Raw genomic sequence first — 63,188 nt, 5'->3', positions numbered from 1 at the left:
CATAAAAAAAATAATATTCAAAAAACCCAAATTGCTCTCTAGTCGCCGAACGTAGCCCGACCAAACTTCTGTTCCTATTTTCACCACCTGTTCATGCCGCATTAGAGAGCACGGGTTCGAGAGACTCAGAGATTTCGAGCATCAAGTGAGGTCAATTGCTAAGTTGCGACATCAAAACTTGATTAGGGTTCGTGGGTTTTATTGGAGAGAATATGAGAAGTTGGGAGAGCAAATGTGTTTTATTGATACATTTTATGTTTGTTTTAATTTTTAATGCCAAGTAAGCTCATTTTTTATTTTTTTTATGCCATGTAGGTAATTTAGCTGCCCAAAACAGCTAAAAACTGTCTATATGACTTGTTTGGAACAATTTAGAAATTTGAATACTCAAATTGAAATATTTAAAAAATAGATGACTGAGTTGAACCTGATCAAATATTTCAATAATCAAAAGTTATTTTTCTCCAAACTTACGAATATGAATTGCGTCGTTGTTGTGAACATTAGTTGGATTAAAATCCTTGTCGTGATAGGAAAACCCAGAGACGAGGATGTATGCTAACGCAAATCAATATTTAATTAATGAATTTACATTCTTTTGTCGCTGCCGAAAATTAATTTTCTGTTCGGAGTCGTTGCCAGAAGAAGTTCATTTGTGAATGGATAATGAGTTTAGACCCGTCAGGTGGGACCCACCCACTGTCAACCTATCATGGATCAGCAATCACGATAACCCGACCACATGCACGCGACACTCACATGCCGCTCATTAAGGAGAACCCAAAAAACAAAAAAAGCGCAATGAAATAATAAATAAATAGAAAGAGTCCTGAATCTCCTTTGCTTTTCGATTGGTTGACAACTTTCAGCTTTTTTTATTGCCTTTTTTCGATTTTTGGCTTTAATTAATTTTTTTATATAGGAGATAAATCTTTGCTTGCGGAGAGATTGGCGGGGCTTCCAGATCACGACCGTTCATTATCTTAATCAGACGCCACGTGGATGTACGATCATGTGACTTGTGCAACAACCGTAACCGAAGAATCTTCTGCCAAGTGCCAAGGCGAATCATTATATCATATGTAGATCTTATCCACAACCACAAGTCACCAAATAGAGAAGAAAAAAAAAGGTTCATAACTAATTTTCTGATAGTTAGGTAATCATGTGGAATAACGTACCTATTGTTCAAACAAAGTTTAATTTCTGTTTATTCATTTACAAGACATTTGGATTAGCATCGGATCCAAGATTCAAACTCACTGGGTTACAATCAAGTAGCGGAAATTCAAGGGTAACGGGCTTGAAATTTTTTTTTTAAGGTTATTTATATGATACAAATATAATAACTAATAATAAGTTTAAGCAATAAAACTATGTGTCTTTATTTATTACAATTGTTCTCCATGAGTTTTCCTATTTTGAAAAATTCTATTATAATGTCGTTAATAATATATGATATTATAATAGAATTTAACACTTATAAAATCAATGTTAACTTCAAAAGTCGATACATCAAAGAAAAACAAAGATGTTTTTTTGATTGCACTAGCAATCTAGACACCCAATCCCCATACCTGTCGATGCGGGGAATCCCTGCCCGTTTACCCATCCCCATCAACTATAATTTTAAAAACTCTAGTAGTTGTAAAAATCACACTAATTGTAGTTGTTTAATTCTAGTAAGTGTACAAATGAATAAATTAAAAACAAAACATAAATATATGAGTGAAACTAGTATATATATTTATACATCAAAATAATATATCTAAGTTAAGCTAATACGTAAACTATTAGTATTATAAATAAAAATATATCTATATATATATTTATAAATCAAGTGGTGTATAAGTAACAATATATACAGGTACGGGACAGGTTAAATTTCGACAAACCCATCCCCGTTATTTTCAAGTTGAATCTACTTCTTTTATGAAAAAAATATATATTTGTAATATTGTAGTATAGTGATATATAGGATTTGTTAACTAGGTGATAGCGTAATTGTTAGGAATTAATCAGTTGGATGATAGCTTAGTAGGTTAATATTTTTATAGTCAATTCGTATGGACTCGAAGGGTCTTAAAGCAATACACTTGTAGTCACGCACTGGGTTTTTGCTAAACTTATATCCCGTCATCAGGTGGATAATATTTATGTGCACTGGCTTGACGGTCTGAGTTTAGGTAAGTATCGTATATTCTTGGTTATAAAAATAATTGTTAATAATTGAATCACGGTTTCATCCTCTGGTACAATAAAAATAAAACACATTTATTCCTGGCTCTCACACAATCACACAAGTGATTTTTTTTACTTCAAACCCAGTAAATTTGGGTTGTAAACAACTGGTTTAAACCCAATACTACTTCTGATAGGTATGATAATACCTATTGTTTTTGGTAGAAATATCCCCCTCTTAAGCTTTCTTTTGATAAATAATGAGTGTATTTATGTGTTGATTTGTATTTTGATAGGTTGATTGCGGTTTGGATGAAAAGCGACGGAAAAAGGGCTGAATTGAAGAAAATGTCCACCGACCTTCGTGTGTTCAAATAGTCATAACTTTCTGTCACGTTATTGGAATCGAGCTCAACAAAAGGCATTGGAAACGAGACATCTCAAGCTTTCCGTAGAATCTAAAATCATGCAAATCGGAGGTCATATGGAGAAGTTATGGTCATTTTAATCATGTGCCTAGGGGTAACGCGCCTAGGCGCACAATTTGTGCACGCCCAGTCCAGAGAGTTGGACTTAAATTTGAAGTTGTGCACGCCTAGGATTGCGCCTAGGCGTGAAAACAGCGCGCCTAGGCGCAAAAAGCAATTTTCTGGGGTGTTTTAAGTCGCGATTTGTCCGAGCTGCGAGAGTTTTTAGACCGAGAATAGATTTTCTGGGGAGCGAAAGCAGAGGGGGAGGCTACTCTTGGAGCTAGGAGGAGAGATTCTTCAGCTCAACTTGGATCTACTTAACTAATTGGGTTTATTCATGATTTTCTCATCTCTCCTTTTGTGTTTTTCTCTCATTATGTGTAACTAAATCACTTGTGCCAAGGCTAGGATGAAGCCTTGGGTTTGATGACTTTGTTTATGACTTGATTTACATATATATGAGTTGATTTGGGTATAAATCTTGTGTTTCTATGTTTGATTGCAATTTCTTCATGCTTGTGGTGTTTGGCCAACACTTTAGGTTTTTGGATGAAATTGTTTGGAGAATTTGCTTAGACAATAATATGTCAAGTAGATTATGCTTCTTGAAACACTTGATTATGAATGTGTCTCCCTTTAATTAGGTGACAATTTGTATGAATCCTAATCTCCATAGAACTCCATGAATTCCTATGCATGTTTAGACCAATAAGATGGCTAGAATGTATTTAGGAATATCCGACCTATACCAATAAGATGGCTAGTAATCGATTGTAGGGAGATTTGGCTTAAGTGCGCTAAAACCGACTTAGGTTCGGATTCGTTATGCCCGAATTAGCAAATATGTGTGTGAATTTGTGTCATTGCAAATCATTTCCCAAGGGGGATTCCATATCCTTGTCATTCATATCATTTGCATTAGTTGCATCCTTATTCTAAGAACATACCAAAAACATTTTGCTATTTGCTTGTCTTAGTTTAATTACCAACCCAAACAATCTTGAGTTGATCTTTACTTTGTTTGCATTGTATATACATACATACAAGTATAACTTTGGACTAGACATAACACCGTCCCTGTGGATTCGACCCTTGCTTATCATTGTGCTGTAGTCGCCGACTAGTACACTTGCTAGTAAGGTTAATTTAGACCCAACAACTTCTCCTGAATTTCAAGGCAAATAACCAAAACGGAGACAGGTCTTACCCAGACCTGTCAGGTGGGACCCACCCATCAACGGTCAACAATCACGACTCACGAGAGTCCCAACACATGCACGTACGTAACACTCACACATGGCTCATGGAGTGTGTTTGGATTGATGGATTTGGGGAAGAGAAGAGAATGAAAGATAGAATACATTTTACCTCTCATGTTGAATAGATAAAAAAAAGAAAGAAAGAAATTGGTTTAATTTACTAATTTATCCTAACTTTTTATGTTTAAATATTATATATAAGGGTAAAATAAGTTTTTAACTTATAAATAACTTATTAGACATCTCTTTTAAAAGGGAATTGTGTTTCTTGTATTGCATTAACAAACATGTACAAATATATATATTGAACTCAGTTGCATGGCATTAATTTTATATTCATTGTCATGTTTTTGCTAATATTTGATACCCAAATTTGCATCTCTTAGACCCATTACATTGTTTATTTGTTTTTCATTTTAAGGCTTTGTTGACCTGTGGACACCCATTTGATGCCCCCCTTATTCCTCCCATTGCATTGTTTATTTACTTGGGTTTCTTAACAGATTGGTCAAACAGTTATTGTTCCATTGCATTGTTTTTTTTTAGCTTGGTTTCATGACTTGTTCCATCCCCAGTTAAGCTAATCCCCTAATTCTCTTCAATTACATTGTTTATAAACTTAGGAATCTGCACATAATATATGTCTATGTTAGAAGCAGTTGCCTATTTTATATCCCATTCATGCATGGACGAAGCCACGTTGGGCTCAAAGGGGCAAGTGTCCCCCTGGATTTTTGGGAAAAAATTACTAGATATACATATTATCATACAAACGTCCATTGACATTGTTATTTTCCTACAATTTGATGAACTATTCCACAATCAGTTTTTCAATGCATCCATTACACAATGATCTGATGAACCAGTCTAAATTACAAAAACCAATACATAAATAAACTTATACAACGTAATCGATATATAAATAGTCTTTGGTAAAACAAAGTCATTGCTACTTCAACAACATAATACATAAATAAATTGCAACTTTTCCTCAAAACATGAAGCTTGACCCATTCACTTGACTTGCATCCTACACATCAAAGAGGCCAAATAAATAAAAGGTTAATCAGTTAAACATTACATTGAAATAAATAAAAAATTGTCACTAAGAATGTCAAATAAGGTTACCATGCTTCCACTTGTTCTTGTTGATGGTGGAAGCACTTCATTGTTACTTTTGTTGTTCCTAGCAGACCTCTTGAAAATCCTTTTCTTCCTCACAGATGGAGGGTGTCCTTTGCCTCTTGTAATAATCGGATCATTCGAGCTATTAGCCACATTCAATGCACTAACAGGGGTGGCAACACTCATAGCACTAACAATGCACAATCAAGTAGCGGAAGTTCAAGGGTAACGGCTTTGGAATTTTTTTTAAGGTTTTTTATATGACACAAATATAATCACTAGTAATAAGTTTAAACAATAAAATTATATGTCTTTATTTATCACGGTTGTTTTTTACTATCACAATTGTTTTTTTAGGACTTTTCATATTCTGAAAAAAATTCTATCATAAATTTATAATATCATTAATAATAGTTCAAAGCAACTCATTTTTTACAAAACATACATGATAATCATTTAAAAATTGGTTGCTCATCTGATTGCGCAAATCTGTTTTGATAATGTTTATTCCTGAAAAGCTGCTTTAAACACTTGCCGTTGCAATAGGATAAATCAATGTTAACTTCAAAAGTCGATACATCAAAGAAAAACAAAGATGCTTTCTTGATTGCACTAGCAATCTAGAAACCTCTTCCCCGTACTTGTGGATGCGGGGAATCCCCGCCCCTTTTCCCATTCCCGTCAACTATAATTTTAAAAACTCCAATAGTTATAAAAATTGCACTAACTGTAATTGTGTAAATCCTAGTAAGTGTACAAATAAATAAATTAAAAACAAAACATAAATATATGAGTGAAACTAATATATATATTTATACATCAAAATAATATATCTAAGCTAAGCCAATAAGTAAACTATTAGTATTATAGATAAAAATATATCTATATATAAATAATAATATATGTGGGTATGGGGTGGGTTGGATTTCTACAAACCCGTCCCCGTAGCCATCATTTTCACCATAAAAATACTCATACCTATCTCTGACCCGTTAGGAAGTTGATTGTTCTTCCCAAGAATGGCGCCAATTAGATGACGTACAAATCACGCTTACCTGTAAATGTTCTAGGCTTATTCAAGGCAGGATGTTCTGATTGTCGAAAATGAAAACTTGTAGACTGAAAGATTGAACAAATGCAAGCTATCGAGTCTCCCCAAGGTGTTTTCATCGGAAAAGATACTCCAATACTTAAGTTAGAAAGCTAGAAGAGAAAATTAAGAACTCTGACGATCAGAACTCTTAATGAAAAAAGTATGAAAGTTGTGAATGAATCTTTTTACTTGACCAGAGTGCCCTTTTATAGTTGCGAACTAATTCTAATTCATACTGGAATTGGAGTCTTGTTTTTTTATGTAAATTAGGAGATGTTTACATTTGTTCTTCGAGTTGGTTAGAAGTCTTCTTCTAAGGATTCCTATTGTATTTCGAAGACTGCTCTGTCACTGACTTAAGCCAAGATATGTTTCTCGCCACCGAGGTTGGCATCTTGGATCCGAGATGTATGTAAGGTTATGGAAATCTTTCCATGATGTTTTAGGCTGGACAGAAATAAATCTTACCGAGATGTATCATCTGATATTTACTATGACGGTGTCAAGTGTCAGTTTTTGATTGAGAGGTGAATTTCGTACCATCACATATCATCATTCTTTCATTTCCGACGAGCTTCGACTAAAATTATTGATACCATCAAACCGAAAAAGTGAAAACTTGGGATGACAAAAAAAAAGACCCAAGAACTACTTGCAGGGTATCTAATCCGTTTAAAATCCAAAAACTGATCGTATATGGTTTGGAAACAGTTTTGGTTTTGATTTTTAAACTCGTCACAATTTAAGGTCGGGTTTGGTTTTTACTGCCGGGTTTAGGGTACCTGAGCCATTTAAAAAAAGGTCAATTATAGTAATAATATTATAAATCATCTATATAAAGGTATACTAGGATGCTAAAGTATAACATAATAAATTATATTAAATAAAATAACATAATAGAATGACAGATGATACATTCATAGTACAATAATATGATAAATTGTATTATATTAAAAATTAAATTAAATTATACATTTATAGTATCATACTAACACTATAAATTATACTAATTTGAATTGTACTAATAATATAACATTGCAAGATAAATCATACAAGTATTAATAGAATCATACTTAGATAATTTATTATTTTATTTTATTTTATTTTGAATGGATGATTCGGGTTCGTGTTTGGGCTGGTTCTAAAATGATTATCCGATCATTTATGAAAATAAAAAATATTAAAAGTTAAACGGTAAACGGATAACTAATGGTAAACGGTTCTGATTTTAGAAATTTAAATGGTTCTTGGAAAGGTTTTGGTATATGATACCTTAAATGAAAATAATATTGGTATTCCCTAATTGAAAGGGTGTCCGATCTATTGTCATCCCTAGTAAAAACCCCTTTGTGCGAAACTTGATGCATTAATTATATTGAGAAAAATATGGGTACAAAAAGTAATGTGTTTTAAGGTAATTTCATATAAGGATAATTTAATAAATTAATTTTTTTTCTAAAAAATATGTGCATTGATTACAAATATGTGTGCAAATAGAAATACTCCTCACCATAATATTTTGCTGGGTATTTTATTGGGCCAAAATGGGTACCTTAACCCATTTGACAAAGTTGGCTCAAGTATTAAAAGTTTGAGTAGGGAAATTGTTTTGTTGATCCAATTAAAAGATTTTGGCCCAAATAGCATTTTAAGCCCATAACCCATTTCATAAATGTAACATCCCGGAAGAATGATCGATAAGTTACGGACACTTTAGACAAATGTAAGAATATTAGCATTGTCGACGTGTAAATTTTCCTTGGGAAAAAAGTAGTTAAATAAATAAAGAATCGTTTTTAAGAAAGAAAATTTTGTAGAATTTATGTGCCCGTACGTGTACGTATGTAAATAGGTATGACTTTGATTCAAAATTCTAGTATGTGCCGTGCACATGAATGAGTGTAGTTGGTTGATAAAAGACAATAGAATAATAAAACAAATAAGGTATTTAATAAAATCATATATTAGGATATGTTTTGGTTCAAATGACAAGGTGTATATAGGTAGTGATGATATGAAATTTAACAAGTGTTTAATAGAGCTAATTAATGTTAGATATTTTTATTGAATAGAAATTGGAGGAAGTCATGGGTTGACTAATTCTCCCATTTTACCCGGTCAAAAGTTCAATTACAAATATATTGGAACTGAAAACTATTTTTTAGCTAAGCATCCCTAATATTTCCGCTACTAATTTTGATTCTTTGTGGTCCTTTTAAAAGGGAGTGATTCCAACCACAAGCGTGACTTGGTTGGCAATAGATTGGGTTAGACATATGTGTGTCCAATGTTCGATTCCAACCACAAACATAATTATCTGTGGTATTAAAAAAAAAGAAAAAAAAGGGAGTGGTTTGGCTACCAAAAGGAGACTAAGAGCTTTCTACTCTCTTTTGATTAATCGCCTAAAAACTTCCTTGCAACCTTTTTGTTTATTGGAGAGAGAGTTTCATTCAACTTCTTGGTTCGTTGTATACTTGCGATTGTGCTACCGTAAGTGTGAAATCGGGTACGCCTGGGAGGCAATATTGCATGAGCTGTGAGCACAACATACAATGATAATAAATTGCTTTAAGGTTATATATATAAGAATGTGTGAACTTTGCTAATTGTTTTGGTGTTGAAATCTACAGAAACCAGGTTATCTAGTCATGGAACAACAATTAATACATCAACTATAAAAGGGATGACTTGAAATATACTTTGGCATGACATGGGAGACGGTGCGTGTACATATGAAAAAAGGTAAGAGAGACTAGTGCCTATAGGGATGGATACGTGGCAAGCTAGAGATTATGGTACCGTGTACACAAGAAAGATAGAGTAAAAATAAAATATGGCGTGAAAGTGTGGCTAATGATTGCCACTTGGTTACGTTAAATATCACTATCACGACGTTTCGTCAAAGCCTCGCATTATCATTAACGGTACGAATATTAATGATCTTTGTTCGACATTTAGAGAAGCGTCGATAAATACATTTAACAATGTTTTTTGGTTTATTCTTGATGCGTTAAAAACTTTGTGAAAGACATCACTGTTGTAGTGAATACTCTCCAGTGAATTTGGAAAGTGATAACTAAAATGTGAGGGCTTATGGAAAAGTCGTTAAGTTGCATGTGAAGTGTGTTTGGATTAAGAAAGTAACATGCAAACATGTAGATTTAATGTAGTAAACAAAATCTAAAGACATACATGCATGAGTTAACGAATAAATGTTTTGTTAAAGAGAGTAGTCTAGCAAAGAAATGAAGATAAAAGAGTCAGTTATGTATTGTTTTTGGAATATGAATTAAATTGATTTACAAGAAAATCAATTATCTATTCCTTTGAAGTATTATTAAAGGAGTTTTGTGATAATACTATGCAATTAGTTTTAGATCTAAGCATGCATGTGGATTTTAGTAACGTGATTGAACTGTGGCCATGCATGATATGTAATCATGCCTTGTGCAAATATCAGTACATTGTGACTGGATATGACACTAAAAGAAATTATCAGGAGGAAAGTTTTATGATATATGTAGAAAATAGATGTTTACATGTGTACTGGAAAATCTGAGAATTTATACTTCTAAAACCAAAGAGCTTAGTCATTTAAAATAAAAGTTTAATGCTTGATGAAGTCAGGTCATGAAGAAATAGGTATTTCATAAACTTATAAACCTCCATGGCTGCTTGAAGAACTCTCCACTAAAAGTGTTGTGTCTTCAAAATCAAGAGTGTGTAATCTTTGTGTTTCTCTCCCTTATATAAATTTTAGGATTTCTAAAGTCTTCTAACTCTCGAGGATTCTTTTTGTTCAAAAAAAAATATAACAATTAAACCAAATAAGAAATCCTAACTTTATACAGCACTTGAAATCAAAGAATTAGTTGGTATTTACCTCTGACAGAGTCCACAGGAGCGCCCTGGGGCGCGAGAGGGGGATTCCATTGGATTTCTGGCACAATGCCCTATATCGCTGGAGCGGTTTTGTTAGGTTTGTGTTGAAAAGATCTTTCATGTGTCGCGTTTTAATTTTTAGATTTTTTTTGACAATTGAAACATCAATATAGAAATCAATTCAATTCTATCAAAAAGGGATGAAATCTTAATAGATATCATGCGCAAAAGTGTGGTACAATATGCATGCATCAATTGTTTAGCATATGATTTGATTTTTCAAACTTCAACATATTTTTGTTTGTTATACTTAATTGTGAGTTGTTTTTAGAATTTTTCTAACATCGTCATAGCTCGTTTCATCCTCAATTCTCTTTTGTGGAGAATAGTTTATACCTATTAAAATGATAATAATAAGCTATTTTCCACAAGAGAAACAACTTTATTCCAAAAAAGACAGGTTTGTTTTATTAAAATTAACAATAACTTATTTTGTTAAAAGAAGTCAGTCTTGATTTGACACGGCTTCTATAATTTAATTTGAAGAGGGTTCCATATATCCATACATGTGTCGCATATGCATTTTACTCCTCTTCAAATCATCTCTATAAATGGGACACACCTTACTCACTCTAAATTTTAAAAAAAAAATGCTACAATGGTACTCTATGACCTTCTCCAAAAATGAGTCACATTATAATTTAATATGCGAAAACAGAGAAAAAGAATTGTGTATGGTGTTGAGAAAATTGTATGTTATTTACGTCTCTGTTGATGATACATATAGGAGAAGGAACCCTTCTGTACACTAACTTCTAGCACATTGTCTAATTTATACATGCATTTAAGGTAATGGAATCAATAATGATGAAGACTATATGCACTCCTCATTTTTCCATTGACACCCCGTTTCCCCCAACTACCAAACATGTCCTTACCCCATTTCTCCCCTCACTACCATCTTCTTCTTCACCATCGATCACAAAACGGAACAACACTAGCGGAGATTACACTCCCAGGTACGCGATCGACTATCACCACCATCATTGCTTTTCAGTTCGTGTTTGCCATGAGAGGTCATGAAGCGAAGCTTTTGTGAGAGAGTAGAGTATGATTGTGATTATGCCGAAGCTGTCTTTCGTCTTTCTGCTGCTGCGCTTCTATTTGAGTTTTGAGTTTTTTGTTTGGGGTTTCCTTCAGTTGCTGGTGGAGGATTTGATCTGTATGCCTTGCCTTTCGGCCTTCCCCTCTCAAATTGTAATGCCCTTACCTCACTTACAATGAAAGAAGGCTACACAGTAGGCTAAGCAAAGCGAAGCAACTAGTTTACTTGCTTGAAAAGGTGTAGCTAGTCAGGAGTCAAACAGAAGCATGAGTTGAGTGGTGAGCTAAAGCAGGGTAGCGAAATTAGGAACGGAGTTGGCTTGTTAGAACGGTGGTGGTGCAAGGGCGTGTTTGGTGGTTGGGGGAATTGGGGTGTCAATGGAAAAATGAGGAGTGTAAATAGTCCTCATCATCAATAATATACTTTGCTAGTCAACGATCGTATCATTCTCCTTGATATCCTCCTTAACACTCCCCCTCAAGTTGGAATGCATGTTGACTATGCCCAACTTGCTAAGTAAGATGGAAAATTGTGGGACACCTACAGCCTTCGTGAAAATGTCTGCCGGTTGCTTCGAAGTCGAGACGTGAAATGTCTTGAGTAAACCGGCCTGAATTTTTTCTCTTACAAGATGATAGTCAATCTCTATGTGTTTCGTTCGTTCGTGAAATACCGGATTTGACGCTATATGTAATGTTGCTTGATTGTCACAGTACAACCTGGCTGGTTGTGGATGCTTAATTCCGAGATCACGGAGGATGTACTTTAACCAAGTTATTTCACAACATGCCGAAGCCATGGAATGATACTCTGCTTAAGCGCTTGAGCGGGACACTGTGTTTTGTTTCTTAGTTTTCCAAGAGATCAGTGATTGTCCGAGGAACATGCAATATCCTGTGGTGGAGCGACGTGTGTCTCAACATCTAGCCCAATCCGTATCTCAAAAAGCATTGAGTTGTATCGGACTAGTGGCAGAGGATAAAATACCTTCTCCTGGGGCTTGCTTGATCTACCGCAATACTCGGTAAGCTGCTTCCAGATGTGGAGTACGGGGCTTATCCATGTATTGGCTAAGAATATGGCAGCGTGCACTAAGTCTGGGCGAGTAAGTGTCAAGTACATCAACCTTCCAACAAGTCTTCGATAAGAAAAAGGGTCACTGATACACTCTCCATCAGTCTTGTTGATGGATAAATTTTGTTCCATAGGAGTGTTGACCGACCTAGCAGCAAGGTAGCCTGCATCCTCCAGTATTTCAAGGGCATATTTACGTTGTGAAATAGCGACCCCCTTGCTAGAACGTGCAATCTCTATACCCAAGAAATATTTCAACTCACCGAGATCCTTCAACTTAAATTGTCTCATGAGAACATTTGTAACCTCCTCAATGTCTTGCAGACTATTTCCTGTGAGGATGACATCATCAACATAAATAAGAAGTGCAGTGAAGATGCTACCTCGGGTTCGGATGAAGAGTGAATAGTCTGACTTGGATTGATGAAAACCAGCAAGTTTGAGTGCTGTGGATAATTTTATGAACCATTGGCGAGAGGCTTGTTTGAGCCCGTACAGAGATTTGTGCAACTTGCATACACGAGTCTCTCCCTTTCGTCCAAAACCTGGAGGTAGGGACATATATACTTCTTTCTCAAGGTTGTCATGGAGAAACGCGTTATTGACGTCAAGCTGACGAAGATGCCAATGTTGAGTGGCAGCCACGACAAGAAGGAGACGGACAGTAACAAGCTTGGCAACCGGCGCAAAAGTCTCCCTGTAATCAAAACCTTCAATCTGATTGTAACCTTTGGCAACCAACCGTGCCTTGTAACGTTCAACCGTGCCATCAGGATTGAATTTGATTTTGTAAACCCATTTGCAACCAACGGGTTTCTTGTGCGGTGGCAGTGGTTGGAGAGACCATGTACCATTTTCTTGGAGAGCCTGAAGCTCTTGGTCCATAGCATGGCGCCATTAGGGGTCCTTGACAGCTTGGGAAAAGGTGGTGGGTGTTTTGATGGCTGAGATGGATGTGGCAAAAGGCCCTGTGGGAAGGAGACAATTTATCATAGGATATAACATGAGATAAAGGGTGAGAAGTACCTGCATGTCTAGCCAATGATGGAGGCGATGACGGTGGATCCCGAGTGGGCAATGAAACTTCCACATGGTAGTGTTGAAGATAACTGGGAGCATGGGTTGTTCGACGCAGCCAAGGTGCGGGTGTGGAGGTGGGATTAGAGTGTGGCGGAGATATAATGGGTTCAAGTGTGGTAGTGGTGTCATTATGGAATGGTGTGTTTGGTGGAATGTTAGGTGTGTCGGAAGGAATGGGCATGGCACTAGGTGTAGTTGTCGATAATGGGTCAATAGAGGCCATTGGAGTGGGAAACAATGTGGAATTGGGAGGAGGGGAAAGAATGGCGGCGGAGGTAGTGTAGGGAAATAATTGTTCATGAAAAACAACATCCCAAGAGATGAAGATTTGACCAGTTTCGAGATTGTAAACTCGGTAGCCCTTGGTACCATATGGGTATCCAAGGAAAAGGCAACGGATAGAACGGGCATGGAATTTAGTAGGGCGAGTATGGTGAGTAGAGGCAAAACACAAACAACCAAACACACGTAAATGTGTATAAGAAAGTGGTTTGTGAAAGAGAATTTTGTATGGAGTTTTGCCTTTAAGAACGGGAGTGTGAGTATGATTGATGAGATAAGCAGCGGTAAGGATGGAATCTCCCCAAAAAGATTTGGGAAGGTTGGCTTGAAAAAGTAAGGAGCGGGCAACATTTAGAAGGTGGCGATGCGTGTATTCGGCTACCCCATTCTGTTGTGGGGTGGAAACACAAGTGGTTTGAAGCATAATCCCTTTGTCAGAGTAGAAATTATGCATGGAGAATTTAGGACCATTATCACTGCGAATGACTTTGATGCGAGTAGAAAATTGTGTTTCAACATAGTTTATGAAGGAAATGAGAGATCCATGTGCATCGGATTTGCTATGTAATAGATAAATCCAAGTACAACGAGAAAAATCATCAACAATTGTAAGAAAGTATTTTGCCCCATTGAGTGATTGGATATGATATCCCCCCAAATATCAACATGAATTAATTGAAATGAAACTTTCGTAGTAATAGAACTCAATGGAAAAGAGTTACGAGTTTGCTTGGCAAGAGGACAAATGACACAATCATCAACTGAACAAAAATGAATATTTTTGGTAGACAAAGATATGGCCCATAGGCTCTTATTAGATAAATGACCTAAACGCTGGTGCCATACATGGGATGAGTTTGAAGGTGTAATTGTTGAGGCGGAATGACACCTAGATATCCTCGCAACTTCCAAGTAATAAAGTCCATTGCACTCAGTTCCCATCCCAATCATCTTTCCCGATCGTTGGTCTTGAACAATGCAAGATACATCAGTAAAAATTGCAGAACATAGGGATTTTTTTTTCTAATTTGGCTATTGAAATTAAGTTTAATCGGAATGATGGAACACATAAAACATTATAGAGCACAAGATTATCAGAAAACCGTATGGTGCCTATATGTGTTATGGGAGCCATGGCATGATTGGGCAGCTATACATGACGATTGCGAATTGGTGTCTTGGTGGTCATAAGAGTCGATGAGCAGATCATGTGATCTATAGCACCTATATCAAAAATCCACTCCTTATATGGGGTAAGAGAGTTTGCACAAACTGTGTTACCTGAAACGTTGCTCATTGTAGTTGCCGCATTCACTTGACTAGCCATGCTTCCTACTTTGTTTTGATCAATAAGGGCAAGGAGATCATGGTATTGATCTGCCGTGAGGTTGTAGGAGAATGGTGTGCTGTCAGTCTTGTCTGGTTGAAAACCTACATGATAAGCCTTTGAACGAGAATGAGAGTTTGCGTTCAAATGATTACTCTTATCACTGTGAGAGTTGGCCCTCTTAAGCTTGCGGCAAATGTCAATTGTCTGACCTCTGTGTCTGTAGTAGTCACATTTTAAGTGTGCCCGACAGTTTTCAGTGGAGTGACCAGTAAGGTGGCAACGATGGCAACGGACAGTGGAGAGTTGGGACAAAGGAGCTTTCCCTGTATGATTGAACCCTTCTCTAGCAGCAAAAGCCGCTGCCTCCGGTGTTTTACCCAGACCTTGTGAGGAGATGACTCGTTGTTTTTCGTCTTGATTGACAAGAGAGAACACTTTGTTAGCAGAAGGCAGTGGATCCATGAGAAGAATTTGACCACGTGCTGCTGCATAAACCTCATTGAGTCCCATAAGGAACTTGATGGTGCGTTGTGTCTGTTGGTATTGATGTAGAGTCTTGGCAATAGCCCTACTATAAGGTGGTAGAGGACAAAGTGCATCTCGTTTGTCCCAGAGACTTTTGAGCTTGGTGTAGTATTCACCAATGGTCATGTTGCCTTGCAAGCAATTATGGATCTCCTGCTCAATGTGAAAAAGGTACACACTGTTGGTGGTAGAGATTAGTTCCTTTAGGTCGTTCCAAACGGCAAGAGCACTATCGTTGTACATGACGCTTTGTCCTATTACAGGTGTTACTGTGTTGAGGATCCATCCTTTGACAAGAAGATCACAACGAGTCCATTGCTTTACCTCTGCGATGGATCCTACGGCAGGTTTGGTCACGGTTCCATCGATGAAACCGTATTTGTTCTTGGCAATAAGGGCATGAGCATGGCATGGCTCCAAAGAGGATAGTTCTCTTGATTCAGTGATTGGGTCACCAGGATAAGACCAGGTTGGTCCGAGTGCTGGAGATAGAAATGACCACTTGGATCATCGTGCCTATTGGTTTGTATCTTGGTTATCTCAGATTTTTCTGGGTCATTGCTGTTGATCTTTGCCATGAGTGTGGAGGCAAGGTGAAATAATGATTTGCAGTTGATGGTGTTTTACAAGAAGGGTTGAAGCCTAAGCTCCGATACCATGTGAAAATAGAGAAAAAGAACTATGTATGGTGTTGAGAAAATTGTATGTTATTTACGTCTCTGTTGATGATACATATAGGAGAAGGAACCCTTCTATACACTAACTTCTAGCACTAAGTCATGCCTAAACAATAGCATATAGATGTAAACATTGCCTAATTTATACATGCATTTAAGGTAATGGAATCAATAATATACTCTGCTAGTCAACGATCGTATCATTCTCCTTGATATCCTCCTTAACATAATATAATTAAACACATATTTTTCAATTTATATTTCTTTAACATTATATCCGCTACAAGGAGTTCTCTCGATCAAAAGAACACATGCTAACCATTTACTGATATGTGATTGGATTATTGAGCAACGATATATTCATAAATCCAACGTCATTTCTACGACAACACAACGCAATATATTGTTGAATTCTATTAAAGTTTTATCCCATAATTTTGTTCTCTATTTATCCCTGTAGATTATTGAATCTTTAGAGACACGTAACCATGCTTTGCATAATGCTTCGTCTTCGGGTACACTCCAAATTAAGATTTTTTTCCCTCTAAGTGCGTCCTCGAGTGTTCCTCCTCATGTGGACATTAGTATTTTGAGGTTGGTCTTGAGTAGGAAAGTGAGATAGACCCCAAAAAAATTAAGGATTAAATGTATATGGCGAGAATTGTGAATTAAATGGGAATTGTTGTGAAAATGGTGATTCGTAATCATTTTTTGATGGTGGATGAGAATTGTATAATGGATTGAAAAAAGGAGGACGTGAATCTGTAGTAGTAGAAGATTGGAGTAAAAAGAAAATGAGACTGAGAATAAGAAAAAGTGAGATTGAAAGTGAGAGATATTTGTATACAATTAATACAGACGTTACAACTCATATTACTATTGCCCAAAAGAGGGTAAAAAAAATTTGGGCAAAAAAAAAAAAACACTTGCTATCAAACTTAAGACCCACAAATTGTGATCCGTATTCTCTATCAAACTCTCTACATTTAGAGAGCCCAATAAATAAAGCATAAAGACCAATAAATGGAGCCCAATATTTGGAGAGGAGTGTTTCTACCACTAAAGCATTCTGTTAAGGGCAGTAAGGTTACTTCCTTTTGTTTTATGTACTTAAAGTTGTTTATGTTTTCTTGGTCAAGTTCACTATAGAATGTTGACTAAGCTTAGTTTATTGTGTTTTATTTTGTGTGGCTGTAATGCAAGTTCTAGGATCTTCTAAAAGGTGCAATAGTCTTAGTCTTGCTGTAATTGTGTATGAGAAGTTATGGTATGAAGGTTTTATGGTGAACTATTTTTTCTTCTCTGTGATACCTCTTTTTCAGATCCAGTAATACACTTTGCCTTCAAGGAGCTTCTGTTGCCTATCACGAAAGCAAGTAGAAGCTATAATTGACAGTGGTATCGGAGTGCTTGGTGATCTTATAGGACATGGGAAGAAGAGGAAGATGTCTGAGAGTTCTGGTTTACCCACTCCTCCAGTATTTATGGGTGAAGGTTATGACTTTTGGGCAGTTAAGATGGAAGCTATTCTTAATGCTTATGACCTATAGAGTTCAGTAGAGAAGGGGTTTGATCCAGATGCTCTCTCAGATGACTCAACTGTGGCACAGATCAAGGCACAGAAGGAGTCCCAAACAAAGAATTTCAAGGCCCTTTCTTTTATTCATGGTGCACGTAGAGGGCAGAATCTACAATCAAAGATTTATATTGTTGAGCCACCAGCAACCTGTATTCTGGATAGAAGAAACAGAATAAGAACGTTGCACCTGTGTGGTACCTGCCAAAGACACTCTGACGCTCAAATTAGAATGATGATCAAAGGCCCTTTGTGAATAATAATCAAATATTAACGCTATGAATATATAAAGAGGCTAGAATGTCGTTCCGGGATGGGGATCAAGATTGTATCTGAAGTAGAATGTCAACTAGAAAAAGGTCGCTCTCAAGAAAACAAGGCAGAAACTTGGTCAGAATTCCGATCCCTCTCCTCTTGCCCCGCTCCTCTTATTTATCCACCTGTTCTTGCCAGGTTACCGTTTCATACAAGCCCAATTTTCCCTCTCACTTCTCTCTAACCCTTCTGACGCTACTCTATGATGGGACACGGGGTGACTCTAGGTGTCAAAAGCTAGACCTATTGTGTCAGTGGGTAGGTTGAGGATATCCTCTTGTATCAAAGTCAAATTGTTCAGATTGCTTCCTGCAACACTCCAAGTACATATACGTGTGTTTATGCAACACGAAGTGAGAGAGTTAAAGAGTGAGACTACAATAATCTCGGGTCGAAGAGAAAGAAGCTTCCTTCTAGGTTTTGAAGTTCTTTCAGGTCTTCGACTGTCGAAGACACGTGTCCTCAACAAAGTCGTTATGGTCGAATCGAACTAGGCTTCTACCGTTGCTTCTAGGTTTTTGCCATTATAGTGCAGTCTCAGAAGTTATCTTCTCTAGGATTGTTGGCTTGAAAACTGCCAAACAAGCCTGGAAGAAGTTACAAGAGGAATTTCAAGGGAGTGCTAGGGTTAGGTCAGTTAAACTCTTGACACTGAAAATGGAGTTTGAACTGCAGAGAATGAAGGAAGGAGATTCTGTGAAGGATTACTCAGATAAGCTTATTGGCTTGGTAAATCAGATGAGGTTATATGGGGAGGATCTCTCTGATCAAAAAGTAGTGGAGAAGATGTTAATTAGTTTGCTAGAGAAATTTGAAGCAAAGGTCTCAGCTATTGAGAAGTCTTGTGATCTTACACAGCTCACAGTCTCTGAGTTATGTAGTAAACTATAGGCCCAAGAGCAAAGGGCTTTAATGAGGCATCCTCCTCAAAGGATGGTAAGAAAACTGGTCAGAACAAGGGAGGGAAGGGTAAGTCTATTGAAGGTTCTGATCAAACACAGAAGAAAGGAAAGTTTCCTCCATGTGGAACTTGTAAAAGGACAAACCACTTGGAGAAAGATTGCAGATATAAGGGAAAGCCTCAAGTGCAATGTTGGTACTGTAAAAAGATGGGACATATTGAGAAGAATTGTAATCAGAAGCAGGCCTCTGACAAGCAGCCTACTCAGCAAGCAAATTGCACAGATGAAGAACACCAAAGTCATAAAGATCATTTGTTCATGGCACAACATTGTGTAAATGGTGTTGCTTCTAATGTATGGCTTATTGACAGTGGATGTACCAGTCACATGGCCAAAGAGATTGGGATGTTTAAATATCTGGACAGGTCTGTGAAGACTAAAGTGACTTTGGGGAATAGTAGTGTAGTTGAGGCTCAGGGAAGAAGTACAGTGGTGGTGAACACTAAAAAAGGTATGAAGCTTATAACTGATGTTCTGTACATTCCTAGTTTGCACAATAATTTATTGAGTGTTTCACAAATGATGAAGAGAGGTTACTCTTTGGTATTCAAAGATAGTTACTGCACAGTTTTGAATTCTAATAATGTTGAAGTAGTCAAAGTGCAAATGTCTGGGAATAGTTTTCCATTGCATTGTGAATTGATGATGCATACTTCTTACACTGCTAAGGTTGATGAAACATGGCTGTGGCATAAGAGGTATGTCATTTCAATCTCAAAGGATTGAAGTTGGTAAAGGAAAATGAGTTTGTTAGGGACATGACTGATATTGATGATAGTACAGTAGTATGTGAAGTATGCCAGTTGGGCAAGATGCACAGAAAGTCTATGTGAAGCATGCCAGTTGGGCAAGATGCACAGAAAGTCTTTCCCTGCAAATTCAAATTGGAGAGCAAAGAAGAAATTGGAGTTGATCCATACTGATGTTTGTGGTCCTATGAGTGTGAAGTCTTTTAACAGCAACAAATATTTCATACTCTCTATTGATGACTACACAAGAATGACTTGGGTGTATTTTTTGAGCAACAAGTCACAAGTTTTTAATGTATTCAAGAAGTTTAAGGCTATGATAGAAGCTCAGAGTGGGAAGCAAATCAAGACCATAAGGTCTGACAATGGGAAGAAGTATACCTCCACAACTTTCAATCAATATTGTGAAGAAGTTGGTGTGGTACATCAACTTACAGTCAGTTATTCCCCAGAGCAAGATGGAGTTTCAGAAAGGAAAAATAGGACATTTATGGAAATAGCTAGGTGCATGATTATGGAGAAGCATCTACCAAAAAGTTTTGGGCTGAAGCTGTTTACGCAGCAGTCTATCTTCTGAATAGATTACCTACTGTGTCTATTGAAGGTATGACACCAACTGAGGCCTGATTTGGCTCTAAACCATCTGCCAAACATCTAAGGGTGTTTGGCTCATTATGTTACACTCATATTCCAGCTGTTAAGAGAACCAAGCTTGATGAGAAGGCTAAAAAGGGTATATTCTTGGGTTATTCTGCATAGGCCAAAGGGTATAGAGTGTACAACTTGCAAACAGACAAGATCATTGTAAGTATAGACATGGTAGTGGATGAAGAAGCCTATTGGGACTGGGACAAAAAGACAGTGATGAGGTCTGCAGGTTCTCAGTTGGCATCTAATTCTAATTCAAGCTCTGTTAGTATGATTAATCAAGGTGCTAAAGTTACTACTGATGAAGTTTCTGTATAGAAGACCAAGTCACTTGTAGAAGTGTATGAAAGCTGCAATATGGCAGTGGCAGAGCCTACCACATATGAAGAAGCATGTACGTTTGTGGAGTGGCAGCAGGCTATGAAAGATGAGATTGATGTGATTAATAAAAATTCTACCTGGCAGCTCACTTCCAAACCTAAAACTCAGAATGTAATTTGTGTAAAATGGGTCTTTAGGACCAAACTTAATCCTGATGGGTCTGTAAACAGGTACAAAGCAAGGTTAGTTATGAAGGGGTATGCTCAGCTACCGGGATCAGACTATGGTGACACCTTTTCTCCAATTGCTAGACATGATATTGTGAGAATGTTGATTGCCCTAGCAGCTAAGGAAGCGTGGAAAATTTTTCATTTGGATGTTAAGTCAGCATTCTTGAATGGCTTCCTTGAAGAGGTAATCTATGTTAAACAGCCTCAAGGGTTCATCATCCCTGGTAAGGAGGAGATGGTGTATAGGCTGACCAAGGCACTGTATGGTTTGAAGCAGGCTCCTAGAGCCTAGTATAGTAGAGTTGATAACTACCTCTTGATGCATGGTTTTAGGAGGAGCAGTAATGAACCCACTATGTACACCAGAAATGATAATCACAGGCTTATAGTTTCACTATATGTAGATGATTTTTCCATTACTGGCAGCTGTCCAGCTGAAGTGCAAAGATTTAAAATGGAGATGATAACTGAGTTTGAAATGTCTGATCTTGGAGAAATGTCTTATTTTCTAGGAATGGAGATAAGTCAATGCAGTAGTGGGATCTTTCTTTCTCAAAGAAAGTATGCCCTGGATGTCTTGAAGAAATTCAAAATGGAGCGTTGTAAGGGTACAACAACATCATTGGCAGTAAATGTAAAGTTGTCAGTGAATGATGGAGAAGAACCAACAGATGCTTCAATTTATAGAAGTCTTATTGGGAGTTTGCTGTATTTGACAGCATCTAGGCCTGATTTGATGCACCCTGCAAGTCTTTTATCCAGATTTATGAAGGCTCCAAGCAAGTGTCACTTTGGGGCAATAAAAAGGGTACTTAGGTACCTGAAATCAAGTATGGATTATTGGATTTGGTATGACAGTTGTGAAGGGGGTGCACTTGAAGGATATGCAGACAGTGATTGGGCAGGGAATGTGGATGACTTCAAGAGTACCTCTAGTTATTTATTCTCTTTTGGTTATGGAGTTTTCTCTTGGAACTCCAAGAAACAAAGTGTGGTTGCACAGTGCCACAATCAACTGCTGAAGCAGAATTTGTCTCAGCAGCTGCAGCCTCTAATCAGGCTTTATGGTTAAGGAAGTTGCTGGTTGATGTTGGGCAGGAGTAGGGTGAGGCTGCTGTCATTCACTGTGACAATAAATCAGCAATTGCCATCACTGAAAAATCCTATGCAACATGGAAGGACTAAGCACATGGATGTGAAGTACTATGCTATAAGAGAAGCAGTGAAGAATGGTGAGATTGTAATGGTGTACTGCAAGTCTGAGGAGCAACTTGCTGATGGTTTAACCAAAGCTCTTCCTAGAGCTAGGTTTGAAATTCTGAGAGCCAGAATGGGGGTTACAAAGAAGCACCCTAAGGAGGAGTGTTAAGGGTAGTAAGGTTACTTCCTTTTGTTTTATGTACTTAAAGTTGTTTATGTTTTCTTGGTCAAGTCCGTTGTAGAATGTTGACTAAGCTTAGTTTATTGTGTTTCATTTTGTGTGGATGTAATGCAAGTTCTAGGGTCTTCTAAAAGGTGTAATAGCCTTAGTCTTGCTGTAATTGTGTAAGAGAAGTTATGGTATGAAGGTTTTATGGTGAACTATTTTTTCTTCTCTGTAATACCTCTCTTTAAGATCCAATAATACACTTTGCCTTCAAGTAGTTTCTGTTGCTTATCACGGAAGCAAGTAGAAGCTATAATTGACACATTCTAACTCTTCAAACAAATATAACATCTGATAAAGAGCAATTAATAAAAAGCACTCCCACTGTCGATGCGGATGCTCTTAAGAGGCTGTAGATCTGATTTGAGAGACTGCAACAGCTTCTTGTTGAGTTAATTTGAAGATTGTGAAGAATTGACTCAAATAAAAGAAATTTGTTAAAAATAATTTCTTTTCTTCTGACACTCCTCATTGGTGGCTCATTCTTCCCAAGCATTGAACTTTTAATAACATCGCCACATCAAACAAACAGTCTGTGCAGTGTGAACAAAATGAATATGTTAAGATTTACATCTTTGGTTTAATATTCTTCTCTAATCTTAGATTTCTCTGTATCTGTGATTGCCTCTCGAAGGCTCTTCTACTCTCTTGTCAAGTGGAAACCTAGGCCTTTAGTTGTGGGCCTTCTGTTTCGGATCATATTCTATTCTATTGGGTCAGCTTTTCTTGTATCATGCCTTTAGGTCTATCATTCTTACTGATGGACCCAGTCATTATTTCATTTGAATTTTATTTATTGTTTATTCGGTCACGTCATCAAGTGGCCGTTTGAAGTAGTAAATTTATCTTGTAGCCGTTAAAGACATGCATTGAGTTTAATCAATGAAATTTTAGCTCTTCTTCTCTCTCCATCTTTTTTCTTCTTACATTCTACATATCTTTCAATTATACAAAACAAACAGACTACGACATTCAATTTATTTTGCTTTATTTTAATATTTGAATAATGTTTGTCCTCAATCTCCATGTGACAATGATGACAAGAAAAATATATTCCACAAAATATATATATTCTTAAAATGAGATCTCAAGCCGCCCTCACCCACATTTGTTAAAAAAATTCACCTCAAATTGCATTTAAGAAAAATCTTTTTCCAGAGTATAGTTGAGGGCATAACTAAACCATTTAGGACCCGTTTAGTCCAATGTAATACGATAGTAATTGTAATCCATTTATAAGTAATCTAATTGTGGTAATATGATTATAAGATAATCCTATTAAGGTGTTTGGTTTACAAAATGGAAATATAATACATTTTTCAGTGTTTTTCAAAATTATCCAACATATTTTAATCATGGACTAGTCTCTTTGCCACTTCATATTTATGATGAGATTGTGTCTATCCACACAATATAATATATAGATATACATATACATACAATCAGGTTATATACATTCGGTGGATATATATATATACACATACACACCTATGTAATAAGCTACAGGTCTATATACACACCTGTAGCTTATTACACACACATGTATATATTATGTGCGTACAGGTGTGTACATACATGTGCACGGGTGTTTGTGTATATATGCATAGGTGCACAGCAGCACAGGTGTGTGTATATATATATGCACATGTATATATTACATACGAACATGTGTATATTACCCACATACTAAATAACATAAAAAAGTGTGGAGGGTGACTTATTATTGGGTGTCACTATAATTTGGAGGGTATTATAGTCAAAACAATGTTAAAATCCTTCTGTAATCCAAATACATGCTTTTAATCAGTATTTGGATTCCTAGTTTTTTGTAGATATCTTGAGCACCAATATTTGGATTTGTAATGTTTCTTTAGTTCATATCAAACATTGTAAAGTAATGAGATTCAAATTACCATTCCATTACTTGACGAACCAAACGGGCTCTTAGTTAAATGGTTTTTCACAAACAAACCATTTAATTTTGTAATTCAAATATGTCGTTGTCATCCATAAGTTTGTGTTTCGGTCAAGAATCATTTCTAATGCAACAAAAGCTTTGAAAATTACATTTAATTATATTCGCTTTCATTATGTCTTATTCGGACCAGGTTGGACACCGATTCTCGGTTCAACTTGTTGATTTAGCCGGTCCAGTACAATTATTAAAACACTTGTTAGAATTCAAATTATAGTTGGCTACAACTAAATAATCAAACTCTACGGGTGATTCTCTCTGGTACAATTCGTAACAATCAACACACTAATTTGCATATTGTGTTGAACCAACCACTACACTTGGAAGCGGGGTGCCATATACAAAAACAATGCTTTGTGAAGAACAATTATTTTGTGATTGATAAGTCGTCCACGAATCAGTGAATATAAACTTGGGTGTTTTCTCCATAAAAGGTACCAAAGTTTATAGAAGCCAAGCAGAGCTTATTCGTGTGGTTTGGTTTCTTTCAAAAAATAAAGGGTCAAATTTTAACTTTACTTGAAAAAGTTTATCATCATTTAATGTAGGTAGAACACTTTCTCTTATAAGCCCTCGTATGCCTTTGAGTATAACAACATTTAATGACTTTTAACCACATTTGTTGGTTGAATGAAACACATCAAGTGAAAAGTATATCATCATTTAATGTAGGCAAAATACTTTCTCTCTCATATGCTTTTCAGCATATATAACAACATTTAATGACTTTTAGAATGCGTTTGGATTGAGGGAATTGAGAAAGAGAGGAGAAGAGAAATAAAATTTCCTTCCAACATTTAATGTTTAGGGGTTTTACAATAAAAATATTTATAGTGGGTTTAAGGTGAAGAGACAATAACCAAAGTATCTTTACTAAAGTTAGGGCCATTTATAAAATTCTCCACATGGAACAAACCTTCCCTAATAAAAAGCTTCATCATCAACAATCTCAAATCAAAAAATGCTTAAACACTTTCTCAAAAGGTCTCAAGTAATATTCTAAGCACCTACATTATTTGCAAATAAAAAGTCAAAATTTTTAACCTTGACAAAAAACACTTGTTTTTAAATTCAATTACACAGTACATCAACGCAAGAAAGTTGCATATGTATGTAGAGATGTAAAGTGGGCTATGTCAGGCTGGGACCTAGAACGGGGTAGGCCGACCTACTAAATATTAAAAAGGAAAATTTCAGGCCAATACCTCTAAGTATACTTTTGGACATTTAGGTCCACTCAAAAAACACATGGACATATAAGTATTCCTGAAAATATCAATTACATCACTATCCTCGCTATATACCAATTCATGTTACTGTTGAAGTAGTAACATGAAAGAAAAAGTCTCAAATCCAAACGGTTTAGATGACGGTTCGCTACACCACTACCGCCGTTGGTCTCTCCTCATTGAGATGCAGAATGCTTAATCAGATTCCGTCCAAAACGAACACCGAAAAGGAAGATTCGAAGTTGAGCCGTTTTGTTCGCGTAATGTTACTATTTCAGACTGTAACATAGATGTTAAAAAGACACTACTCTCGCTATATACCATTTCATGTTACTGTTTTTAAACAGTAACATAAAAGAAAAGGTCTTAAATCCATACGATTGCGACGACGGTAGCTACACTACCACCGTCGTTAGACTTTCCTTAATGAGATGCACAATACCCTGCAGATTTCGTCTAAAACGGCCACCGAAAAGGAAGACCCAAAGTTAGCCCGTTTTGTTCTCATAATGTTACTGTTTCAAAATGTAACATAGACATTAAAAAGTTCATCTATGTCATATAATGCTAATATTTTGATTGTATATTTTTACAGTTTCAAAACATAGATGATTAAGAAAGTAAGTCAAATTATTTGATTGTATAATGTTATATTTTCAAAATAGTAACATTGAAACTGTAACATTATAATTGTAAGATCTCATGTCTGTACAATTTCAGATTTGAACTCAATACAAACTCATACAATATCTCAGATCTAAGAAGATGAAGAAGAAGAATAAAAATAAGAAGATGAAGGATAAGAAAATGAAGAAGATGATGGTGGAGGTACGACTAAAAGTGGCAGTGGTGAAAATGGATGGAAGATTTCTTAGATTTTGGAATTCTTATGCCTATACCTATTGAAGAAGAAGAGAAAATATGAGAATATGAAATTATTAATTTTTTAAAAGAGGCACCTATGTGAAAAAAATGTACTTATTTGGGAAAAAAAGATTTTCACATGTAAGTATCCATAAGTTGTCAAAGTGGTACTTATATGGAATTTGCTCATATTAAAACCGTGCTATACATTGGGTTGGCCTACATATCGAAAAAAAATACTTAAATACAAACGTCCAAAATGGCCACTATTAAAGTTTTTGAGGTATTTACTTCCTTTTCGATGATAAATTCAAAACACTAATAGAAAATACCAACTCCAAATAATAACTATAAATGTGTTAATTTTTGGGACAATTTGGTCCATGCATTATTATCCTCATTCACTCTATAAATAGGAGTTTCTACTAAATCATTTTTTCACAATCTCTCTATCGATGCAATTTTTACACCAAGGGACAAAAGTGATGTAGAGAAAGAAAGAACGTATAAAATAATATAAGAACACAAAGATATACATGGTTTGACAATTTGCCTAGTCCACGGAGGTCTGATCTTTTATTAAAGAAGTGAGTGTCTCAAATGTTGAAATGATACGTGTATTTATAGTGTTAGAAGACTTGATGCGGTTATAGAGGTTGGGTGCGGTTGTGTCGTCTTTCTTGAAATATGATAACCTTCTGCAACCCTAGAGTAACTGCTATCTAAACTGCCTCTTTCTTGGCATTTGAATCAAAGCAGTTGGATTTGTAGAACTCCTTATCCTTTTACTCATACGGAAGAAATAAGCTTATGTACTTATCTTCATTGTGTACGTATCTTTAAGTATTTCCTTCACAAATACCCCCAGCCTTTTAATTTTACCCTAAGAATGTTAGGATAAATCTAAAGGTTTTTTGTTCTTATTCAAAAACAATCTCCTAGTAGCATTAGGAGTCTTTGTATCTACTATAAATACTAGTCATTCTTCATTCTGTGAAAATTTTTCACAACCTCTATTGAAAAATATCGTTTCTGCACTTCAAGAGGTAATTCTAAGGCTTTGTTTTGGTAGGGGACTGCATCTTTTGTTCTTATTCAAAAACAATCTCCTAGTAGCATTAGGGAGATGCACTCCTAATGCTACTAGGAGATTGTTTTTGAATAAGAACAAAAACCTTTAATTTATCCTGACATTCATAGGGTAAATTAAAAGGCTGGGGGTATTTGTGGAGGAAATACTTAAAGATACGTACACAATGAAGATACGTACATGAGCTTATTTCTTCCGTATGAGTAAAAGAATAAGGAGTTCTATAGATCCAACTGTTTTGGTTCAAATGCCAAAAAGGAGGCGGTTTAGACAACAGTTACTATAGGGCTACAGGAGGTTATCATATTTCAAGAAAGACGCACAACCGCACCCAACCTCCATAACCGCATCAGACCTTTTAACACTATAAATACATGTATCATTCCAACATTTGAGACACTTACTCACTACTTGAATGAAAGATCAGATCTCCGTGGACTAGGCAAGTTGTCAAAACACGTATGCTCTTGTGTCTTTCTTATTTTATACGTTCTTTCTACATTGCTTTTCCTTTGGTGTAAAAATTACATCGACAATTTGAGACACTCACTTCTTTAATAAAAGATCAGACCTCTGTGAACTAGGCAAGTTGCCAAACCACGTATATCATTGTGTTCTTGTATTATTTTATACGTTCTTTCTTTCTACATCACTTTTTTCCCTCAGTGTAAAAATTGTATCGACAATCTCATAATCTTATTATTCTCATTTTTCTCTAATACTCTCAAATATTTTAAATCGTCATGCAGCCCCCGACCCTCCACAGTGCCCCCTCTCATCTCAAATCTTGGTTGCGTCCCGATCATTCGTATTTAAAGAAACCCAATGCATTTGAGCATCTCTGGCTCCTCACCCGCCTCTAAGAAATTTGGTTGCACCATAAAATAGACACAGAAACGGATCAACGTTGTTGATGGCATAACGATGATGTGTGTTATAGAATTTAAGAGTATTAAAATGACGGAGAGAAATTAGAGTCATGAGATATTGTAGAGTTTGTTATAAAAAGTATAGTTGAGTGCATTATTTATATGAATTTGAGGGCTCTACAATTCTTTCACTTGATCCGACAACTACCCTTTCATAGAGCACTTGCAATAGGTAGGATTTAATAGTCCATGGATCCTAAAAATTAGAAATTTGTTGGGCTATGGACTCACCTTGCAACACAACAATGGTTTTTAATTGTCTCAAATTGAATGGGCCAAGCATGGGGGAAAAGGTGTTTGGATTGTCCCCATGTTGGCTCATCTTGTATAAAATGAGATCCACTTCAACATATACACACATTTTTACATAAAAATCAATGTTAAGCCCCACCTTTATTACATAAAAATTAAGTCAACAAATTTATATACATTTTATTGACCCAACCCCATCAACAAAACACATTCTTCAATATATTTTGTTGACACCAACAAAATTACACCATTACAATTGCTCTTACCACCTGTTTTGTTGTTTAACATCACATGTCGACATAATTAGTAATGATTTGTACAACTGGCCGAATAGAATCATACCACCTGAACTCTCCTTCTCCATTTTAGTTCCCCTGCAACTCTGCAAGCACGCATTCTTTAAAGTCTGAACTTCACGTTGTCCTTTCTCACTCTATCAACAACCAAGTCGATCGAGTAGGGAGAGAGAGAGTGAAAAAGAAAATGCAGTACAATAACTTGGGACGATCGGGGCTGAAGGTGAGCCAGCTCTCGTATGGAGCCTGGGTGAGCTTCGGGAACCAACTCGATGTGAAAGAGGCAAAGTCGCTCTTGCAGTGCTGCCGTGACAACGGTGTCAATTTCTTTGACAACGCCGAGGTCTACGCCAATGGCCGCGCTGAGGAGATCATGGGGCAAGCCATCCGTGAGCTCGGGTGGAAGCGATCAGATGTCGTCATCTCCACCAAGATCTTCTGGGGCGGCTCAGGACCCAACGACAAAGGTCTTTCTAGAAAGCACATCGTTGAGGGCACAAAGGCTTCCCTCAAGAGACTAGACATGGACTACGTCGATGTCATCTACTGTCACAGGTAAATCCACTCGATATAGCTACTGCTGTTGTTGATTGTGGTTTGTGATTTGATTTGGTCGTTTTGTTTCTACCATCAGTTTTCTAGTTAAGAGTGTAATTTGATCTCAACCACTAACTTTAAGGGGGAAAAAAAACAATTCATGGTAACTTTAGTGGCTAGTGGAAAATTTTTCCCCCCTTGATCATCGTTTATGTTGAAGAGTTATTTTTTTTTTTCGTTCCTGATGGCCACGGTTGATTAATTTTGCAGCTGCAGTAAAATTTCTTGTATAAAATATAAACTGAACTTGATGCAGTCTATGGGATAAGAACAACTTTATTGGGTTACTGCAAATAGAATTTGATTCTGCTGTTATTTCACTTGGGGGGGTGTGTGTGGTGTATTGTTATTCATTTGTGTGTTTATAGAATGTGTGCTTTTCATCGCTGTACTATCCTCTGATTCTGCTGTTGAAATGAGAAAATGGCTGTATTCTTTTTTTTGAAGGAAAAACAGAAACTTGTTTCTAGTTGAGGGATTCTTTGGATTATATAGTGTTTTTATTTTAGGCGTATCTGGTCAATTTTTGATCTCTTAATTGGTCTTTGAAGAAACATCTGGTTCTGGTTACCGTATGATACAACTGATTGTGTCACGTGATTAACTGTCTCAGGCCAGACTCATCAACACCGATTGAGGAGACTGTTAGGGCAATGAATCATGTGATTGATAAGGGGTGGGCCTTCTACTGGGGGACTAGTGAATGGTCAGCACAGCAGATCACTGAAGCATGGGGGATTGCGGAGAGGTTGGATTTGATTGGGCCAGTTGTGGAGCAGCCAGAATATAATTTATTGTCTCGGCACAAGGTGAACACTTTTTTTCCACGCATAGTTTTAGTTTTCACTTGTGGGGTCTCCTTTGTAAGTCCAGACTTAGTTCTGTTAAATATATATCTCTGCATAAATTGGGTTTTATTGAGTTTTGGCCTTTGTTGCAGCTGTTTCTGCATCATGTGCGTCAAATTGATGTAACTATCTTTATGTTTTGAGTCCGGCTTTGTGGACCTTTGGGAATTTTGAACTGTAATGGTGTTTGTTGCATGATGGAGATTGATCCCTTAGAGGTTTACGTGAATTCTTGGGGTTGATGTTAGCAAATTGGCTGTCATTCAGTAATTGTGAGTGACCCAAGTGTCTTATGAGTTGATTTCAGATCAACCCTTGATTTTAAGAAAAGCTTAAGAGATTGATGACTTAGTATATTCGATGAGATTTCATGAATTGAGCAGCTTATGTTCTTCGAGAAAAATAATTTTATTTGAATTTTACTCAGTAGTTTGGCTTGTGTTTTAAACCTTTGTATCTTGTGCTTCAATGTAATTTTTTTGGCACGTTCTTGAACTCCTCCTTTGTGTCGAATATTCAGGCTCAAGATGAACATGTTTTGAATGACATAATAAAACTTTATAGTTTCTGCTTGTGTGGTCCCCAGAAATTTGACCTTTCCTTTTAGTCTGTAACAGCCTCCAATTTTCTGTCTTGGCATTAAATCAGAGTGGTGCTGATTGCTTATCTATGATTGATCTTTTGAACCTCTATTACCATAGTGAGGACATTTTCTAATTGTTAGTGCTGCTATTTTGCTTGTGGTTAAAAGTAGATATCCTCTTTCTTTATTTCTTATGATAATTCTAGTACGTATTTGGCACCATATTACATTTATGGAAGTATGGAATACTGTTTTAATTTAAAATAAAAACGTGAGATGCCTCGCACAAGTGTAACTAAATTGAATTAGAATGGAGAAAGACAGAAAGAATTGACAATCTTTAAGTTGCCCACAAAAAATTATTGATCTTACTGATGAATGTGAACAGTGTCACTCTATCGATGGTGCTTTTGAGTACTTAAAAATGAATGCACTGCCCTTTGTTGTGCAGAGGCGTGTGTTTGTGTCCGTGTATAAAAACCGACAGCCCTTAATTGTTCACTCTATTTCTATGATTATGTCATGTTCTTTGTGTATGCAGGTTGAATCAGAGTATCTCCCACTGTACAGCAACTATGGCTTAGGCCTTACTACGTGGAGTCCACTTGCGTCTGGAGTGCTTACTGGAAAATACAATAAGGGAAACATACCAGCTGATAGCCGCTTTGCATTGGAGAATTACAAGGTAGAATTCTTTGTTCTGTTATTTTGTATCTACCTGTTTAAATATACATCTTCCAAAAGTTGTATTTTTTTCGTCCTGTTGTGTCAATCCATATATTTCTTACTTCAATTTTAAACCATCTGGTTCCTTGCTGTTTTGAATAATCAGAACTTAGTAAAGGAAAAATGTGGTTCATGCAGTAAGTGCTAGTTTCTTGTGATAATTATGTTTGCTTAAGAGCCTGCACCAATGTTGTTTCATTGTTCAGTACGATTTCTGATCCATCCTGTGAATAATTTTTTCCTTTTTCGCTTTTCATAGTTCATGTGCAGGCACATATGTAATTAATAATTTAATATATTAACTACGAATATATGCTATCTAGTTATGGGTGCATGTACTGAATTCCTTTATGTCATTTCCGTAGCATGTTAAAGTTACTGAATATTTCATCTTCCCGTGAGGCATAAGTTATTTATGTGCGTGATCCAAATTGTATTTTCTTGTTATTTTCTACTTTCTTCACAAAAGTAAACAGATAACTGCTTTCATCAGCTGTTAAATTCCTACACCCGTGGAGGCAAGATTGATCATTCGACCTAGTTTTTCAACCTAGAGAATTTGAACATTACTGAATGAGCTGAGAAACCACCCAGTAGTCATGGAGGAATCTAGCTTTTTAGAAATTTGTCTTTGGATTGGTTTAGTTTTTCTTCTTCGTAGGCATTGTGCTTGGTTGTGTATAATTGTATATTCAACTCCATGAATATCTTTTAGTTTCTGTTTTTCACTTGCTTTAAATTATACTCACTTCTATTAGCACGTAAGCAAAATCTTAAAGACTTTATGAATTACAGAATCTAGCAAGCCGATCACTGGTTGACGATGTGCTGAAAAAAGTTAATGGCCTGAAACCAATTGCTGATGAACTGGGTGTGCCTTTAGCTCAACTTGCAATAGCATGGTGTGCTGCTAATCCCAATGTTTCTTCTGTCATTACTGGTGCTACGAAGGAGTCTCAGGTTAGTCCAAAGCTGTCATATCTCTTAACATATTTGTAGAGAAGCTATCTTGAGATCCTATACTTCGTGTTTGCAATGTGTTACATGTGTGAAGTGGAAACTAGACATTTCTTTAAAATTAGTCAGTTTGTTTGTATGTGTTTGTTTCTTCTTCCTCTTGACATGCTCGTCTTTTTTTTTTTCTTTTTCTTTTTCATTTATTGAATATGTGAGGGATGTGTGTTAAGCATCTAAGCTGTATCAGTGTGCTTGGCCTTTACATGCTTCATATCTCTTGCCCGGGGGGGGGGGGGGGGGGGGGGGTGTGTGTGTTAAAGTATCGTCCAAATTACTTCCCTGGGGCACAGCACCTCAATGAAAAATGAATTCCTTAAGCCTTTACATGCTTCATATCTCCTGGGGGTGTGGGTGTTAAAGTATCATCCAAATTACCTCCCTGGGGCACAACACCTCAATGGAAAAAGAATTCCTTAAGATTATTAACTAATACTTACCAAAAGAAAAAAGGATTATTAACTAAATCATTCGTCAATATGGTCCTGAAGCAGCTAGTTTTGATGTAGAACCAGCATCCACACATCTTATGCACATGTCTGCAAATTCAAGTTAGAAGGAAAAAATCGGTAGAAAAAGATAATAAAGGAACTACGAGGATGGCTATTTAGAAGATGACTCATTGGAGTTAAATATTCCACATATACTGATAGCACAAGAGTTATCTTATAGAAGCCTTGACATCAACCCAACCAACGGGGAGCTAGATAGAAGTCCCTATTGAAGACTGTTGGATCGAAAGAGAGACTTAGAGGGAGAGATGGAAATTGTTAGAAAAAGATAGGTAGCAGACTGTTTGAGAGGCGGCAGGCGGCATATAGGCCTCACTTTATTGATAATATTTAAACTTAACAAACAGTAGTGGAAGCACTTGAAACGAAGCAAGCTTTGTTATCACTGATCGATATTGTTAAGGGTGACAACCATTCCAAAAAAATTTATGCACTTGAGCTTCCAAACGTATTAATGCTGTGTAATGTGGTTTGGTTTAGGAATCTTGTTGATAGTGTGTATTTTGTTACGTTAAGATGATGACATGGTATTTTATATACTATTATGAGCATTCCATCTACTTTTTCCTGTCACTGCTTTCCTCCTTTCTCATGGTACTTGAATAAATCTGCATCATAGAAACTACTTTAGCAGAAGCGCTTGCAATGGAGGAAGATTTATTTCTCTGTAACAGAAATTGGTGAAGCGAAGGTGGTCATAGAGAGACTATTTGATGATTTTGTAGGCTTTTTGAGATTAAGAAGGCAATTCATGAAACTTTGTATTGGTCATCCCTGACATCTTTGAGGTGAATAATGAGTTGTGATTCTTTTATAGGGATGGGTTTAGGAATCTTAGTTGGGCAGTAATGTTTTAATTGGTTTTGTTGGGATGAACTTTCATCTGCATGTGGAAGCTTCCATCAGAGCAGAAACTTTTTTCGTGTTTCTATGAGCACTTGTTTGTTGGTCCAGAATCACTTCTTCTTCTTTTCTTTTTCTTTTTCTTTTTTCCTATAGCAAATAAAGAAAGAACAACAGGAGAAAAATCACATTGTTTAGTTGCATTTGTGTGCACTACACGTAACATGCATATTATAATGTGAGCACCTGACTGTTTAACAAATGCTTAAAATCTTAGGGGGGTTACGTGTAGGCTGTCTTTGTTTTAACAAATGCTTCAATGTTTTCAACCATGCAGATCCAGGAGAACATGAAGGCTGTAGAGGTCATCCCATTATTGACTCCTGCTGTGATGGAGAAAATTGAGGCTGTTGTTCTAACCAAGCCAAAACGTCCAGATTCATTTGGGTAAGCACAAGATATCCATCAGCTCGCTCATAATGCGTTGAGCACCAGACTCCTTTTTGATTTCTGGAAAGTATTCTTATTCCTTGTGGCTGTTGCCGTTGCCTGTCGTTGTCTTTGAGAATAATAAACTGGGTTTTCCTAGCTTTACTGCTTTGGACTGGGGTGAACTCTGTCTTGGAATTTGGCCGTGGGAAATACTTTTAAATGTTATTAATTATTGGAACAAGCTGAAGGGTGTCGATTATTATAATAAATTTATGAGAATTGGAAGTTCAAAGAAATGTAGATGGACGAAATATTTATTTTATTTCAGCTAACCTTCTCTTCTTTTCCCCTTTCTTATCTTGTTCATAATATGAAACTTCAACAACACTGTTGGTTGAAGGTTTGAATCCTTCTTCCGAGAAAAGGCTTGGACCCGCAATTCTTGCTTTGAAATGCATAAAATCTTATGGGGTTTGCCATCTATTGTTGTGTTTCATGAATGGCTTGTCGAGTTTGTGTTTGGAAGAGGCCAATGAATGGGCTCTTTTGTCTATCAAGTGGTGTGTGTGAGGGATTGTGCTTAATACAAGAGGGGGGAGAAATGGAGAATTGTGTCTCTAATTTTCAATTTGAATCCCTTTTTACAATTTCAAACAAATCAATGTCAATTAATAAATAGCACATAAATTTGGATTCTAATGAATATCCTAATCAAGATTCAATTCAATGTAAGATGTGATAGTGTCGCAACCGGGATCACGACGCGGACCGGCGTTGGAGGATGAAAAATGTTTAGAGTCGTCACCAATTGATTTAAGGTGCAATTGGACACCGTAAAAAACCTACGAACCAGAGAAAAGGGTACAGGGATCGATTGAGTGTGGGGAAGGTGTTAGGCACCCCACAACTCCCGTTTGAAAACGGTTACCCGGATTAATCTAATGACTATCTTATGGAAACTTGCTCTTTGCAAGATATAATTATTTTGAGAAAAAGGTTGGTATGAAAAATACTATCAACTCATGATAGCTTTGGAAAAAGGGTTTGAAATAACACTTATCAACTTATGATAGTGTTTGAAAAAAGGTTTGGAATATTACCATCAACTTATGATAGTTTTTATTTGGGAATACACTGCCAACTTTGGTAGGTTTAAATTTAAATACCAACTTATGGTTTATTGAACAAAATGCCCTACCAACTTTTGGTAAGTTTGATTTTAAATACCAACTTATGGTGTAAATGATTATATGTACTACCAACTTTTGGTAGGTTTAATTTTCAATACCAACTTATGGTATAAATGATCTTATGGAAACTTGCTCTTTACAAGGTGTAATTGTTAAAGTTTGAATTATTACTTTCAACACACTTATCAACTTATGATAGTGTTTGAAAAAAAGCTTGGAATATTACTATCAATTTATGATGGTTTTTATTTGGAAATAGGTTTGAAATAACACTATCAACTTATGATAGTTTTGGGAAAAGATTTGTAAGAATACTATCAACTTATGATAGCATTAAAAAAAAAAATTGTAATTTTACTAAAAACTTATGATAGTTTTTATTTGGAGACACACTACCAACTTTTGATAGATTTAGTTTTAAACACCAACTTATGGTGTTAATGATAAAATACCCTACCAACTTTTGGTAGGTTTAATTTTGAACACCAACTTATGATGTAAATGATAAAATGCCCTACCAACTTTTGGTAGGTTTAATTTTGAACACCAACTTATGGTATAAATGATTATTTGGAAAAAATGTCATTTGCCAATTTATGATGTAAATGATAAAATGCCCTACCAACTTTTGGTAGGTTTAATTTTGAACACCAACTTATGGTGTGAATGATAAAATGCCCTACCAACTTTTGATAGGTTTAATTTTAAATACCAACTTATGATGTAAATGATTATTTGGAAAAAATGTTATTTGCCAATTTAATCCATTATTGCCAACTTATGGCAAATTCATAAATGAAATCAAATATGGTCCATAATCCAGATAAATGAAATCAACTTATGATTTCCTTAATTGAAATGACAACATATCAAAGAATCAAGATTTGCACAAAACAGATTTTCAAACCACACATTGCGCACAGATTTTTCAACTCTGATTTCACCTATCAAATGAGGTCGAAATGCAACGAAATTTTATATACAATGTCACAACACCTCAATAAACACTATATCAAAATTTCAGAGCAAAATTCAAAGTTTAAAGCAGTCTGCTCATCTCGGACAGATTAGGGTCTTGAAAATCCTGCAGTTTGAAGTCCTTGATTGTAGAGGCTCGCATTGGAGAAGATTGTTGTAGCAAAAAAAATAACAGGAAAGCTTGATGATTGATGAACTTGATAGCAAGAAGTTTCTCCCCTTTTCTTTCTCTCTTTTTCTTTTTCTTCCCCCCTAGCTCTCTATTTTTGCTCTCTTCCCTTAGCTCTCTCCCCTAGCTCTCTATCTTGCTCTCCTCCTCTAGCTCTCTCCCTTAGCTCTCTATTTATAGGAAATTAGGAGCTACCCATCCATTGAATGACCAACCATGGCAACCTAAGTGGAGTCACCACCATTGAATAACCAATTTGCACTAAGTAAGTGGATTCACCACCATTGAATTTGCACTAAAATGATGGATTCACCACCATTGAATGTAAATGGAGTCACCACCATTGAATTTAAGTGGAGTTGCACATCAATTTGCACTAAAATGATGGTGATGCATGGAATGATGTCAAGAGAGATATACATATATGTGTATATATGTATAGGTGGAAATAGTAATGAGTTTGACAAATCATGTGGTGGGCTTTCAAATGATAATCAAGGCATTGGTCAAGATGGTAGTGGACACAAGCAAATTAGCTCTTCATGAAATGGGCCAACAAATGTTGAACATAGGTTGGTATGAATTGGGCTAAGATATGAGTATTTGTGGGCTTAAGAATCCAAGAAAGAGAATATTTATGGGCTTATAGGTACAACAAATGTGTTTTTTTGCATTTTTGTGTTTTTTCTCATTTTTGTATTTTTTTGTATTTTAGCCGGACGAAAATCGGGTACTACAGATAGAATATGGTGAATGATCAAATATCAAATAATCAAGAATTGTAAAACAGATTTTACAAACACCCAGCGCATAGATTTTGCAACAAAACTTTTACCTATCAAATGATGTCAAAATGTAACGAAATTTTATATGCAATGTCATAACACCTTGATAAACACTATATCAAAATTTCATATCAAAATTCAAAGTTTAAGTCAGTCTACTAGTCACGGACAGATTAAGGTTTTGAAATTTCTGCAATTTAAACCAAGTAGCAGGTAAAAGCAAATAAACAAGCAAGATCAACACAATGATATATAGAAGTTCGAATATTTTGGTAATTTCACAGACCCCCTCTGGGACAACCATATCTAGTTAAATTTAAAATAATCACTTAAAGAAACTATCACATAATGATCATGCAAGTCATTGAAAGTAACTTCATCCACAAAATAAGCAAACACAAATAAACACAATTTGATGCATAACAAAACACCAACAATGAAACTTCATTCCTCAAAATCACCAGGAATGGAACATACATTTCTCAAAAGGGAAAAATTAGTCCTAATTTAGGTTTTGATACTAACAATAGTAAACAAAAGCCCTACTTCATGTTCTAATTAACAAAATCATTAACCCCAGTCATGTTCATGCCAAACTCCAATCATTATTGCTAACATTGTTATTTCCTTCTTGAGTTGCAGCAACAATAGATGAGTATTTGGAAGTTGATGTGGCAGTTTGCACTGTCCGTTGTGAAACTATCCTCCTCACGCTTATTTTATTCCTCACATGTGCAGATCTAATTGGCCCTATCTCATTTGAACCCACATGTCTCTGATTAGTTGAAGGTGCTCCTCTCTCAGTTGGTGTTTGTAAGGACTGAAGTAGTGCATTTGTTGCATAATTTAGACAAGATCATTAGTAAGTTAAATTGACAAATGAATTAATGAAGAAATTTAATAGAGAAATACCTCCCTCATGTATGGTCTATTACATGTCCTTCTATTATGCCCCTAAACTCCACATTTGAAGCATCTGACTGTTGGATATCTTCTTCTCAAGTTGCTTAGTGTTCTTGGCTCATCAAAGTCCCTTCTTCTTCTTTTCTTGGACTACCAGGTGCATTGAAATTCTTAGGTGGAAGAATTGGGTCACCTCTAACCTTAGGCCACAGTGTAGCACCATTGGAAGGCATCATAGAAAATTCATATGCCCTCTTCGTTAATGTAACACTCATTCACCAAAGTCCTCTAGTTCTCGTTGGAGATATCGTATTGTAGTTATGGCATGACAACAAGGTATGCCAGTAAGGTCAAAGATCCTACAAGAGCATTACCTGACCTTAAGATTGACAACAAACTATTTAGGTCTCTTCTTAGTCACTGTCCCCATACCAATATGATGTCCAATTAGCACTGTTTGTCCTCTCAAGCTCAAGCTTGGCAGTAATCCTTGGAACAAGCCTTCCTTGGTGTATACTTATTTTTCTCCTTAATTTGACATGTCTATTAATTGCTTCTAACCTTAAATCCTCCAACAATGTGATGATAGACTTATCTTTGTATTCTAAAATCTTGGCATTGTAATTTTCTGACATGTTATTCAGAACTGCATCATTCTTGCACTGTGTCATGAAGTATGCCTTAGACCATAAGTTTGGTTGGATCTCATGCAACCAAAGCCAAGCTGCTTCATTCACACTCCTCATATTTTCCATCTCCGCTTGAAAGTCTTGATGTATTGTTACTTTTGCACACTTGAAGAGTTGCCTCTTATGTTGCTCTTAGAGAAGTTATTGTATATGTGTCTCACATAGAACCTGTGTTCAACTCCAGCTTCTAGCCTCTGTAAAACAAGCACCAATCCCTTCTTGTCAGAGGAATGTAAAAGAAGTATTCTTTCGACGAAATTACTAAACATATTATTCATCAACTTTCAGAGGAACCAATGGTCTGAAAGTTTAAGCTAGTAACTGACATCCAAAGATTCCCCCACCATTTTGATAATATATGTTTGTTCTCACAGCTTCTTCAGTTGAAAGAAAAGAAATGATATGATGCAAAATATTATCGGGAAACTAGTTGATTCTATCTACATCTTCACCAAATTTTTGTCCTACAATAATCTTCTGACGTTTAATATAAGGCAACATGCAACTGTGTCCATTCTATACTAAAAAATGAAGTACAATCAATTTGTGCGTTAAATGTTATAAAACCAAGTGCACAATCAATTCTCAAATAAATACAGTAGCAAAAAAAGTGAAGTTGCAGCAACAACGATGATCATTCCTTCTATAAGCCATTGAGAACATATTATTCCAACAATCTAAACAAACAGATGCATAAAAAATTTGACACAAATAGATCAAATGATTAACATCATGTCTTTAGTTTGAAGGAAAGAAAGAAGAATCTACCGAAACAAATTGTTGGCAAGTAATTCTAAGTAAACATAGAATGAACTAATGACTGCCAAACAAAATAATTTTATCTCTTAACAAAACAAAGAAATGAACAATGTTTTTATTATCTGCTATACCTGAAAAAAATCTATATAGATTGTTATGCATGAAGATGCATATTTATGACATCGATTTATGCCTAAATCCATTCCACAATAAAGCCAGGATACATAAATATATTTCTTTAAAATGAATATTACAATGTTCCTCTTTTAGATTGAGTGGAATCACAACAACTTCCCTATTTATCAACACTAAAACTCAACGGTTACAACCATCCTAAGATTGTTTTGAAGGCTTAGTAAGCCGTCAATATAAAAAACAATTGGGTTCGTAAGACACCACCACCTCTTAAGAAATTATCTAGCGGTAGTAGGGTGGTGTTTTAATGAAAAACATTTAAGTTCAAAAACAAAAAGTCATGATTGTGAATATATGATTTTTGAAGCAACGTAGATATTTATGTAAATATATAAAAGTATATATCTGTCCAAGGGATCGATAAAAAAAAGTAAATAAAATAGCACTAATAAATGTCAAAGCAACTCTTTTCATGTATGAATGAAAATGATCAATAGTAAAACATCATGTCAAATACATCGTTCGAAATTAAAAACAATGAAAAAATAGAAATGGATCTTTTAGTGGAAGATGAGAAGTTCTTTTTATAAGTTATTGATAAATTCATTAATTCAAAAATAAGTGCATGATGGTCACAAGGAGAATGAGAATACAAAACAAATACCACACCTATCATTTCCAATCAAGCAAATAGAAAAAAAGATACTCACATTTGTTTAGACAACAACTTCAATCAATTAATGATTTGGTTTTTTTAACAAATGATCAAACCTTCAAACTCTAGCCTAATGTTTCATGTATGAATACAATTGTTCACAATCATAGTACATGACTTTATACTCGCGAATAGTTGGAAACTTGAAATCAATCACATCTTCATAGATGATCACATAACCACATATTCATTTCAATCGATAAGCAAAGAAAACTATATTCACATGTCATGTTTTGAATCTTGAACACAATCTAGTTCCTAATCAAAATCGAAATTCTAATTTCATTAACATATCGATATCTTTAAATTATCTCCATTTTCAATTTCCAGACAAAAGAAATCAATGTAGTCAAAACAAATTCAACAAATCAACACACACTAGATGAGCAAAAATCAAATACACACATATGAGAAACTAAGAGAAATAGTACTTAAATATGGTAGTTGGGACCCAAACAGAAGAAAATATTAAAACTTTATGGCGTCAATGGAACAAATAAAAAGAGGTTTTCTTTTTCCTTTTTATAATGACTAGAAAGACTGGTTAGGATCATCAAATGCTTTGGATTTTCTCTTTAGGATTTGTAGATTATATTGAAGATAGTTACCATAGAAGAACAACAAGTGAAGACGTTGCTCTATTTCATAAACACATCATTTCAAGTCTAACTCCCTTGGTGTCTCTGAGCAAGATCATACACTGTTGTGACGTGTAGCGAAGTGATTAAATTGAAGATAAAAGAACAACAAGTGAAGACGTGCCTCTATTTCATAAACACATCGTTTCAAGTGTAACTCCCTTGGTATCTCCGAGCAAGATCATACATTGTTGTGACGTGTAGCGAAGTGAAGTGTTTATGGAATATACAATTCTTGGGCCACTAGGCCCTGTCCAATCTTTGATGATAAAGAAAAGAAAAAATTTAAGGCTAATACCTAAGTAGTGATTTTTGGACATATAAGTCCACCTAAAAAAATGTTGGACATTTAAACACCCATAAAATGTCCAATTATATTTGTACCATCAATATAACTCCTCTATCTTCTTCCATATGATTCTTCATTTCTCTTTCTTCTCTTTCTCGTTCTCTTTTTTTTTCCTTGTCGATTATTTATACTATATAACACCGAAAGATGTGGTTTGTTATGAATTAATCATTGCAAGAAATTTTGTTACAGAGTTATCATCTAATGTTCCAAAATAAGATAATTTAATCACCCAGATAGATTTCAAATAGTATTGGTCCGAATTCCATTTAATGTGACATTAAGTCAAAAAATTTTTGGTCAAAATATACTTATGTGGTTGCTTATGTGACTTCCAAGTCAACAAATGCTTATTTGTCAATGTATAATATTTTTTAAAAACTGATGTGCAACATATATTTAAGGTTTATGCGTCATCTTCTTCACATAGTTGGAGCAGTTAAATCAAGGCTTAAAATCAATGCTCGGTGGTATGGAATCCAAGCTATAATCAATTGAGCCGTAAAATCGATGCTGATACATAATTTGGGCCCCACACCTTGCAAGAAACAACCAATCTCCAGCTAACGCGTGGCAACGACATACATTGTTATTTCTAATCTACTACATACATAAATGTATTACTTAAGCTGAGAGAAAGTTTAGCTGATTTTATGGCGCCACATCAACTTCTATATACAATATATGGATGCCACATGGAATTTTAATTAAATTTAATTAAATTTAAAAGGTTTTTTAGTTGTGCAGTTTTATTGACCTAAGTAAAAATTAAATGTTATAATAATTGTTAAATGAGTGATTAAGTTGTGCTTTTTAGTCTTTAGTGGTACAAACGAAAAGAAAAATCAAAGGTTACAATAATTGTTGATAACGTGTGTTATTAAAGGGTTTTCAAAGACCACTATTCCAATAGAAATCCAATTGAAATACAAACCGAAATACAAAACCACTATGTTCATTGATTGTTTTACTATATAAATAAATTAAATTAATCACATATAATAATTCAATTACATAAATTAGGAATATGTAGAGACACACTTATTCATGGTGATTATTACTTTATATAAATAACAAACAAATGTGCCTTTTAAACATTTTTTAGAGGAACAAAAAAAAGAAAGACAACAAACTAAACAACATGTCTCTTAATTACTTTACGGATCTAAACTCAGCTAGGCTTTGTTGGCATATCCAAGTTAGAATTACACTATGTGAGATTCCTTGAATGTAAAGAATAACAATGAGTTGATCAACACTGACATTGTTCAAGAATATTAAGCATGTAAAATCTTTATAATTTTATGTGTTTTGATTGAACAGGGCACGATCATACAAGTGGTTATATGAAATCGATAAGAAAAGTATTTCGTAGCATATTGAAGGAGGAGTTCATTTATCGAATTGAAAAATTCAGAGTCGTCGAAAGCAAATCCATGTACAAACAAGTGATTGAGAGATTCTTTGTCATGTTTTTACCTACAACAAATCTGGAGGAAATGAATGTTCTTGATACTGTTGCCATCGAGAAATACAAGTTCCAATTTCAACCACCTAATGAAATCATCAACAGGTCGAATAACAATATTGTTTTATCACTTTTATAATTTATGACTTTTTACCTCTACTGTTTTTTTGAATTAACTAACAATATAATAAATTAATTATGTCTACCTCTTCTAGTTTGTTTACAGGTGTTGGTGAAGTTGAGAAAAATGGTAAATTAATACTCAAAATTTATTGCGCGTAGTGGAGGCATTGCACTAGTATTTGTTCATTTTGTAGAATTTTCTGGTGGATATTATTAACCTAAAATCCAAGAATGAGTCACTGGAAATTAGAGCATCCACATCAGATTATCTAAACATGAATCTGTCTGTAAAATAGAGAAAGATTATAGAGAATTTGTCAAAATAGAGCTCTGCATCAGATTACCTCAAGGTTCCTTATTTTACAGAACATGAACAGTACATCTAGAGAACCACTATTTACTTCCCTAAACATAAAATAATATTTTTTATTACTTTACTTTCTCCTATCTCCTCATTTTTTTCCCTCCTTCTCTCCTCACTCTTCTCTTTCCCTCTCCTCTTTCTCTCTCCTCACTTATCTCTCTCTCTCTCTCTCCTTTCTTTCTCTCTCCTCACTCATCTCTCTCTCTCCTCACTCCTCTCCTCAATCCCTTTCTCTCTCCTCACTTTTTCTTTCTCTCTCTCTCCTCACTCATTTATTTCTCTCTCTTCTCTCTCTCCTCACTCTCATCTCTCTCTACTCTTTCTCTCTCCTCACTCCTCTCTTTCTCTCTCCTCAATTTTTCTCTTTCCTCACTTTCTCTTCAGCAACATCTATTCTTCCTAGATCATGAAATCAAGAAAAAAAAAGAGTTAAATTTCTCCAATTTTTAATAACATTAATTTATTATTTTAATTAATCTATTGTTTTAAATATAATTAATCTATTGTTTTAAATGTAATTAATTTATTATTTTAAATAGAAGTAATTTATATGAATAGAATAAATAAAGAAAAGAGAAAGAAATATTATTTTAATGCAGTAGAGAATATGATAGATAATCTGATGTAGTGTTGGCTGGATAGAGAATCTGTAAAATAGGGGAAAGTGGCATTTTTTCTGTATTTTAAGGAATCTATTAAGGTAATCTGCTGTAGGTGCTCTTAGGGTTGTCTAAAAGTTAATGTCTAAAAAGCTACAAATGAGGAAATTTTGTCTTAATGGTTTATCCTCTTCCAAATCAGTTCATTGAGAAGTAATTGAGATTTTAGTAGGATTATCTAGAAGAAAGTTTAGGAGAAGTCGGAGTTTGTTAGCCTTACGTCCTTGAATTTTCTCAAGCACACCTCTAACTACAACATGACACTAAGAGGTCAAGACCACGTTCGTCTTGTACTCTGAAGAAGAAGACACTTTTCCATGATCTTTCGTGCAAAAGTATCAATAGAATGACAATTGTTAGCCATGTTTTCCCAATTTCAAGCATGAAATCTGCAAGTCTAGAAGATGGAGCATATCACGGCCTTTTAGAACACCTATTGCCCCGCACCCTACCTTGAAGAAGGAGCACGACTAGAGAGATGCAATCATCATCCCCATTTTCAGGAAAAGATTACGATTATGAAGACCACTAACCCAATCACTCAAGTAACAAGAAGGTGGTTCCCCATGTTGTTCCACGACAGAATATGTGAGGAAAGTATAAGAAAAACAAGAAAAGAGATGTCACCATGATCATCACAAGCATTATAAAATGAGAAGGAAGAGAAGTCTACAACCACCCCGTGTCAACCACAGACTCAACATCTTCAAATCTTTATTTCTTACTTAGAAAATGACTCCGGTCACTTATCTTTTCAATTAGCATAGCTCAAGCCAACTAGTTCTAGATTTATAATTTTCTTTTCCAAAAAGTCTCTGTAGCTATGTCTTTGATTTAGTTTGTAAAGTACGCCCAAATACATCCCAGAATGTATTCATTTTCGATGAAATTTTTGATGCATTCCAGTAATGTGTTATTTTTCATTTCCTTTCATTAGAAGTTCTTTCATTCCGGTAATAGTATTATGTCTCCTGCTTTTTTCCATATTGATACGACATGAATTTTAAGTCCTTTTTCCCGGAAGGCAGCCTCGAGCCATCAACTTTGTATTCTCTATTTGCACACAATTCGTCTAGTGAAAAGGTCAGGCTTGGTGCAAGCCCTTATAAAACCTTTGGACTGACAGCAAGTCCTAACAAACCTGAACACACATTATCCATAACCCCAACACTTCTATTCCCAACAACTGAATTTTGGATATCTCCTATCTAACACAGAAGACATCGAACAATTATATCATACTATAATACCTCTTTGAGACAATTTGGGCTATCGGTGAGTAGCTTATGAGCAACACGGCCCATTTACATCCCCGACTCAAATCAACAACATGGAAGGTGTCAAAGATATCAACAAAATATCAATGATATCTTTGACAAATCAACAAAATCTTTGAATTTGTCAAAGATATCAACAACATCTTTGATTTACTTTATTGACATTATTTTTCTTACTTTTCTTTTCAACGCCTATATAAAGGCATGTTGTACACAATCAACATATAGTGAAATACAGATCTTTTACTTCTCTAACATATCCTTTTACTTATCTAACATGGTATCGGAGCCTTGGTAATCACTGTCCTGTTTCATATCAGTTTCTCACCTTCAAATTCTATTTCATCTTTCTTGCGTACTGCAGTCCTTTCTTTCGTCATTCCTTGATCTGGTTGTTATTTTTGCACCTGTTTATTGCACTTATGGACAAATCAGATATCTCTCAACCCATCAACATTGTGTTAGATGGGCGTAACTACGTTTTATGGGCACAAGCCATGTGCAGCTTTCTCAAGGGTAGGAGACTTTGGCGATATGTCACTGGTGATTTCATTCTACCTACACAGTCCAAAGATGAAGTTGATGATAAGTTTGCTGAACGTTTAGAAACTTGGGATAGCAAAAATCATCAACTCATCACTTGGTTTCGTAATACTTCAGTATCCTCCATCAATCTTCACTTTGGTCGATTTGATACTGCCAAAACTCTCTGGGATCATCTTGCTCATCGTTACACTGCCACCGATCTCTCTCATCAATATCAGATAATTCAGAATCTCAATCAGCTACGTCAACAATCCGGACAAACTGTCACTGACTTTCACTCTCAAATGCAGTTTCTCTGGGATCAACTCACTCCTACTGAACCAGTCTGGAAGAATACTGAAGATGCCAAAGCTTTTACCACATATAAAGACCATCGCCGGCTGATTCAATTTCTTATGGCCTTACAAGATATTTTTGAGCCTACTCGTGCAGCCTTACTTCATCAGAAGCCATTACCCACTCTTGATCAAGCCCTTGATGATCTTGTTTCTGAAGAAACACGGCTCTCAATCCGTCAACCACGACATCTCGACACAGTACTTGCCACTCCTCAGGTACACCAAACAAAGAAAGCTGACACTTCTTCAAAGTGTCGATATTGTCATCTATCTGGTCATCTGATACTTACATGTCCAACTCGCAAATGTCGCATATGTCGCAAAATTGGACCAAGACACTATGAACAAGATTGTCCCAGCAAAGGTGGATCAACTCAGGGCACTCATTCCAGAACACATCTTTCCGCTGCCACAACTGATCATACTGCACAGGAGAGTCCTGAACATGTACCCACAACCACTCAATTGACCAGTGATCTTGAGTCACTACTTCGTCAATTCCTTTCTAACTCTGGTAACCATTCTATTTCAGCATCCACCACTGTGTCAGGTAAATCATCATCATGGTTCTTTGACTCAGCATGTTGCAATCATATGACTGCTGACTCTACTCTTTTCACTTTCACACACTCTTCTTCGCATTTGCCATCTATACAAACTGCCAATGGTTCAAGGATAAAAGCTAGTCATATTGGTCACATATCTACTCCAAACCTATCAGTGTCCAATACATTTCTTATTCCACAACTCACTTTGAACCTGTTATCCGTTGGTCAGTTATGTGAACTTGGTCTTAATATTCTATTTACTCCTTCTGGCTGTTCTGTACAGGATCCGAAGATGGGACAGACGCTTGGGACAGGCCGTAAAGTTGGGCGACTGTATGAGCTCATCTCTTTGCACCCTTTGCATCCTACTCTCCCGTGTCATCAGTTCGCTGCATCCACAGTTCCAGCTTCCTCTTTGAGTCTCTGGCATTCTCGATTGGGTCATGCTTCTGTTAGTCGTATTCAGTCTCTTGCTTCTCATGGTCATTTGGGAATTGTTTCTAATAATCATTTTGATTGTTTAACTTGTCCTCTAGCTAAACAATCTGCTTTATCGTTCAATAATAGTGATTCTGTTTCTCATGCACCTTTTGACCTTGTGCACTCTGACATTTGGGGACCTTCTCCTACTGCTTCTATGGGGGGATCCAAATATTTTGTAATTTTTGTCGATGATTACTCTCGTTTTACATGGATCATCTCATGAAAACTCGTTCTGAATTTACTACAATCTATCATGAATTTTCTCAGATGATTAAAACTCAGTTTTCATGTCCTATTAAAACTTTTCGCACTGATAATGCCATGGAATACAAGGATTCTAAATTCTTAACCATTTTACATGACCATGGCACTATTTGTCAGCGTTCTTGTCCAGGTACTTCCCAACAAAATGGAAGAGCCGAACGTAAACATCGACACATATTAGATACTGTTCGGGCTCTTCTTATCTCTGCCTCTTGTCCTGCACGTTTTTGGGGTGAAGCAGCTCTCACTGCTGTGTTTACCATCAATCGGATTCCTTCATCAGTCATTGGTAATCAATCGCCTTATGAACGTCTTTATGGGTCTGTTCCTAACTACGATTTACTCAAAGTATTTGGATGTGTTTGCTTTGTTCTCCTTCAACCACATGAACACACTAAATTAGAACCTCGTACTCGTCTTTGCTGTTTTCTTGGGTATGGGATAGAACATAAAGGTTATAGATGTTGGGATCCTATCTCCAAACGACTTCGCATTTCTCGTCATGTCGTATTTCTGGAAAACACTTTGTTCTCCTCAGTATCACATTTCTTATCTCTTCCTTCTCCCACTAACATGGTTGATCTATTTCCTGATGAACCATCTCCCTCTGAGTCTCATACAGGTGACACTCAAATTACTTTGCCTGCTCCTGAACTGTCTTCCTTGTCTGATGGATCTACTGCAGACACTACCAGTTCCCCTACTCTTCGACGCTCTACCCGGGTAAGAGAACTTCCTATTAAACTTCGTGATTTTCAGTGTTTTGCCACTACTCTTACCTTATATGAGCCTCAGTTCTATTCGGAGGCCAAATCTAATCCTGTTTGGCAACAAGCTATGTCTGAAGAAATGCAGGCACTTGAGCAATCTCATACTTGGGATCTTGTTTCTCTCCCACCAGATAAGTCTGCTATTGGTTGCAAATGGGTTTACAAAATAAAAACCAAGTCTGATGGTTCTATTGAGCGATACAAAGCCCGTCTTGTTGCTAAAGGCTTTACTCAAGAGTATGGCATTGATTATGAAGAGACCTTTGCTCCAGTTGCTCGTCTTACTTCAGTACGCAGTCTGTTAGCTATTGCTGCTGCTAGAGGCTGGACATTGTCACAGATGGATGTGAAGAATGCCTTCCTCAATGGTGATCTTGCTGAAGAAGTCTATATGAAACCTCCTCCTGGCTATTCACATCCCCCTAATACAGTCTGTCGCCTTCTTCGTGCCTTATATGGCCTCAAACAAGCTCCACGCACATGGTTTGCCAAGTTTAGCTCTACTATTCAACAACGTGGTTTTCAATCCAGTTCTTATGACTCAACATTCTTTGTTCGTCGGACAGCCTTAGGCTGTGTTTTTCTACTAATTTATGTCGATGACATGATTATTACAGGAGATGATTATTCTGGTATCACTGATCTTAAGGAATATCTTCAACAACAATTTGAGATGAAGGATCTTGGTTCTCTAAGTTACTTTCTTGGCCTTGAAGTACTCTCGGACACTACCGGGTACTATTTATCTCAGGCTAAGTATGCTTCTGATTTACTTGCTCGGGCAGGTCTCACAGATAGTAAGATTACTTCTACTCCACTGGAACCTAATATCAAGCTTAAACCTTCTGATGGTATTCCTCTCAGTGATATCACCCTCTATCGACAATTGGTTGGTAGTCTCGTATATCTTACTGTCACCCGCCCTGATATAGCCTATGCTGTACATATTGTTAGTCAATTCATGTCAGCTCCTCGCTCTTCCCACTATGAAGCAGTCATTCATATATTGCGTTATATCAAAGCAACTCTTTATTATGGCCTTCATTTTTCTGCTGCTTCCTCACTTGAGTTGCGCGTCTACTCTGACTCCGATTGGGCTGGTGATCCCACTGATAGACGATCAACCACTGGCTTTTGCATCTTGTTGGGGGATTCTCTCATTTCTTGGCGAAGCAAGAAGCAGACTTCAGTTGCTCGTTCGAGCACGGAGGCTGAATATCGTGCACTTGCTACTAGCACTCAAGAAATTGTTTGGCTTCGTTGGCTTCTTGGAGATATGGGAGTTCAATCTCCCAGTCCTACACCTCTATTTTGTGATAATAGAAGTGCAATCCACATTGCTCACAATGATGTTTACCATGAGCGTACCAAACACATTGAGATTGATTGTCATTTTACTCGTCAGCATGTCACACAGGGAACTATTCAACTCTGCTCAATATCTACTCTTGACCAACCTGCTGATCTCTTCACCAAGCCACTCCTGCCAGGTCGTTTCAGAGACTTAGTTTCCAAACTCAAGCTTACTTCTACTGCACCAACTTGAGTTTGAGGGGGGATGTCAAAGATATCAACAAAATATCAATGATATCTTTGACAAATCAACAAAATCTTTGAATTTGTCAAAGATATCAACAACATCTTTGATTTACTTTATTGACATTATTTTTCTTACTTTTCTTTTCAACGCCTATATAAAGGCATGTTGTACACAATCAACATATAGTGAAATACAGATCTTTTACTTCTCTAACATATCCTTTTACTTCTCTAACAGAAGGTTTGTAGAAGGTCCAATAATCTAAAATTTGGCATGCGAAATGCATAGGCTTGCTATTCTTTTCATTAACTAAACTAAACGAAACGGAAACAGAAGCAACATTTTTTCTGACATCTATTTAGGGAATAAAAAGCAATTGATAAGTTAGTTTACGGGTACCGCGTTATTTGAAAGCAGCACAGTCGCTCCCTCCTCCGAGCTTTATGCAACGGCCCCTCTCTTCTCTACCCACGCCTCTCAACAAAACAAGACCCATTTTCATCTTCTCCCCTTTTTGGGGTTTCTTCTGAAAATTAATGCATTCCAATGCAATTACCTCCAATGCTCAACTCAACCACAGATTTTGAACAATCCAAGAAGTACCCATTTCGCCTTTCTTTCTTTTCTATCATGTAAGTCACTGCAATCTATCCGCATAGCCCTTTTTATTTTTGTGTTTTATTGCCTTTGTATTTTTGGGTAAAACTGTTCATCATATAAATTTTGGAATTTTATTTCTTTTCTGAATTTGTATGATAATTGTTGGTGGGAGTTAACCCATAAAAGTTGAAAACCCAATTGATGGCCAGTGCAAGGAATGTGTGACGGGAGCAAGATCCTTATGTTGTAATTGTTGCATTGTTTGTGTATATACTTTTAAATTGGCTTTGAGGATACATCTGACTGCATAATTTGGAATACCCTTTGTATTGAAAATTCTCAAAAGAGTTCAAAATGAAGAAGTTTCTTATTGCGCCATTGGTAGTGACTTTGGCTAATTATGATGTAGGGAAGAAAAACTAATAGCATCAGATAATTTTGCAGCTGTTGGTGAAGATCAAGTCATGGAATATCATTTGTAAGATTTATTCCAGGAGACAAGTTAACCAGCTATGGGATTGATGTGTTAATATAGAAAATGGGAGCACAATTGGTTCCAATTTGAAAAGGTATATAAAAATTTGTTTTCTAATTTAAGGGTTTTGATGATATAAAAGGTTCAGTGGGATGAAACTGTTCTTACCCAGCTACATTTAGAGAGTGATCACTTTTGAGTTGAGGCCATGACAAGGGAAGCACTTGATTCTCCAGTACTGGAGTTCTACAGAGACTCGGCGATTGTGTCAAGTGATAGAATTGTAAATAATTTATGTTCACAGACAGGAGAGGAATTTTCAACGGAGTTTTTAAGGGATCGTATAGCGATAAGAAGAGTTCCAGTCATGACAGATGAAGATCAATACCAGACAGGAAGACTGGGATTAAATTATAATCAGATACATGAATTGGCTTATAAGGATGTTGCTGGAATTAATCGGCTGATGAAAAAGGACTCTGAATCCAATTCGGAAGAATTTGTTCCTCGAATGGAATTTCTTCCAGAAGTAGACAATCGGTTTTATCCTGATCCTATCAGTAGGTACCACCAAGAACATGTTGCAAGTGGACAAAACTTGGGGACTTATGCTGATCATAGTTATTTTGATCAAGATGCTTTGAGACCCACAGTTGCACAAGGTTATGGTGCTGGGTCTCATCAGATGTATAATCCTTTTGGAAAACAAGTCTTGGAAGAATCGATTTCTGCCAAGATGAAATTTCTTTGCAGCTTTGGGGGAAGGATATTACCAAGGCCGAGTGATGGGAAGCTTAGGTATGTGGGTGGAGAGACAAGGATCATTTCGATTAGGAAAAACCTTAGTTTTGTAGAACTTATGAAGAAAACTTTGGCAATTTGTAATCAGCCTCACACAATAAAGTACCAGCTTCCTGGTGAGGATCTTGATGCACTTATATCTGTTTCTTCTGACGAGGATCTTCTTCATATGATTGAGGAATATCAAGTTCTGGAAAGAAACGGAGGTTCTCAAAGACTGCGTATATTTCTCGTTTCTCTGGGCGAATCTGAGGGTCCATGTTCTTTTGAAGGTAGAGCCCCAAAGCAGAATGATGCTGACAATCAGTACGTTTTCGCTGTCAATGGCATGATGGACATGAGTCCGCAGAAGAGCTCCAGTGGACAAAGTCTTGCAAGCCAAACAAACCAGTTGGGAAATGTTTCAGATTATAGTCCTAGTTTTCCTAGAGACTCTCCTACATTTTCTTATGCTTTGGAAAGCATGGATCAAAGTCCAAGTTACTCAAATATGGTAGGATTAGGAATGTTTCCAAACCCTACTGCTCAGTTCTGGGCAAAACTCAAGATCCCAAATAATTCATTCAATCAATCCTCTCCTGTATCTCCAAGGACATTACACCAAGGAGATCACAAGAACTCAAATGCACTTTTTTTCTCTGATGGTAGAGAGAGAATTAATCCCTTTGTTATGGAGAAGCTTCCATGTGAATTCTATGGCGCTGATGCCTCTAGCTATTATAATAATGTTCCCTATGGGCCTCTGCCATTGATGAACTGCCATCATGCTAACCAGTATTTGGTAGAAGCTGGCCATACTAACAAACCATGTGAAACACATTTTCACAACCGTAGTCCAAGTGGAGATTATGTGCCTTCTCAACTGCATGGGCAAAGGGATATCAACACTGATAGATCCATACTTATAGAAAGGGCACTTTCTGACTCGCAGTTGCAGGAACATGAAAAGAGGTCAACACACTTCAGGGAAGGAGTAAGCCAACTGTCCCAATGGAATCATTCTCCGGCTATGTCAAATTCCTCACAAGAATGGCCAATTGACAGGAGTGATTCTTATTCTGGTCAAGACAGAAAATTCTGTGTATGTACAGAATCTACATCAGAAGAAAGCAACTCAGAGTATAAGAACTTTCCAAACCTAAACTACTTGCCCAGTAATCATGGTTTCGCTGACAATTTACGAGACTCTGGAAGCACAGTTTCTTCTTCTTCAGTCATTATGCTGGAAAATTCTCTAGATATCCTAAGGAGGCCATCAGGTAACCAATCCAAAAGAACTGCTCCTGAGTTCCTTATCAAGATCCAAAATGTTGCCAAGGACCAGCCGTATGCAATGAAAGAGACAATTAGTGCTCAACCAGTTTTGCATGGGTTTCCTGAACCATTGCCTATTTCGTTTCAGGGATTAGATGAGCATGAACAGCTAAACCTCATTACTGTAAGTATATATATAGCTCAATTCAAAGGAAATGACTTATTTGTAATCATTGTCTTAGCAGGTGAAGACGTTTAATGTCATCATCTGTGTTTCAGAAATCATTCAAAAGTACAGCTTCAAGAAGAGAGGCTTCCTACCATGATGAAAACGCTATGAATTATCTAGATGAAAAGATTAAAAAGGCAGGGAATGTTGAGCGATCTTTTGATGATTTAAAATATGGAGATGCTTTTGGTGTACTATCACAACCCTTTGATAACAATCATGACTACAAGGCATTGGAATCCGTTATTACTGTTGAAGAAGTAACTGGTAGCTTACCTTCCGACATCCCTTATGCTACAAACATTGTCCCACATGTACAATATGAGATAGGGGATACAGATGCAGATAATAATACTCAAGAATCTGACCGTGAATTTTCTTCTCCTAGCGAGAAAGAGGCAGAGAACATGACTCAAGAATCTGACTATGTGGTAAGGATTTGCCTAGAAGGCTAGGATTTGAATTACATTCTTATGATAATGTTTAATCTGATAGATTGAGCTTTTATCATTCATTTCATAGGCAGTCAAAGCTGATAGAAGAAACAATGATGAATCTTTTAGCGATTCCACGATGGCTGAAATAGAAGCAGGCATTTATGGTTTACAGGTTACTGCCCTATTAACTGATTTATGATATATGATTCTACTGTGCTGCCGTTACTTTATATTTTCTCTCCTTTATATGACTTTGAGAATTTGTTTATGGCTGACCCAATTTTGCACAAACTGACACAATAGGTAAACAAGGTAAACAACTCTCGTACACAAATGAATAACATATTTGCCTTTTATTTTCTCTAGCTCCATATAGATGCTCAGAAGTTATGGATGGCATGTGTTTGCTGTATTTTAATGAAAATTTTGTTGTCTGAAAATGTGAAAATTTCCTGCAATCACATCATTAGTTAGCTTTCGTTTGTGTTGCAATTATCCCTAACCTCTCAACACTGGGAGGAAAAATTATATTCTTCCAGCAATAAAAGTTATTGAACAAAATTCCTCTATCATATGAATAACCCACAAAATTATGAATGCAGTCCGCTTGTCACCAGAGAGCGGATTGTGAGTCTTCTTGGTTCTTGAAGGCTCACTAGAGATGTGTAATGAGTTTCACCATCACCTTAGAGTCAGCCATTATAGGACAGGAGAGATCTGAATGGTGAAACCAAAAAAGATAAATGAAATGGAAAGGAACAAACAATGAAATTAGTTCCATGCTGAATAGAGTGCTTCTTCCTCAAACAGAGATGGAACCAAGTAGTGCCCTGCACTCAACTTTTATTTACTGCTATTATGAGGTCCTCCAGAGGCCAGGCCTGGATTCAAAAGTATAAATAGAAATATAGAGTGGTTTCTTTGAACCATGTGCTCCACTACGGCACCCCAATTCTACCTTTCCAAGTGAGTCATTTGAAGCAGATAATTACAAAACTTTAGGTTTGCAAGTAAAAAAGTAATTTTCTTATAGAGATATGTATCCCTATTATAGGTTCTCAATTTTCTCAATAACAGAAGGCCTTCATGCACAAAAGGGCGAGTTAGGCATTATTTATTGAAATTGAGTTGTGTTCTGCCTTGTGTTCATTGCATTGAATCATTTCATTTTCTACAGCTGTTAATTTTCTTTCCTGAATCACACATGGAATAATGTTTTCGGTGATTAGGAACTTTAATTTTTTTTTAAAAATACCCAAAAAAATCATTTTTTGAATACAAAACAAAGAGTAAAATTTGGACGAAAAATTTACTTATATCTGAGTGAATCACGTAGTATCCAAATTATTTGTTTTCACTTCAGCTCTCACTCAAAAAAAACTCAAGCATTGTATAACGGAAAGCATTTCTGTGGCTGTAATGGGCACAAATGGATTGCCTTGTGAGAATGACTATGCTTGTTCACTTTTCGTAGTTCTCATGACCATATTGGGTGCGTCAGTAATTAATTAGATATATTACCTGACTTCAGTAGTCATCTAAAATTGGTTGCCTTTGCGTTTATCTTTGCATTCATTAACCTTTTTTTATCTTCTTTCTAGAAATGGAAAAGTGACTTTAAATACTGCCATGCAGATCATAAAAAACGCTGATCTTGAGGAACTGCAAGAGCTAGGATCTGGTACATTTGGAACTGTTTATCATGGAAAGTGGAGAGGGACTGATGTTGCCATTAAAAGAATCAAAAAGAGTTGTTTTTCAGGGAAATCTTCAGAGCAAGAGCGTTTGGTGGGTTTTCTGATATCATTCTCATGAGAACTATTTATGTCTTCTTTGATTCTAGTTCTTATGTCACTTTTATCAACTATATAAACTTATCAAAAAATGTATGAGGATAGTTCCTTTTTTTTTTTTTTTATAAGAATGAGGATAGTTCTTTCTAAGAAAGTGTTTCAAGAGGACTAGATTTGTTTGATAAACTTCTATTATTTGACGCATAACTATCTCTGACTGGTTTTTAGTAATTTATCCTACTTTCTGATGGTAGTGTTGTGAAATATTTCATAGCAATAACTCTGACTTTACACAGACTAAGGACTTCTGGAGAGAGGCACGAATTCTGTCGAATCTTCACCATCCTAATGTGGTGGCATTATACGGTGTGGTCCCTGATGTGCCCGGGGAAACAATGGCAACTGTGACTGAATATATGGTGAATGGATCATTAAGGCATGCTCTCCTAAAGAACAGGTGAGTGATCCATAACATTGTGTTTCCTTCGACCTGCAAAAATGAAATCAATTTACTAGGTCTTCCAAAATCTTCCTGCAGAGCACTTGACTGTCGTAAAAAGCTTATAATCACATTGGATGCTGCTTTTGGCATGGAATATCTACACTTGAAAAATATTGTTCATTTTGACTTGAAGTGTGACAATTTGTTTGTTAATTTGAGGGATCCTCAACGCCCCATATGCAAGGTATATAAAGGCAGAAATTAAGTACATTATTTATTTTCTGTCATATATTTCTGTATTGGTTTCGGAGCCATTTGAATATTTGATATCTTTGTCGCATATAAGCAAATTTTTTTCTTGTAACCACATCGTAATATATTTAAGAACACTAGACTTCATCCACCTCATTTGTAGGTTGGAGATTTTGGATTGTCAAGAATTAAACGCAATACTCTTGTATCTGGTGGAATTCGTGGAACACTTCCATGGATGGCACCAGAATTATTGGATGGAAGCAGTAACCGGGTCTCAGAGAAGGTCAGGAACTTGATGAAATTTATGACTATAGAATGCAATTATATTGTTCTGGGCGCTCAAACTAATTGTACATAGTTTTAGTGACTTGAAGGATGCAATAACAGCAACATTTGGGAAAATCTTTTGTTCTAACAGGTTGATGTGTTTTCATTTGGTATTGCAATGTGGGAGATTCTAACCGGAGAAGAGCCCTATGCCAACATGCATTGTGGTGCTATAATAGGTATTAAGTTTTCTTTGACTGCTCTCGTATTTCCCCTTCTTCAGTTTTGTATTGCTTGGTCGCAATTCTGCATTTTACGATTTTGATTAATCATTCAAATCGGATCAATTTACTGGAGCCTTTTAATTACATGAGCATTGGTTCTTTTTCTCTTTTTGTAAGCATCAGAATTATCAAGATTCCCTATAATGCATTTTGCTGTTATGAGAGTTTCCTGTAGCCCTTTTAGGAATCAAGTATATATAGGAGCTAAGTGAGAGGTATTAATTGGAGATTCGTTCGTATTTTTTTCAGCTTCCTATTCAAAGTATTGATTTCGGGCCATGCATAATCTGTCATTTTGTGCTGTGAATGTGTAGCATCTGTGTTTGATATTTAAGATGTGAATTAGATATGCACATGCTTTTCATATCCCGCATAATCAGGGAGCTTAATTTGCAGTTTCGCCTTCTTGCATTATTTGCACTGTTTTAGTTCTGTTCGTGGGCTTTTGATAGCATTTAGAATACTGATAAAGAATCCTATTGTTTTGATATTTATATGAAGGAGGAATTGTAAATAACACATTGAGGCCTCCTATACCGGAACGCTGTGATCTAGAGTGGAAAACCCTAATGGAACAGTGTTGGTCGTTCGATCCAGCAGCCAGGCCATCATTTCCAGAAATAACAAACAGGCTGCGTGTTATGTCGATAGCTCTACAACCGAAGCGACGCAACCTTCTAACTCGATGAATTCATCATTTCTCATCACAAAGCATATATGAAGGTGTACTCACAAAGGATGTAGAATACATACCATATTTTTTGCGCATATATTTGGAAGAGCAGCTCGTGTAAAGTTAATGTCTTTGTAAAAAATTATATATATTCCTATTAGAAGCAAACAGATTAACAGTCCAATTCTCATGTACTCTTTTCAACATATAAATTAGGACACTCTCTGTTCATTTTTCAGAAATCAATATATCATGCCTCCATGTCAATGATGCAGGCCTTCCATGTCAGTGATGCAGGCCTTTGCAAGATTAACCATCAAATGGATGCCTTGGCCAACTTGGTTGATGTCTTGGTGAATCCTAACCAAGAAATTACATCACTCGTCATGGCCAGTTGATCATGAGGAAACTTAAGTAGTAAATGTTACTTTTGGCTACTGACAGTGACAGATAGGTCTTGTTACAACTCAGTCACTTGCTTTTCAAAGTTTCAAATTGGTCATGAATTTACTTTTTTTTTTGTTTTTTTTTTAAAGACTCATAGGTCACACACACTAAGCCATGTCCGAGGGGCATGAAGGCCATCACAACTGATGGAAACTATCCAAATCCCAACCCGCCTGGTGAGAATAAAACTCTGGACCTCAAGGTCCTAGGCAGACAACCTGACCAACCAGGCTACCTACTCTTCTCGATCATGAACTTATTGAGTCGTGCCACGGTTAGGTTTTTCTGTTAGTTTGGTTAGTCAAAAAGTTGACATGACATAAAAAAGTAAAAAAAAAATCATTTTTAACCGTCATTTGCGTATAGGTGGAAAATTTTGAGTAAATTTTATTTTATAAAATACACATTCTGTGAGCAACATCGTCGCCTTCAATGGCAACTTTGTCGTTCAGCCAGCATTTCAGACAGTCAACCTACCAAAAGCTTCCCTGGACCTTCACCATCAAAACCCAACCTAGCCCAACTGCCAACAACCTCCGGTTTGGTCGGAAGGTTGCAATGAAGTCACTAAAATTTATCCAAAAAAGGCCCTTTCTGGCCACACGAGTCACCTCCACCGGTGACCACCACCACCAATCAACAGACACGAGGCCGACTGATAAGTGTCAAAAATATACACTTTTAATAATGAATTATTAAGACATTTGTCACATAATTAGGGCTTAAAGTGATTATTACACCACTAAAATGCAAATATCATTTTTCACTCACTTTGTATTTATTTTTATATTTTCAGGCCCAATTCATACCAACCAATGTTCAACATTTGCTAGCTCATTTCATGAAGAGCCCATATGCTTGTGTCCATTACCATCTTGATCAATTTCTTGATTATCATTTGAAAGCCCACCATATGATTTGTCAAAATCATTTGACATCATTCCATGCATCACCATCATTATAGTACAAATTGGACATTCAATGGTGGTGACTCCACTTAAATGCAATGATGGTGATTCCACTTAAATGCAATGATGGTGATTGATGGTGATTCCACTTAAATGCAATGATGGTGACTCCACTTATTTTGTCATGGTTGGCCATTCAATGGATGGATAGCTCCTAATTTCCTATAAATAGAGAGCTAAAGGAAAGAAAAGTGGACAAACATTGAAGGAGGAGAGAAAGAGGCAAAAGGAGAAGAAGAATTAGAGAGTGAGTTCTTGAGTTTTTATTTTCTATTTTACAACAATTCTCTCACATATTCTTTCTAGAATTTTGTGAGATTAATTGTTGGTTTTGTAAACCTAGTATGAGGAACTAATCCTCTTACTAGGGTGATGATGGATCCACTCTATTGTATCTAAATAAATTTGGTTTGATTAATTATTAGTTTATTTATGCTATGTCAAGTGTTAATTAGCTATTCTTTATTGATAATTAAATCTTGATGCTTAGCTACCATCTAGGTTTGATTACCATGATGCAAATTGAGGCAAATGCCCATGTCCAATTTGAGACAAGCTTCTTGCAATTAATACCGGAGTTACCTAGACATAAATGCCGTATGCTAGGATCTTTGTGATCACTACATAAGTTACCATAAATCCTAATGCATTCTTGATTGTCTTAGCCAATCCAAATGCCCATGGTTGGTTGCAATTAAGAATAGGCGTGGTAAGTCAGATGCCCATGACTATTACATAAATTAGGGGACTTGATCTTTGACATGCATGAATGAAATGATAATTGTCGGCTAAATAATTTAAATACAATAGAGTTGGTGAAATCGGATCCCTAGTGTTTGTTTATTTGTGTTAATCCTTATTTATTTTGTTTCCATTGATAATTACAAAGAGTTGGAATTGCAGATATTTTATATTCAGTCCCTGTGGGTACGACACTCGTATTTGCCACTTCTGTACTACAATTGATTCGTGCACTTGCGAGTATAATTTGGGTTTGGAATCGCTATACTTTTAGCGGGTCATAAACCCCACATCAAGTTTTTGGCGCCGTTGCCGGGGATTGATTTAATATATTGTTATCTAACTCTTGTATATATGTATATATTAATATTAGTATACTACACCTCCTTAATGGAAGGTTTTTCAGTTTTATATTTGTGGATGGCTTAACCGCCCCATCTAACTATATATTATTGGCTGGTTCTACTGCTACCGCCCATATCTGTTTATAATAACTGTCACTAACACTTACTAACTTACTAACATTTAAATTTCTGCCACTAACAGTAACATTTATTTATTTATACAATATTATTTATATTTGTGGTTGGCTTTACACTGCCCCACCTGTATATATATAAATATATATACTTATATGGTCGGCTAAGCCGCCTACTATAACTTTTTATTTCTGTTAATATTTATGGTTGGCCTCTATGCCCCATTTTATTTATTTATTTTTTTTATATATTAATTTATTTATTTTGTGTATACGCACTCTTTTAATTTTGTTGAAAAAAATTAAAAATAAAAAATAAAAAATAAAAAAAGGGGTTATTATCACTGACATTTTCTTTTATGCAAGGACGTCGATCTCAAAATCCAAATCTTCTTAAATTCAATCCAGAGATTGAACGAACTCTTGCACAACTGAGAAGAGAAGTAAGAGGAACTATGGCAGAAGGGACTCCTGAGAATGCTCTTGCTAGAATTGCAAATCCACCAGTCAATGCACCTGCTCGGAGGCCAATGAAGAATTCATTCATACCTCAGAATATGGAGCAACCATCCAGCATAGCATTTCAACCCAATGTCCAAGGCAATGCCACATTCTCTCCAGTTCTACTCAATGCAGTCCCACATTTCCGAGGCACAACATTTGATGACCCTTACCTACACATCAGAGAATTCTTTGAACTCTGTAAGACACAATCTGTTCAGGGCTTGACGTCAGAAGAAGTACGACTCATGTTGTTTCCATTTTCTCTCAAAGACAATGCGAAACTGTGGTTCAACTCTTTGACCCCAGGATGGATCACTACATGGGAGCAAATGGCAACAAAATTCTTGAAGAAGTTTTTCCCAGCCCAGAAGACGAAGCAATTAAGAAGGGAAATTCAAACATGGCAGCAAAAAGATGGGGACTTATTTTATGAAGCTTGGGATAACTTTAAACAGCTACTGCTCAAATGTCCACACCACAACTTGTCACAAGATGATCAAGTTCAAGCTTTTTATGAAGGACTCGACGCAACAAACACAAGCATCGTAGACTCAGCTTGTGGAGGCATATTAATGGAGAAAAGCAGTGAAGAAGCTTTTGACTTATTTGAAACTTTAAGTGAAAATTCTCAACAGATTTCATCTAGAGTAAAGCAAGGGGTAAAGCTTCCAAAAGGAGTATATGAAGTCCACACCAGAGTAGAAAACCAACCCCAGTTGCAAGCCATGGAGAAGAAGATTGACATGTTAATGAAAGCAATTTCATCTTCCCAACAAGCAACCCAAGTTGAGATGTGTGCCATTTGTTCTCAATCTAACCACACCACGGAAACATGTCCTATGTCTTCTAACTCTGAACAAGAACATACCAATTATGTGGGACAAGGTGGCTTCCATCCCAACAACAATCCATTTTCAAATACATACAATCCAGGATGGAGAAATCACCCAAATTTCAGTTGGGGAGGACAAGGCCAGAGTAAGCAATACAATCAGAAGATGACACAACAAGTCCCTATTGAACCAAAGAAGCTTTCTTTGGAGGAGCAAATGGCTCTTCTAGCTCTCAACACCAGCAATTTTATTCATAAAACAACGGAGCAAAACAATAGGTACGACCAACAATTCAGCAACATACATGGATCTATTCAGAAACTTGAAGTTCAAGTTGGTCAAATTGCTGAGCGACTAAGTGAAAGGGAGCTGGGCAGATTGCCGAGTCAACCAGAAGTCAATCCAAAAGGCAAGGAACAAATCAATGCTATTACCACCAGACGCGGAACAACTGTGGGATTTTTAGAGAACGATGGTGAAAAGGCCAAAAAGCCTAATGATGAAATTCAGCCCAAGCCAACTGACTTATCAAAGAATAAAATGAATGAGTCTCATGTGCCTTTCCCTAGCCAGTTGGTGAATGAGAAGAAGACTGACCAGATGCGGCGAATGATGGATATATTTAGAAAAGTTGAGATCAACATTCCGCTTCTTGACGCGATTCAACAAATTCCTCCCTATGCAAAATTTCTCAAAGATGTCTGCACCAGAAAGAAGAAACTGGCACCATATGAGAAGATTATGTTGTCTGAACAATGCAGTGCCGTTCTAAACAAGAAGCTACCACCAAAGCTAAAGGATCCGGGGAGTTTCACTATCCCTTGTACTGTTGGGCAAGTCTCTTTCGAGAGAGCTTTTCTAGACCTGGGTGCTAGCATCAATCTGATGCCATATTCAGTTTTTGTGCAACTTGGTCTCGAAAAGGAATTACAACCAACTTCAATCACTTTGCAATTGGCGGATCGGTCAATAAAATTTCCACGCGGTATCATAGAAGATGTTCTTGTCAAAGTTGATACATTTCTCCTTCCAGCAGATTTTATTATCCTTGATATGGAGGAAGACAGAAACATACCAATTATTCTGGGGAGGCCTTTCTTAGCCACTGCAGGAACTATTGTGGATGTACAAAAGGGTTTTTTGTCCATGACTGTACAAGGACAAACGGTGGAATTTAATCTATTTGAAGCTACTAGACACCCTTCTGATACAGGGGAGTGTTTTAGCATTGAAGCTTTTGATGGCTCAATTTATGATTCATTTTTGGAGCATCAATCTATTGACCATTTGGCAACATGTCTTGCGTTCCCTGAACTGCAAGTTGAAGACGATGGTGAAGTTGCAGAATTTTGTGCATATTTTCAGGCACAACAACCAGTGAATCATAGGTGGATTCGTACATTTGAAGCCCTCGGTCCTTCACTTCCGAAAGTGGTTCGTTCTATTGAATCTCCACCAAAGCTAGAGTTGAAGCAACTTCCAGATCATTTGAAATATGCTTATCTTGGTGCTAA

The 63,188-nt window shown here is 36.3% G+C and overlaps 3 protein-coding genes across 4 annotated transcripts; 2 read left to right on the top strand and 1 right to left on the bottom strand.

The window, feature by feature from the left end:
• Positions 1 to 14,704: 14,704 nt before the first annotated feature.
• Positions 14,705 to 15,652, bottom strand: LOC120014200. Its single transcript, XM_038866120.1, has one exon. The coding sequence runs from the start codon at positions 15,650 to 15,652 to the stop codon at positions 14,705 to 14,707; it is 948 nt and encodes a 315-aa protein (XP_038722048.1).
• Positions 15,653 to 28,971: 13,319 nt separating this feature from the next.
• LOC120015282 (probable voltage-gated potassium channel subunit beta) lies at positions 28,972 to 34,799 on the top strand. Its single transcript, XM_038867633.1, has 5 exons — positions 28,972 to 29,503; positions 30,159 to 30,354; positions 31,518 to 31,661; positions 32,498 to 32,662; positions 34,409 to 34,799. The coding sequence occupies exons 1-5, from the start codon at positions 29,136 to 29,138 to the stop codon at positions 34,520 to 34,522; spliced, it is 987 nt and encodes a 328-aa protein (XP_038723561.1). The 5' UTR covers positions 28,972 to 29,135; the 3' UTR covers positions 34,523 to 34,799.
• A 15,767-nt stretch (positions 34,800 to 50,566) lies between these two features.
• Positions 50,567 to 57,960, top strand: LOC120015281. 2 transcript variants are annotated; one of them, XM_038867630.1, is made up of 10 exons: positions 50,567 to 50,825; positions 51,238 to 53,507; positions 53,603 to 53,983; positions 54,075 to 54,161; positions 55,625 to 55,777; positions 56,079 to 56,239; positions 56,321 to 56,468; positions 56,640 to 56,762; positions 56,898 to 56,985; positions 57,532 to 57,960. In XM_038867630.1, exons 2-10 carry the CDS (start codon positions 51,477 to 51,479, stop codon positions 57,717 to 57,719), a joined length of 3,360 nt encoding a protein of 1,119 aa, XP_038723558.1. In that variant the 5' UTR covers positions 50,567 to 50,825; positions 51,238 to 51,476; the 3' UTR covers positions 57,720 to 57,960. The 2 variants fall into 2 exon arrangements, with proteins under 2 accessions (XP_038723558.1, XP_038723559.1); XM_038867631.1 differs by lacking the exon at positions 56,321 to 56,468 and having other exon boundaries at positions 57,532 to 57,667.
• Positions 57,961 to 63,188: the final 5,228 nt, after the last annotated feature.

Source organism: Tripterygium wilfordii, chromosome 14 (genome assembly GCF_013401445.1).
Source record: "Tripterygium wilfordii isolate XIE 37 chromosome 14, ASM1340144v1, whole genome shotgun sequence".
NCBI classification, from domain to species: Eukaryota; Viridiplantae; Streptophyta; class Magnoliopsida; order Celastrales; family Celastraceae; genus Tripterygium; species Tripterygium wilfordii.
The sequence above is the reverse complement of the archived record's forward strand: the minus strand, read 5'-3'. Positions and strand labels throughout refer to the sequence as shown.

What these genes read in the sequence shown, in the direction of transcription:
- LOC120015282 (XM_038867633.1), top strand. Translation starts at nt 29,136, where the DNA reads ATGCAGTACAATAACTTGGGACGATCGGGGCTGAAGGTGAGCCAGCTC. An exon ending in GATGTCATCTACTGTCACAG is followed by an intron (nt 29,504 to 30,158) that starts GTAAATCCACTC and finishes TAACTGTCTCAG; the next exon opens with GCCAGACTCATCAACACCGA. An exon ending in TTGCATTGGAGAATTACAAG is followed by an intron (nt 31,662 to 32,497) that starts GTAGAATTCTTT and finishes TATGAATTACAG; the next exon opens with AATCTAGCAAGCCGATCACT.
- LOC120014200 (XM_038866120.1), bottom strand. Translation starts at nt 15,652, where the DNA reads ATGTACAACGATAGTGCTCTTGCCGTTTGGAACGACCTAAAGGAACTA.
- LOC120015281 (XM_038867630.1), top strand. Translation starts at nt 51,477, where the DNA reads ATGACAAGGGAAGCACTTGATTCTCCAGTACTGGAGTTCTACAGAGAC. An exon ending in GTAACCGGGTCTCAGAGAAG is followed by an intron (nt 56,763 to 56,897) that starts GTCAGGAACTTG and finishes TTGTTCTAACAG; the next exon opens with GTTGATGTGTTTTCATTTGG. An exon ending in GCATTGTGGTGCTATAATAG is followed by an intron (nt 56,986 to 57,531) that starts GTATTAAGTTTT and finishes ATTTATATGAAG; the next exon opens with GAGGAATTGTAAATAACACA.